Raw genomic sequence first — 67,285 nt, forward strand, 5'->3', positions numbered from 1 at the left:
TTCTCTCCCCTTTGACCTCCTCAATCAAGCCATGAACTTTCTCAACCTTCAGTCTCTTGGCCGATGACCCCATAATGATTCATGTTGTTGTTTTTAGAACAGTTGTTGTTGTTGTTGTTGCTTTACAGCGCTTTAAATAAATTATGATTATTAGTATATGTTTTTATTGGGGACCTATAACAACGCAAAGCTTTTTTTTTATTGTCAGAGATACAACATGTTCTCTCACTGACATAGTGCTTTTTGTAAATAATTCAACACTACGAAGATATCACATTCCGCTGAATAGCTTTAGTAGACAATTTCCATATTGTTTTGTCCTTTATTCCCCTTAAATGCAGGCATTATTTTTATATTGTCTCTTCAATGCTTTGGGTCGAGTTTTGACAGTTTTTTTTATTATTCTTGAACACAGAACAAAGAGTCTACTAAGGACTTTAAGCGCCTGACGCCACGGCGACAACTGCCACTGCCTTCGACGACAACAACAACAACCCAAAATCCAATTCAGTAATGTGGCGTTGCTAATTTTATGACAGGAATGCCTCTTTTACTAAATTGCCAAACAGCCTGCTCTGTGAGGCTGGGGATGGGATAAATGTATATGTCAAGTTTGTTATGAAGCGTAGCCTAACTGGGTAAAAGGAAATTGCCGGAGCCCAGACTCCATAGTAGGGCCTGGAGGGTAGAGTGAGAGAGAGAGTGTGTGTGAGAGAGGGGAGAGAGAGAGAGAGAGAGAGAGAGAGAGAGAGAGAGAGAGAGAGAAAGGGGGACAGAGAGAGAGAGCGAGAGAAAGCGAGAGAGAGAGAGAGAGAGAGAGAGAGGAGAGAGAGAGACAAAGGGAGAGAGACAAAGGGGGACAGGGAGAGAGAGAGAGAGAGAGAGAGAGACAAGGGGGACAGGGAGGGGGACAGGGAGAGAGAGAGAGAGAGAGAGAGACAAAGGGAGAGAGACAAAGGGGGACAGGGAGAGAGAGAGCGAGAGAGAGAGAGAGAGAGACAAAGGGAGAGAGACAAAGGGGGACAGGGAGAGAGAGAGAGAGAGAGAGAGCGAGAGAGAGAGAAAGGCATATCAGTTAGAACAATGCTGCTCTAAGCTGGTTTGTCTGACACACGAGATAAGTGTGCAGAGGGTTCACGTTGGGTCCTCAAGCTGTTTTTGCTGAGATACACAAAAGCACCACTTGATAGGCTACACACTCAGTCAGCCAGCCCCGCTGGATAGTGGAGGAGAGTGAGTGGATGGATGGAGGTTGTGTCTGAATGGTATGTCTGCCTCAACACCACCCCGAAGGACAACACAACATTTCAACTGCTGGGTCGTGACAATAAGATTTTCAGAGCAAGCTGTTTCGGTGGGGCATCGCTACTGGGAAAACAAATGTCACAACAATCGTATGTTGGATGCTGACAGCAGCAGAAAGATAGAGTGTAGAGCTAATTGGTCTAATGACTACAGGGTTGCTGTCCAAGTGGATACAGCTGCTGGCAGGCATAGAGCCTTATATGATAGGAAAATGCCTGCATACACCATATGATAGTGTACTGTAAGGGTTTAGTCTAGTGATGTCTGCCATGTTTGCTTCTTATGGGGAGTTCAATGGCGAGTTCAATGGCGAGTTCAATGGGGAGTTCAATGGCGAGTTCAATGGGGAGTTCAATGGGGAGTTCAATGAGTCCTCAGGGCTCCCGAGTGGCGAAGCGGTCTAAGGCACTGCATCTCAGTGCTAGAGGTGTCACTACAAAACCCTGGTTCGATTCCAGGCTGTATCACAACCGGCTGTGATTGGGAGTCCCGTAGGGTGGTGCACAATAGGCCCAGCAATGTTGGGGTTATGGTTTGGCCAGGGTTAGGCAGTCAGTGTAAATAAGAATTTATTCTTAACTGACTTGCCTCCTTAAATAAAGGTCAAATGAAAATAAAACGTGTCATCCTGTCTCTGAATTTAAGTCCAACATTTCTTTCCTCAGAGTGAATGGTAATAACAGAGCAGACTTACTTTACAGAGTTATGGGCCCCTTCTCCTCCCTAACTAACCACACACACACTGCCTAGACTGCCCACAGTTCAGTTCGCCTCTGCAACAGCTAAGATGACACAATTGTTTTCTAACTTCCAGGAATAACATTTTCTCTCAGTATAACCCCAAAATAACAATTATTTCCAAGTTTTTCGAAAGTGAGAGGGAGGTAAAAAAAATGTTGATTTAGATAATTACGTCTCGAGAGAAACACTACACTGTCACACGCCTCCCTCTCTCACTGTGTTTGCCATTGCAGGGACAGAAATTATTTTTTATATAAGTTAATTAAGAGGAGTAAAGGCAGTGATAAGAGCCTTCTAGTCAGCCTCTCTAGTACAGTAATTGCATTTTGCACCCTGGTATTTGAAGCTGGGGGTCATCGTGTATCAGAGGACCACACACTAAGAAGATAAGACACCTAATTATGCTACAGGGCAAAGATGGCGCCAGGCCAATTGGCTAACAAATTACAGGAAGCGTATGTGTGTGAGTCTCAAACGTCTACTCCCTTATTGATTCTTTAATAACTTAACCTATATGCTTCCTAAGGTGGTAGCTTGGGAAATAAAAAATGGCTTTTCAGAGCAGTGTTTATTATGTTTTACTACACAGAATCTGAGTAAAAATTCATAAGAGGGAGATTGGATTTGAGAGGAATATTTCTGTCAGGAGGTGGGCCTGGTCTACACAGTAGTAGCAGTGTAGTGTTATAAGTAAGTGAGCTTTTATTTCAGCACAATAGTCATGCATGGAAAACCATTTGGAAAATTAGGCCCATAATGGAAATAAACATAGCTGTAAATCCCTAACTTTCCAGTCATGTGCGATATCTTTTTACTGGCAATATAAAACACATTTTATGGATGGAGAGGGAGGGAGCTTGGGAAGGAAACAAACCCATCTCCGAGGCAGCCATGTTCATGCGAAAAGTAGCTTTCTCTTCAATTACCTTTCCCTGAGTGAATCCAATCTGACTGAAATTGACAAAGGGAACAAGCTGCACATCTCCAGCCGTGTAAATGTTAATATTGGGAGTATTAAAGCAGAACACTCCTGGCTGGCATCACCGTCACAGTCTTGCAGGTTTGAATCTGCGCCTGACCATTGTGATCGATCTCAGCCGGGTTTGATTACAGCACTGATTGGACTCAGCGGGGTAATGGTGTTCTGTCCAATAAGATCGAAGGCAAATGAGTTTGCTGGTGTGAAAAAGCCAGGATGGATAATTCATATCCCATTAAAAAATATATATCCCAATGCTGCATCATTTCCATCATATTTACCTACCACTATGATGAGAGAAGAGAAAGATGACTGAAGTTATAACCCAGCTAACACTTATATGGAGAGAGAACGTTTATGTTGTGTTACCCCGTAATGTTAGTTTTACCCTACTGATGATGTGTTGATTATGACTGAACGCCTCTGAAGTTATAACCCAGCTAACACTTATACGGAGAGAGAACGTTTTTGTTGTGTTACCCGTAATGTTCCCCAGATGTTTGAGTGTCCAGTTTTCCTTTAGGTAGGAGAACATTCTGGGTATGTTAGCAAAAAACCTCCTGACACATGGCTTTCGACCTTCGTCTCTCCCGAGCCCATACGGGAGTTGTAGCGATGAGACAAGATAGTAATTACTAACAATTGGATACCATGAAATTGGGGAGAAAAAGGGGGTAAAAAAATAATTTTAAAAACTCCTGAGAACCTATGTAGAATGTTTAAGCGTTAGAGTTAGGAGAAGATTCACTAAATGCCAAACAGAATTGATCCAGAACGTGGTGGCCATGTTTTCACAATTAGCCAATATAAATGTTTCATGAGAACATTACAAGTACATTAACATGTCCAGTTTTCTGTGGGTTAGGAGAATGTTTCATCATCGTCCCACCAAACTTGTCCAGAACATGGTTGCCATGTTCTCAAAATACAAGATATTCATATTTCAGACACATTAACATGTCCAGTTTTCTGAGGGTTAGGAGACTATTCCATCAACATCCCATTAGACATTTAAATTGTTATTTATTTTAAGGGTGAATGTTCTTACAGAAGCATTTACATTTTAGTCGTTTAACAGACACTCTTGTCCAGAGGAAAATACAGTTAGTGATTACATACATCATCTTATTTATTTACCAGGTCCCCCGTGGGAATCAAACCCACAACCCTGGCATTGCTAGCACCATGCTCTACCAAATGAGCTACACAGAACATGGTTGACAAATTCTCAGAATATAATGATGTTCTAGACACATTTAAAGAACGTTCCCGTGTATCAGTCATCACAGCACCCCCGTAGTACCGTGGCCAAGTCAATCAATGGTCTTACTGGTGAACCAATCATCTATTCGCGGCTCTTTGTTTTTGTCGGCAAGGTTAGGGACACTCACAAACAATTATTTTAACGTGCATACATATTTGTCACTTCTACATTGTGTGCATGTTCATTTATACAGTGATTATTATTCCACATGTCCTCCTCTGTGATTTTATCTCACAACCTCTTGGTTCAATGATTCCAATCGTCTTGCCATTTCACCATGTACGTGTCACTTAATATGACTATTTTCTTATCGTTGATTTTATTGACTTATTTCAGCCATTTTAGGGCTTTTGTATAGTTGATTAATGTTGGTGGGGCTTATAACCCTGTTTCAATGACACTCCTGAATCACTATCATCAATAAAAATCCTTTTTCTTGAGTGTGCTTTTAACAGAGCTGAGAATTACATCACTACGATAAATAAAATATGTACTGATTAACCGACACAGACGTGGCAGCAGAAAGCCTGGAATGAGTTCAAATCCCAGGTGAGGACATGCTGAATATTAAATGAACAGACATCATGTCATTATGAATGTGAAAGTGTGTCAAATATGTAAGTTGAAAACACTGTATGTTAAAGGAATTGTGTGTGAGTGTCTGTTACCGTGCCAACAGACAAAGAGCTGATTGTTCACCAATCAGGGCCTTAAGTATGTAAGTTGAAAACACTGTATGTTAAAGGAATCGTGTGTGAGTGTCTGTTACCGTGCCAACAGACAAAGAGCTGATTGTTCACCAATCAGGGCCTTAGTATGTAAGTTGAAAACACTGTATGTTAAAGGAATTGTGTGTGAGTGTCTGTTACCGTGCCAACAGACAAAGAGCTGATTGTTCACCAATCAGGGCCTTAGTATGTAAGTTGAAAACACTGTATGTTAAAGGAATCGTGTGTGAGTGTCTGTTACCGTGCCAACAGACAAAGAGCTGATTGTTCACCAATCAGGGCCTTAAGTATGTAAGTTGAAAACACTGTATGTTAAAGGAATCGTGTGTGAGTGTCTGTTACCGTGTGATTGTTCACCAATCAGGGCCTTAAGTATGTAAGTTGAAAACACTGTATGTTAAAGGAATCCTGTTACCGTGCCAACAGACAAAGAGCTGATTGTTCACCAATCAGGGCCTTAGTATGTAAGTTGAAAACACTGTATGTTAAAGGAATTGTGTGTGAGTGTCTGTTACCGTGCCAACAGACAAAGAGCTGATTGTTCACCAATCAGGGCCTTAAGTATGTAAGTTGAAAACACTGTATGTTAAAGGAATCGTGTGTGAGTGTCTGTTACCGTGCCAACAGACAAAGAGCTGATTGTTCACCAATCAGGGCCTTAAGTATGTAAGTTGAAAACACTGTATGTTAAAGGAATCGTGTGTGAGTGTCTGTTACCGTGCCAACAGACAAAGAGCTGATTGTTCACCAATCAGGGCCTTAGTATGTAAGTTGAAAACACTGTATGTTAAAGGAATCGTGTGTGAGTGTCTGTTACCGTGCCAACAGACAAAGAGCTGATTGTTCACCAATCAGGGCCTTAATAGCCTTGGCCACAGGAACAAGGGCTAACGTCTAATGAAACCATTTTTCTTTTTTACATTTCTTTGGGTCCTGACAACTGAAACACAGAAATGTTCCTGCAACGTTCCCGTGAAAACGTGTCTAGAACATCCATCTTATATTCTGAGAACATGGCAACCATGTTCTGGCTACGTTCTGTTTGACGTTAAGGGAACGGTCTCTCGGAAACAGTCCTTGTACATCACTGGAGCATTCCTATGAAAAAGTTATAGGGTAACAACAAAACGAGACCCTTAAGGGAACGTTCTATAAAGTTGTGGAAACGCTTGTTGTTAGCTGGGAAGAAAGAGAGGCTTTTTTATGAATGAAATAAGAATTAGGGTAGGCCTTAGCTAGTATCTCTGAGTGACCCTACCATTGGGACCAAAGTGTGGTTCAACAAGACAGCTGAGGCTGATCACTTGACCTTTATGTCAACGACACATGGGCTGATGTCATTGAGCTGCGGTGCTGATTTATAAGGCCTCGTGAGCCATTCTCTGGCCTAAAAATAGATTAGAGCGTCTATTCAGTGTATTGTCACGATGAGCGATATGGTACTTTCGATTCAACAATAGATACTGTACCAGATTAATGTTTGTTTGGTGAGTACCAAGTTCCATACCAGTCTGCCTATTTCTAAAGAGAAAATGAAATGAACAAAAATATAAAATATAAACGCAACATGCAACAACAATTTTACTGAGTTATAGCTCATATAAGGACATCAGTACAATTGAAATAAATTCATTGAGGCCTTAATCTATGGCTTTCACATGACTGAGTAGGGGCGCAGCCCTGGATGGGCCTGGGAGGGCAGCCAGGCCCAGCCAATTAGAATTTGTTTTTCCCCACAAAAGACCGAAATACTCCTCAGTTTCATCAGCTGTCCAGGTGGCTGGTCTCAGATGATTCCGCAAGTGAATAAGACAGATGTGGAGGTCCTGGACTGGCGTGATTACAGGTGGTCTGTGGTTGTGAGGCAAGTTGGACATACTGCCAAATTCTCTAAAATGACATTGGAGGCAGCTTATGGTAGAGACATTAACATTCAATTCTCTGGCATCAGCTCTGGTGGACATTCCTGCAGTCAGCATGCCAATTGCACGCCCCCTCAGAAAATCTGTGGCATTGTGTTGTGTGACAAAACTGCACATTTTATAGTGGGCTTTTATTGTCCCCAGCACAAGGTGCACCAGTGCAATGATCATGCTGTTTAATCAGCTTCTTGATATGCCACACCTGTCAGGTGGATGGATTATCTTGGCAAAGGAGAAATGCTTACTAACAGGGATGTAAACAAATTATGTGCACATAATTTGAGAGAAAAAAGCTTTTTGTGCGTATGGAAAAATATCTGGTATCTTTTATTTCAGCTCATCAAACCAACACTTTACAAGTTCCGTTTATATTTTTGTTGAGTATATTTAGGACATCTTAGTTCCAGACACCCTCCTGTGGCCACAAAAAAGCATTGCAGTATCTGCAAGAGTGGTCGGGTTCAAAGGTCAGAGACATTGCGCATGCGTAAAATGCGAAGCACATCATGGGTCACGTCTGACGTTGGATCAACTAGATACGTTGCTACATTTATAAACTAGCTATATATATATTTTTTTTAATCACAGACATGACACGTTAACTCTGCACTTTTCATATTTTGTACTGTTAGCTAGACATATTTGACTACATTGTTTAGCGTCACCTGAAAGAAAGAAATCATGACTGCCAACGAGGATCAAGAGGTAATATCTGGTGATGCTAAACAGCGCGCTAGTTAGCTAACAGAGCTGGCTAGCAGTGATGTACGAAGGCTGAACTGTTAACAGTTTTCGACAAAAAACAAAGTTTCATGAACAAAGTACTAGCATTACCGTAGTCAGTGGATGCTTGGGCTAGTTTGTCTAGTTAGCTAACTGAAGAACTAGGATAGTTTTAGCCACACCACCAGTTAGCCAACGATAGCTCTGAGTAGTGTGAGTCGGTGCACTGAATCTCCTTAGATAGCTAACGTATTTATATTGAACAAAAAATATGAACCCAACATGAAAAGTGTTGGTCCGATGTTTCATGAGCTGAAATAAAATGTCCCAGATATTTTCCATACGCACAAAAAGCTTATTTCTCTCAAATGTGCACAAATTTGTTTACATCCTTGTTAGTAAGCATTTCTCCTTTGCCAAGATAATCCATCCGCCTGACAGTTATCGATCAACAATTTGATTAAACAGCATGATCATTACACAGGTGCACCTTATGCTGGGGACAATAAAAGGCCACTCTAAAAGGTGAAGTTTTGTCACACAACACAACAGATGTCTCAAGTTTTGAGGGAGCTTGCAATTGGTATGCTGATTGCAGGATTCCAGTGCTGTTGCCAGATAATTGAATGTTAGTTTCTCTACCATGAACCGCCTCCCACATTGTTTTAGAGTATTTGGCAGTATGTCCAATCGGCCTCACAACCACAGACCACCTGTAACCACGCCAACCCAGAACTTCCACATCCGGCTTCTTCACCTGCGGGATCATCAGAGACCAGCCACCTGGACAGATGATGAAACTGTAGGTTAGCACCACCAAATAATTACGTCAGAAACCGTCTCGGGGAAGCTCATCTGCGTGCTCGTCGTCCTCACCAGGGTCTGGACCTGACTGCAGATTGCCGTCGTAACCGACTTCTGTGGGCCAATGCTCCAAGCACGCTGGCACGCTGGAGAAGTGTGTTCTCCACGGATGATTCCCGGGTTTCAACTGTACCGGGCAGATGGCAGACATGGCGTTGTGTGGGAGAGCGGTTTGCTCATGTCAACGTTGTGAACAGAGTGCCCCATGAATGTCAATTTTAATGCACAGAGATACCGTGATGTGATCCCGAGGCCCGTTGTCGTGCCATTTATCCGCCGCCATCACCTCATGATAATGCACGGCCCCATGTCGCAAGGATCTGTACACAACTCCTGGAAGCTGAAAATGTCCCAGTTCTTCCATGGCCTACATACTCACCAGACATGTCATACGACAGCGTGTTCCAGTTCCCGCCAATACCCAGCAACTTCGCACAGCCATTGAGGAGGAGTGGGACAACATTCCACAGGCCACAATCAACAGCCTGAATCAACTATATGAGAAGGAGATGTCGCGCTGCATGAGGCACACCAGATACTGATGGGTTTTCTGATCCACCCCCCTACCTTTTTTTAAAGGTATCTGTGACGAACAGATGCATACCTGTATTATCAGTAGTGTGAAATCCATAGATTAGGGCCTAATGAACTTATGAACTGCAACTCAGTAAAATCTTTGAAATTGTTGCATTTTATGTTTTTGTTCTATATATTATCTAGCTACCTACCGTCTTTTATCCAGCATCAATGAATAACCTCTCTCTCTCTCTGTCTGTCTTCTCTATCTCTCTCTCTGTCTTGGTCTCTCTCTCTGTCTTGGTCTCTGTCTTCTCTCTCTCTCACTTTGGTTACTGTTCCAGATGGAGTTAGAAGCCCTCCGTTCTATATACGAGGGGGACGAGTGCTTCAAGGAAGTCAGCCCGGTTTCATTTCAGTTTAGGGTGAGTAGCTTGTTGAATGGGATGTGGTGCAGAATTTGTAGAGGTGAGATTCTCAATTGGGAAAACATCTGTCCAAAGAGAGTTCATCTTTGTCATATAGTGGTAGGAAATGAAGCGTAGTGGTTACAACAAGCAAGGAGGTGGGCAAAGCCATGCAGGAGATCGTGACATCCTGTTGGTGCGTTGTAGCATATTTCCATTGGGGAACTCCTCCTCTGAAGTAGGCATGTGCACCAACTCGATTCGACCTTGCACTCCTTCTAAACGACACAATTTTAAATATATATTTGAACTTTAGCAAAGCCTCAAGTCTATAACACTTAGTGCACTGTGTTTGTAACTGTTTTGGGAACAGAAACATGTATTGAGATCAGATGTTTAATCGATGAGTGTGCAGAATGTCGGCCCAGTTTAACACAGTTCCATCCTCTCCAACTACCTCTCGACTGGACTTCCTCTCACTACCATATTTGGTGGTGAGAAAATGGTTCTAAATGGATGCTTCAGTTTTATAGCCCCAGTGACATGTCTGGGTTACCCCTTCTGTCTGTGGTCCATCCTCTTCTCCTACGTGATCCGGAAACGGATAAGGTGGGGCCATATCTCGGAGATTGTCAGTTTGTTAATAGGCGGCAGGAGGAGTTTTATTTAGTATTTATTTATCCTATGGCAGGGGATGCTCAGGAATATCTTACTGCTGATGAATTTAAATCAGCCACATCTCCTTTAAACCAGCTGTTGTTGGGTGAAAAAAGCATTCACAGATTTAAAAATGATAAACTACTTTAAAAATATATACTTTTAGCCTCCCGGTTGGTGAAGTGGTGAAGGGCGTTGTACTGCAGCGCCAGCTGTGCCACTAGAGACTCTGGGTTCGCGCCCAGGCTCTGTCGTAACCGCAGCTGGCTTCCGGGTTGGGATGCGCGCTGTGTTAAGCAGTGCGGCTTGGTTGGGTTGTGTATCGGAGGGCGCGTGGCTTTCGACCTTCGTCTCTCCCGAGCCCGTACGGGAGTTGTAGCTATGAGACAAGATAGTAGCTACTAACAATTGGATACCACGAAATTGGGGAGAAAAAAAGGGGTAAAATTAAATCAAAAATATATTTAAAAAAAAAAATATATATATATATATATATACTTTTATGTATAAACATCTTTTATAAAATCTTTTCTTTTCGCCTTTTGACCTTTTTCAAAAAGAGTCGAGTAGAGGTCGTAGGAGACAAAGAGAGGAATCAAGGAAATTAAAGTGCGATTCTCCTAAATCAAATCAAATTTGATCAAATCTTATTTGTCACATACACATGGTTAGAAGATGTTAATGCGAGTGTAGCGAAAATGCTTGTGCTTCTAGTTCCGACAATGCAGTAATAACCAACGAGTAATCTAACCTAACAATTTCACAACTACTACCTTATACACACAAGTGTAAAGGAATGAAGAATATGTACATAAAGATATATGAATGAGTGATGGTACAGAACGGCATAGGCAAGATTCAGTAGATGGTATTGAGTACAGTATACATATGAGATGAGTAATGTCGGGTATGTTAACATAAAAGTGGCTAGTGATACATTTTTCATCCATTTTCCCATTATTAAAGTGGCTGGAGTTGAGTCAGTGTCAGTGTGTTGGCAGCAGCCACTCAATGTTAGTGGTGGCTGTTTAACAGTCTGATGGCCTTGAGATAGAATCTGTTTTTCAGTCTCTTGGTCCCAGCTTTGATGCACCTGTACTGACCTCGCCTTCTGGATGACAGCGGGGTGAACAGGCAGTGGCTCGGGTGGTTGTTGTCTCCCAAACCTCTTAGGCTCACCTGATTCAGTTGGTTTACTAATCATCTGGGTAGTCAGGAAGAGGTTTGGGGAACACTGTCGAGGTGAATGAACATTGTCTAACATCCCGAACCACTTCCCTTTCCAGATAGGAGAACATGATGACTCCAAAGCGTTCATTCTGGATATTTCATGGCCTGAGATGTATCCTGAAATGGCACCTGAAATTTCTCTAGATGGCTTTTTCAACAAAAAAATGTAAGTCACCGTTGACTCTGTACAAACTTATTGTGGTAAGCCTCATTTATGTTACTACCATGCCATATTATTATTATTTATTTTTACCTTTATTTAACTAGGCAAGTCAGTTAAGAACAAATTCTTATTTTCAATGACGGCCTAGGAACAGTGGGTTCAGGGGCAGAACGACAGATTTGTACTTTGTCAGCTCAGGGGGTTTGAACTTACAACCTTCCAGTTACTAGTCCAACACTCTAACCACTAGGCTACCCTGCTGCCCCATATGCCTAAGTTTGGGTCATGACCCACCAAAGCAATGCAGCGAGCCTGTAAAGATACAAAATAACTTTAATGTATAAAGTTATCTAACTAATTCCTGAGGTAATTACATTGAGTTGGTCCTGTCCTCCGTGGCTCTTTTGGTAGCGCATGGCACTTGCAATGCCAGGATTGTGTGTTTTAGAGTCCTCCTGGGGCCACTCCTATGGAAAATGTATGTACGCGAGACTTGACTGTAAGTCGTTTTTGGGTAAAAACACCAGCTAAATGGCGTTTTATTCTAAAAATGATTATTTTATCAGATCTTCAGAGACCAAGCAGCTGATCATCTCTGGGTTGGAGGAGCAGGTGGAGGCCAACCTGGGCACTGCCATGATGTACACCCTGTTCGAGTGGGCCAAAGACAACCAGGAAGCTCTGATGGAGAACCACCAAGCTGTGGTCACTGCCGTGGTCAGTGTGTTACACACACAACCACACACACACAACCACACACACACACCACACACACCACACACACAACCACACACACACACACACACACACCACACACACAACCACACACACACACCCACACACACACCACACAACCACACACACACAACCACACACACACACACAACCACACACACACACAACCACAACCACACTCACCACACACACACAACCACACACACACACACAACCACACACACACACACACAACAACCACACACACACACCACACACACACACCACAACAACCACACACACACAACAACACACACACACACACACACAACCACACACACACACACAAACACACAACCACACACACAACCACAGAAATAGAATGATTTGGAAAAGGACTTTCCGTTCAAGTCGGTTTAGTATTTATATACACATTGTGCTCATTAACCAGAGGTCACCTGTTTCCCCCCCAGACACTGACATCCAACAGCGACCTCAACGCCCCAGCCAAGAAGAAAGAGAAGAAGGAACAGCTGACCAAATCACAGAAGAGAAAGATCACATGTAGAACTGGTAAGGGACTGAAATAACTTGAGTATTTACTTTTCCATCATAAATGACCTTCTTTTTTAAAAAAAAGTCAAGGCTATTGATATTTAAATGGTGCTATTCACACTCTACCGTTCCAACAGATAACAAGGGGGAGCTCCCCAGAGGCTGGGACTGGGTTGACGTCATCAAGGTATATTCGTTCACGGCAGTTGATTTTGTGCCGACTGTTTTTGTTGTCCTATTTCATAAGACACCCTTACTATTGATAGAACCCGTGTTGCCGCTGGCACCCGTTGTTGCCGCTGGCACCCGTTGTTGCCGCTGGCACCCGTGTTGCCGCTGGCACCCGTGTTGCCGCTGGCACCATTGTTGCCAATAGAACCATTGTTGCCAATAGAACCATTGTTGCCAATAGAACCATTGTTGCCAATAGAACCATTGTTGCCAATAGAACCATTGTTGCCAATAGCACCATTGTTCATCATTTTAATTTCTCTCCTTTCTTGCATCATCAACTTGTTGAACATGACACTCCATCCAGCATGTAAGTACAATGGAAAAACGACATATTTCCCAATATACATTAAAAAAAACATGCCCCATCTGAGCTTACTGTGGTTTCTAAATACTTTTCTCGATATTATCGTTTTTCAGTTGAGCAGAACAGGCGGTAAAGAGGAAGACTAGAATGCCGTGGAGGAGGTGGAGAGGTCTCTGGTACTGCTTTTACCAGGAAGTGAAGTCTCCCGACCTCACTCAGACCACCTGACCTGGCCGCTGCTCCGTAGACTCCTTCCAGTCTGCCCCAAGACACCACACCCAAGATGGCCGCTTTTTCGCTCCAAGGGAAGACGGGGTCCCTCTACACCTGAACACAATCAATAGTTGTCAAAGCTGTCGTTTTGAGAGGGCGTCACACATACAGGTGGTTTAGTGTCATATCGGAAGGAGTTTAAAATGTGGCTTTTTTTATTTTTAATGAACTGTTTTCATTTGCTTGGAGGAGACCCCAAATGTGTGACTCATTTTGGTTGTACCGGTGGTGATGACAGTGGATTGCAGCGTGAGCTGCATTGAAACAACGAAAGCTTGTACGGGTGTGTGCTAGTATTTGTGCCGTCGGAATAGGTCGAGGTGAGTGAATGGTGAAGGGGTGGCAGTGTCATCTGTTTTCACTAGTACTGTATGCTTGTCAAAGTGGAATGATCTGGACCTCTTTGTTACCATGAGCCAGACTTCCATGTACTGTCATCACTGCCAGGGAATTGAAAATCTGTCCACTTTGAGACCGGTTCAGTTGCTAGGCATCAGAGCTGTAAAACGTGCTTTACCAGGACTGTCAACGAATGGCTGTATGACTTTAGGATCCTCAGTGTATCTGATGTACAGTGGTGTGGAACATAAACTCAACATGTTATGAAGGACACGACTGAATATGTGATATTGTGTCCCTTTAATTTAGAGACGTGCTGGAGAAACTTTTTTCTTTTTTTTTTTTTTTAATAAAAAAATGATTATTACGATATTGTTCTTATATTTATTTTTAGCTTGTCCATGTTTCCCAACTAAAAATACACCCTGGCATAATGTAGTGTATTTTATGTTCTGTTGTCGTTTTGATAAAGGAAAAAAACACAGAGAAAAGGCCTAATGTGAATACCAAATACTTTATCCCCTTGCACCAGTGTTGTGGGGGTATGATATTTGGTTCCCATGGCGATGTATCTGAATAGTATCTAGAGTGTAGAAAACATAGTAATGAATAGGAGGCCCGTCTGAAGCTTATTTTTCTACGTCATTAAAGCTATGTCCGGAAAATAAACTTTACTTTCGAATATCCCGACGCATTCTTAAACCGAGGTGTAAGTAAAGAACTGTTAACTCCGTCCGTTTATTATGCGTTTATACGCACCGGGTCAGTGCGTCGCAGTTGGCTTACTATTAGTGGAACATGAACCATCACTCGGAACTCCGCCCTGGACAACACTAACTGCCAAAGGAGTTGTCACTTCTCCAAACACAGTGGGACAGATGAAACGGTCAGCGTTGAATTGTGATGGTGGATGGTGAGCCATTGAAGCTTCGAGCGGGATAAGAAATGAATGCGCGAGAGCCAGGACAGCCAATGAAGATGGGTGATTCTGTCCTAGAATTAAGAACAATGTGGACTTCTAATAACGGAATTGTCCCCAAAAAGAAGACCAGGAGAGTAAGTTCCAACTATTTCGTTATTCCTGTGTGCGTTAATTTGCAATTATGGACACCTTGTAGCTTTCGTAAAAATGTGAACTAATTTTATAACTTTTTTTTCTCACACCTTATAGCTTTTATATTAAATTAACATGGCTTACTATAACTGAACATAAATGTGTAGCTCTTAATTAAGATTAATTAAGTAATGTTAGGCTACAATTTTCCATTTTGTTCATAGGTGAAAGAAGTTGTAATATTTCCACTAATTTCCAATGGCTCTACTTCACTGCGTCGGGTGAGTTTAGGTGCCAGCTAGTCTCATAATATTCTGTACACCATTAGATTATCTGCTCTCTTATCACCCAATTTGAGGGTTCAATTGTTCTACATAAGTCATTTACATTGATTTTCGTCATTAGTATCAGTTCACCCAGTGTTCCTTTCTCATTGGTAATGCGTCATAGCATCAGGACAGCAAAAACAAGAGAGCGACCATTCCCACGTTCCTAAGACTCCAGGAGATGTTCTTTTCCGACTGTCGATCCGACCATGCCATTCTAGCGAAAAAGATTAGGTCCAATAAGGTAAGGTAATTGATCCAGTTTGAGTGACACGTGTTTAAACAATGAGTGTGTCTAATTCTGAATGCTGATTTGTTAAAACAGCATTTCAACCGTTGTCTATTCCACAAATTACCACCAGATAAATCTATGATGTTAAAATGCCTATTTATTCTGTTCCATCTGACTGAGCAATCCACCGTCTCATCAGCTCAGCCAGGCAATTTATAAACTTGATCTCCACTATAAAAAGCATCTAGACATTATCTCACATTTCTTTCAAGACATTTAGTTTTCAACGGAGGTGATTTGTATAAACCTTGGTGTCTGTCTCTCCGACATTTGCAACATTGTTTCAATATTTAAATTCGATCTCCATCTGTCCCATAGTAATGAATGTGTCGGGAGTAGACCGACAGGGCAGCGTTTCTCAGCCTGTCAATGTATAGTCCATCCATGTGTTGCTTACTGTAGTCTGTATTTATATTGTAGAGAGCAGACAGGAGTATTCCTTTGACCAAAGTCAGTGAGGAGTCAGAGTCCCAGATAACAGCTCACCTCAGAGTAAGTCGTCTGCACACCTCTGGACGCCTTATGTTTTCAAGGGTTCTATCTAATTATTATGTTGTAAATCCACACATTCCTCTCAGTATCAATTTCTGCAGCGCCATGTAAAGTCGTATGGACAAAGCACACCGTCAGAGGAGAAAGGGGTGAATGTGCTGCATCTGCAGAAGACGTATTTATTCAAGGTGAGGAGGACCAAGCAACTCTTTGCTGATTCATCCTTTCTGATCTGATAATGGAAAAAAAACCTGATCCCATTCTTAATTTATTTTGGGCTTTTTTTTTCTCCTTTTTTATTTTTTTGTTAGGACAAAGCAGCTTTCAAAGCCTTACCAGATGGAGGACTTGATGACACTGAGGATACTGCTCCTCAAAACCTGCTGCAGAGTTTGGTGGCACTGGAAGAAGAGGAAGAGGAAGAGGACCGTGTTTGTGTAAACCAGGATGTCACCACATGGGCTGAAAGTGTTCCCGAAATTGTCAAATGTCTATTGGCTGGATCTTCTAATGGTGTTGTCAAGACAACAGGAGGTGACCCTCATTCATTAGGTCTCACAGTTATAACAGATGACCTGGAACGTGCCAAGAAGAGGAGATTCATGATCTACATATGTGGTGGATATAAAGGTGAGCGTGCGAGCGTGAGCGTGTGTGCTCGTCTCTGTATGTGTATCAACCATAATCCCATCCCCCCCCACACAGACACGGTGGCAGAGAGGAGTGCGTTGATGGAGACTGTGTTCCCTCGTCTGTACCTCTACTGCAAACAGAGGGGCTATGACTTCAGGATGGTGGACCTGCGCTGGGGCGTGGGAGACCCTGTGTCAGATAGACACGACACGGCAGAGCTGCACGTGGAGGCCCTCGCACAGTGTCAGAAAACACTGGGGCCAAACTTCATAGTGAGATATCTCTCTAGTTTAATTTGTTTTTATTCAAATCATTTCTCTCTTCCTTTTGAATCTTTCTTTTCACTGATCTCTTATCCAACATATCGTCCCACACGTTTACGACCCTTCTGCCAGTCGCTAGCTAAACTCCTGGATTCGTGATGTTATTCATTAGTGTTTTATTTGATAGTTATTCCTTGGTCAGAAGTACGAGGTCCAGACCCTGCCCAGCACTATCTCCAGAGAGGTGTTTGAGGCCATCGTGAACGTGGTGGAGAGAGACAGACAGAAGATGTCCAAGAAAAAACACCCCAAGATGGACGACGTCATCAGTGATTCCAAGTCTAATATCGTCACAGGAAGTGACACGGGCAGCTTTGTTGTTCCAGAACACAACAACAATCATGATTCAGGAGATCCAGCTCCAAATTCTGGGTTAATGAGCGATGAGATTTCCGTATCCCGTAATTCCCTCTCTGATGCAGATGAGACGCGGATAAGTCCTGCAGCGACGAGGTGTTGGGCAGACTTCGACCGGGATCTGATCCTACTCCAGACGTGGTACAGACTAGATGAGAACTGTGATCCTCCTGTGTACCGTCTACTCCCTGTGAGGTAAGATATAAAATTACACTGTTGCTCTTATTGCTATGCCTGATTTCAAAGTCTGAGAGATTGTCACAAGCTTGGCCATGACACATTGATGTCAACTTTTATTTGTATTTTGTAAAGCACTTTTTTTGTGGGTTTGTTGCATAGTGTCCTACCTGTTTGTTTTATGGATTGTTGAACTGTCCATCACAAGGACCACTAGTATAGTTTCTTATTTGAAGCTTGTGTAACTTGCTAAACTAGTTACCAACAACCATTGGGAATCCAAACCCAACTGGCATATGAAATGCTTTGTTTGGTTTCCATGGCTCTTGCCCCTAGGCCATGTGTTGTTATGAAAGTGATTGTTTGAGGGTATTTAAAATTAGCCAGACAAACCGTAAGGGAATTGAACTCTCACAGTACAACGACCCTCCCTCTCAGCTTTTTTTTCATTCCATTCACAAGTCTCTTAAATCACTTCACCATATTGGATTGTCGTTAGGTCTCCTTAGTCAATCATCTTGAAATGACCTAGTTCCTGTATGTGTTGGTAGCACCCAACAGCCTGACTTCCTGAGTAGAGATGGCCAGCGGAGGAGGCAGGCGAGGAAGGCGTGGCAAGCTACATGCTTGCACCTGTGGGGGGTGCTACAGAGGAGTGGGACAGAGGCTCTAGGGGAGGAGGGGACATCGCACCTCCTCAGGACAGGTTTGTAATGGGGTGTATGGGGGGTGGATCATGTTATTTCCCTCTTACAGGAAGTGTACAGGGGGATCAGGTTATTTCCCTCTTACAGGAAGTGTACAGGGGGATCAGGTTATTTCCCTCTTACAGGAAGTGTACAGGGGGGATCAGGTTATTTCCCTCTTACAGGAAGTGTACAGGGGGGATCAGGTTATTTCCCTCTTACAGGAAGTGTACAGGGGGATCAGGTTATTTCCCTCTTGCAGGAAGTGTACAGGGGGATCAGGTTATTTCCCTCTTACAGGAAGTGTACAGGGGGATCAGGTTATTTCCCTCTTACAGGAAGTGGACAGGGGGGATCAGGTTATTTCCCTCTTACAGGAAGTGTACAGGGGGATCAGGTTATTTCCCTCTTGCAGGAAGTGTACAGGAAGTAGTCTACCTTGCGTTTAGCCATGTCGGTTTTGACACTTTGCTCCCCACCCAGTTCTAGACTGGGAGGTAGAGCAGGGCCTCCAGTCACTAGGAGCCAAGGCCCCTCCAGAGGAACACTGCCACTGCTATAAGAGGGTCATCCCTGACCTCCACTACAGCCTGAGGAACGAACACGCTGCCCACTACATCGACTTGCTGGAAGGTCGACCGCAGGTCAACCACACTCTGAATGCAGCACACCAGGGCTTCATGGATCGCGTTCACAAAAAGGTAAGTGTGTGTGTGTGTGTGTGTGTGTGCGAGAGAGCATAAAGGAGAGAGCATGATACAAAGTCCGAATGAAAGCATTCATTTTGTTCCATACTTTCACAGAGTAACACTGCTCATCGATATCTGCATTGCAGTGGCGGTCGATGCCGTTTAAGATGAAGGAGGATTTTAATTGTTTATATGAGCATGGCCTTATTTCAATTGTTTTATATTTTTTTTATTTCACCATTATTTAAGCTGGCTAGTTGAGAACAAGTTCTCATTTACAACTGCGACCTGGCCAAGATAAAGCAAAGCAGTGCGACACAAACAACAGAGTTACACATGAGATAAACAAACGTACAGTCAATAATACAATAGAAAAAGTCTATATACAGTGAGTGCAAATGAGGTAAGATTAGGGAGGTAAAGGCAATAAATAGGCCATAGTGGCGAAATAATTACAATTTAGCAATTAAACACTGGAATGATAGAAGTACAGAATATGAATGTGCAAGTAGAGATACTGGGGTGCAAAGGAACAAAACAAATAAATAACAATATCAAATCAAATCAAATGTATTTATATAGCCCTTCGTACATCAGCTGATATCTCAAAGTGCTGTACAGAAACCCAGCCTAAAACCCCAAACAGCAAGCAATGCAGGTGTAGAAGCACGGTGGCTAGGAAAAACTCCCTAGAAAGGCCGAAACCTAGAGAGGAACTAGGCTATGTGGGGTGGCCAGTCCTCTTCTGGCTGTGCCGGGTGGAGATTATAACAGAACATGGCCAAGATGTTCAAATGTTCATAAATGACCAGCATGGTCGAATAATAATAAGGCAGAACAGTTGAAACTGGAGCAGCAGCACGGTCAGGTGGACTGGGGACAGCAAGGAGTCATCATGTCAGGTAGTCCTGGGGCATGGTCCTAGGGCTCAGGTCCTCCGAGAGAGAGAAAGAAAGAGAGAATTAGAGAGAGCATATGTGGGGTGGCCAGTCCTCTTCTGGCTGTGCCGGGTGGAGATTATAACAGAACATGGCCAAGATGTTCAAATGTTCATAAATGACCAGCATGGTCGAATAATAATAAGGCAGAACAGTTGAAACTGGAGCAGCAGCACGGCCAGGTGGACTGGGGACAGCAAGGAGTCATCATGTCAGGTAGTCCTGGGGCATGGTCCTAGGGCTCAGGTCCTCCGAGAGAGAGAGAGAGAGAGAGAGAGAATTAGAGAACGCACACTTAGATTCACACAGGACACCGAATAGGACAGGAGAGGTACTCCAGATATAACAAACTGACCCTAGCCCCCCGACACATTAACTACTGCAGCATAAATACTGGAGGCTGAGACAGGAGGGGTCAGGAGACACTGTGGCCCCATCCGAGGACACCCCCAGACAGGGCCAAACAGGAAGGATATAACCCCACCCACTTTGCCAAAGCACAGCCCCCACACCACTAGAGGGATATCTTCAACCACCAACTTACCATCCTGAGACAAGGCTGAGTATAGACCACAAAGAACTCCGCCATGGCACATCCCAAGGGGGGCTGCCATCCCAGACAGGATGACCACATCAGTGAATCAACCCACTCAGGTGACGCACCTCTTCCAGGGACGGCAAGAGAGAGCCCCAGTAAGCCAGTGACTCAGCCCCTGTAATAGGGTTAGAGGCAGAGAATCCCAGTGGGAAGAGGGGAACCGGCCAGGCAGAGACAGCAAGGGCGGTTCGTTGCTGCAGAGCCTTTCCGTTCACCTTCCCACTCCTGGGCCAGACTACACTCAATCATATGACCCACTGAAGAGATAAGTCTTCAGTAAGGACTTAAAGGTTGAGACCGAGTTTGCGTCTCTGACATGGGTAGGCAGACCGTTCCATAAAAATGGAGCTCTATAGGAGAAAGCCCTGCCTCCAGCTGTTTGCTTAGAAATTCTAGGGACAATTAGGAGGCCTGCGTCTTGTGACCGTAGCGTACGTGTAGGTATGTACGGCAGGACCAAATCAGAGAGATAGGTAGGAGCAAGCCCATGTAATGCTTTGTAGGTTAGCAGTAAAACCTTGAAATCAGCCCTTGCTTTGACAGGAAGCCAGTGTAGAGAGGCTAGCACTGGAGCAATATGATCAAATTTTTGGTTCTAGTCAGAATTCGAGCAGCCGTATTTAGTACTAACTGAAGTTTATTTAGTGCTTTATCCGGGTAGCCGGAAAGTAGAGCATTGCAGTAGTCTAACCTAGAAGTGACAAAAGCATGGATTCATTTTTCTGCATCATTTTTGGACAGAAAGTTTCTGATTTTTGCAATGTTATGTAGATGGAAAAAAGCTGTCCTTGAAATGGTCTTGATATGTTCTTCAAAAGAGAGATCATGGGGATGATCAATATGGGGATGAGGTAGTTGGGTGTGCTATTTATAGATGGGCTGTGTACAGGTGCAATGATCAGTAAGCTGCTCTGACAGCTGATGCTTAAAGTTAGTGAGGGAGATATAAGACTCTAGCTTCAGTGATTTTTACAATTAGTTCCAGTCATTGGCAGCAGAAAACTGGAAGGAGAGGCAGCCAAAGGAGGAGTTGGCTTTGGGGATGACCAGTGAAATATACCTGCTGGAGTGTGTGCTATGGGTGGGTGCTGCTATGGTGACCAGTGATCTGAGATAAGGTGGGGCTTTACCTAGCAAAGACTTATAGATGACCTGGAGCCAGTGGTTTTGGCGACGAATATGAAGCGAGGGCCAGCCAACGAGAGCATACAGGTCGCAGTGGTGGGTATTATATGTGTCTTTGGTGACTAAACGGATGGCACTGTGATAGACTGCATCCAATTTGCAGAGTAGAGCGTTGGAGGCTATTTTGTAAATGACATCGCCGAAGTCAAGGATCGGTAGGATAGTCAGTTGTACGAGGTTATGTTTGGCAGCATGAGTGAAGGGGGCTTTGTTGCAAAATAGGAAGCCGATTCTAGATTTAATTTTGGATTGGAGATGCTTAATGTGAGTCTGGAAGGAGAGTTTACAGTCTAACCAGACAGCTAGGTATTTGTAGTTGTCCACATATTCTAAGTCAGAACCGTCCAGAGTAGTGATGCTAGATGGGTGGGTGGGTGGGTGCGGGCAGCGATCGTTTGAAGAGCATGCATTTAGTTTACCCTGCGTTTAAGAGCAGTTGGAGGCCACGGAAGGAGTGTTGTATGGCATTGAAGCTCGTTTGGAGGTTTGTGAACACAGTTTCCAAAGAAGGGCCAGAAGTATACAGAATGGTGTCGTCTGTGTAGAGGTGGATCAGAGACTCACCAACAGCAAGACCGACATCATTGATGTATACAAAGAAAAGAGTCGGCCCGAGAATTGAACCCTGTGGCACCCCATAGAGACTGCCAGAGGTCCGGACAACAGGCCCTCCGATTTGACACACTGAACTGTCACTGTCAGAGAAGTAGTTGGTGAACCAGGCGAGGCAGTCATTTGAGAAACCAAGGCTGTTGAGTCTGCCAATAAGAATGTGGTGATTGACAGAGTCGAAAGCCTTGTCCAGGTCGATGAATACGGCTGCACAGTATTGTCTTTTATCGATGGCGGTTATGATGTCGTTTAGGACCTTGAGTGTGGCTGAGGTTGCATCCAGCCCATGACCCATGCTCGGAAACTAGATTGCATAGTGGAGAAGGTACAGTTGGCCAGCCGTAGAAAAATGCTTATTGAAATTCTCAATTATCGTAGACAGTGTTTCCTAGCCTCAGTGCAGTGGGCAGCTGGGAGGAGGTGCTCTTATTCTCCATGGACTTTACAGTGTCCCAGAACTTTTTGGAGTTTGTGCTACAGGATGCAAAATTCTACTACGGCATATTGGATGATTGTCATTCATACTCCATTCACCCAGTTCAATGTAACATCATCAGGTTTAGGCTACTACATGATACTTGAATTTGTCCTATACCCATCCAATGATGGTTGCTACAACCTAGCCTATGAGTTAGTTTACAACATAGGTGCACAGCTCAGGTCGAGAGAAACATTTTAGTAATCAAGGAGGCCGACAGAGACACATTTAATACTGCCTTGCAGTACCTTGACTTGGAAGAGTTCCAGTATTGGATAACCATAGCCTGTTAGCTAACATAGCATCTTTCTCTGTTTGAGCCTGGTATTTGCATAGGCTAAACTAGCTACATTCGCTCGCTAAGTAAGTGAAAGTGAGCTATAGCTAGCTCTCTCTTGCTCTCTCTCTCTCTCTCTCTCTCCCGCTCTTGCTTCTTATTCATTTTTGAAGAAATAATTTGTTCAAAACTGTTCAACTATTGTCTTTCTCTCTTTGAGTCAACTACTCACCAAATGTTATGCACTGCAGTGCTAGCTAGCTGTAGCTTATGCTTTCAGTACTAGATTCATTCTCTGATCATTTGATCGGGTGGACAGCATGTCAGTTCATGCGGTAAGAGCTCTGATAGGTTAGAGGACTTCCTCCTGAAGTTGTCATAATTACTGTGTAAGTCTATGGAAAGAGGCGAGAACCATGAACCTCCTAGGTTGTGTATTGAAGTCAATGGACCCAGAGGAGGACGGAGGCTAGCTGTCCTCCAGCTACACCATGGTGCTACTGTAGACTTGTATAGCAAAACAGTGTATTTAATCAATTATTTGGTGACGTGAATTTACTTAGTATAGTTTTATCTAAAAAGCATAACTTTGAAAATGTTTCACAATTTTTATTTTATTTTATTCACTGAGGAAGATGGTTCTCCCCTTCCTCCTTCGAGGATCCTCCACTGACACATTGCCCTTTCTTCCCTCATTAAGTTGCGCCACACCAACATCTATGAGCGTAACGTGGACTGGGGAAGGAATGGCCTGAACCCCAAACATAACCGATCCCAACAGTTCTACACAGAACACATCTCCTCTCACTTCCAGAGGACTGTCATCAACTCTCTGAACAAGTGAGAGAGAAATAAATAAATGCATAACACATGTCATAAAGTATGTTGGAACTATAGGACACGGTTACATGGTTATCTGTCATTATGTTGGCCCTCCGATATTATTGCGTAACACTCGACTGATGGCATAAATGTTGAGTTGGGCTGTCCCCCTACTCCAGAGTCATGAAGGGGAACAAAGCCAAAGGCTCCTTTGACATCAGACGGAGAGAAGCATCTAGAATGAGGATACAGGAGGAGATCCATCGCCATGTTAACCACGGACACACTCTGTAAGTCTCTGGTTTGGTGTTCTTCAATTTAGAATGGCCACCTGCATGCTTCTAAGTTGCCTGGTTTCAGACACTGTATGTTTGTGCCAACTCCTATGGTCCAATTGTCATTGCCAGATATGGCACCATACGAGCTGGCAAGAGAAGGCAAACAGATCTCAAACCAGGCTAGCTTCAAAGTGGTTTGATATCCTCATGACTAGTCTCTCTCCAGGGAAAATCACCATGTGTTGAGAGATGGCTTCCTGGGTGAGATGAGGAGGGCCGTGGAGGAAGGGTCTTCTCTCAGACCTATCCTCCTACTGGGTCCCCCTGGCTGGGGCAAGAGCACCACCATGGCCAGACTGGCACACCTCGCCCCCTCCTGGATTACTGGGTGAGGCGTGGCTCCATGACATCAATGGGAAATGTTTGGGAAATGTCAAGGTATTATGCACTTATTTCAGTTTAAGAATATGATATGATCCTAAATCGAGAATTGGAAGCGCTCTCTGGAATCCATACTGCTTGGTGATAAGCAAACCATACTATTCCTGTGACAGAGTGTATATGAAGGACTCTAGTGCTCACAAACTGGACTTGCATGTTCTCCCTCTCAGAGCTGTGAAGGTGCTGGTGTGTTTCGTGGGTCTGACGGGGGAGAGCAGGAATGTGCGTCTGGTTCTCCAGAACCTGTGCGTTCAGCTGGCTGAGACCTACAGCCATCACACTGAACTCTCTGAGGTAGCTACCTCTATACCTATCTATCATCTTATTCCAACCAATGCCATTCCCATATAGAAGAGTATGAATGCTGTCTTGATAGAATAGATAAGAAGGTAAAGGGATACTTCACCCCCCGAAACCACATTTTGTCATTTTATACCACAAAAGTTATGTGGTATTTAGACCAAAAAATTAGGTACAAACATGAAAACACATTGAATACAAACATTAAATGACCAATATCATTCTGTGTCCCATTCAACCCAGGGTCTCCCTCATTTGGTGAATGAGTTCCACTCCCTTCTTGGTCAGGTGAGGGCGGACAGCCCCGTAATCCTTGTGCTGGACGGGATAGATGCTCTCTCCGAGGAGCACGGAGCAGACCTCTCCTGGCTGTCTACACCTCTCCCCCCACACGTCCACCTCATCCTGTCTGCCACCACAGACTCTGCCTGCGCCCACATCCTGCAGGTCAGGGCAGGTTGACAAAAGATACTGTACAACAGTGTTTATCCTACCATTACTTAGGCGTTTCCCACCTATATCTCGTGTCACTTTCTAATCTGGAGGAACTGTGGCAACGGTCGTTAAAATGTTTCAAATACAATTGTGATAAAATGCAACAGTTGCACAATGGTTGAAGATACTCCAAATATTTAGTTGTTTAAATTCATCAATTATTTCACATAAACATTGTATTGGCAAAATAATGGCAAAATTCAGTAATTTTGGTGGAAAGTCAGATAATCAATATATTGTAAAATGTCACATTTTCTTTTCTTTATAAAGCACTCATATATATATATATATATATATATATATATATATATATATATATATATATATATATATATATATATATATATACTATATATATATATATACTATATTTGTATATCAGATATTTAAAAAAAAATATTAGGAAATAGGATCTGTGCCTCATCTTCACTGGGTATATTTGCATAAATTAATATATTAACATAAAGGGGTGGAACAGAACTTCAACTGCCAAACACTTCCTTTGTCTAGGGCCTATCTGTAATCATAAACTGAGCTGTCTAGACTGTCTCATTAATGATTCATTACTGTAGTTGTCACGTTCTCTTGCATAATTCAACAAGTGTGTCAAGAGAAGAATACCCACGCAATTTAAAATAGATTACACCTGCAGTATTTGTACATACTTTACATTGTTTGTGAGATCAGACATAATATCACTATAATGAAACTATAATTTAATTTCAGTGCATCTAATTTGTAAACATTTCAACTGTATTAAAAAACATTTTGAATTGCTAAAAAAATAAATAAATCAACACCCCACCTAAATGAAGATATCTTTCTTCTACTTCTTGTGATGTAAAAGTGTCGAGACGTTAAATCCCCGACCAAGCGTTGGCGTTCTCATAGATGCAACGGAAAACCATTGTATTCCATTGAGTCCATTTCGGCGCCATAACCGGGGTGTGTTTGATTGGTCATTACAAACGTTTCCGTGGTCGTCACATTAATGGGGGAAAAAAGGAATGGCACAAGCAAGAGTGGGAAGAGTCGCCAGAGTAAAATGAAAGCGATCGATCCAGCGAGATTTAAGTGACAAGTGGATTTTGCACCTCTCAAACACAGGAAATAGACGGCTGATAAGGCGAGATTCTCAGGTGGGCGGGGCCTGCTTGTTGCTAAGTTACTGTATGTGAGACATCCAGACCGGTGCCGTTCAGGAACATGTTCTATCTAAAACCGTCTGTCGTTATGCTAGTATCAAACTGATTATGAAATTCTCAGTTTTTCCCTTCCCTTTCTAGAAGTCAGCCCAGCCCACTGTCCTGTCCCTACCACCCCTCAGTCCTGATGACATCACCAAGGCTCTAAAACATAAACTCCAGACTGACCACCGCAGGCTCCAGGACTGGCAGTGGCAGCTTCTCCTCCAGGCTTGCCTTTCCTGTCCCTCCCCTCTCTACCTGGAGGTTGTCTATGCTGAGTCTGTCCTCTGGAGCTCCTTCTCCCCCCAGGGCAGCCTAGGCCTCCCACCCGACCTGGAAGGGCTCTACGTAGGCCTGCTGGCTTGCTTGGAGAGGACCCACGGGGAGCAGCTGGTGGGACGGGCCGCCGCGGTTATATCGCTCTCCAGAGGTGGCGTCACGGAAGAGGTGGGTGAAACACATTGGTAGTGAAGGAGAATGTAAAGAGCTGTGAGCACATGGAATAACAACGGAAATAGAGAGCCAGACCAATAACACAGCTGGACATTGTCTTGAATTGTACCTCATGTACTGGGATTTGAATTTCAAATCGGAAATTCTCTTGAGAAAAATAAAGCTATTCTATTCTACATTTATTATTGTTGTTGTTGTTATAATTTCTATTATTATTGTTATTATTATTGTTATTATTATTTTTATAATTGCTATTATTATTTATATTATTATAGTTTATTATTATAGTTATTATTGTTGCTGTTATTATTATTATTTTTATTTTTATTATTGCTATTATTATTTATATTATTATAGTTTATTATTATTATTATTATGATTGTTATTATTATTGTTATTATTATATATTGTATTATAGTTATTATTATATTTGTTATTATTATATTTATTTTTATAGTTATTATTATTATTATTATTCTAACTATTCTTATAGTTGTTGTTGTTATTATTATAGTTGCTATTGTAATTATGATTGTTATTATAGTTATTGTTATTATTATGATCATTAGGAGCTACTGGACCTTCTGGGGAGAGATGGGAAGGTTCTACAGGAAGTATCGCTCTCCCATTCATCCTCCACTTCCTCCTCCAGCCTTCCCAGGGTGCCGTGCGTGCTGTGGGCGCGGCTGAGACGAGACCTTGGGGGTCACCTGACGGAGGCGGAGACAGATGGGACGTGGGTCTACCGCTGGACCCACTCTGAGCTGGGTAGGGTGTGTGTGAAACGGTACCTCAAAACGGACGACTCCCGCATGCTTCTACACGCAAACTACGCAGACTACTTCCGGGGTACGGATAGCCCACACAGAAACATATTTCAGCCGCTGGCGTGGAAACTGGAGGAGGACTCAACGAAAAGTTATGTGTTTAACCTCAGAAAGCTCCATGGCCTGCCCTACCACCTGGTTCGGTCAGGCCAGATACTGGCCTTCCTGTCTGAGTGTGTGTTTAACTATGAGTTCCTGCTGCACAAGGCCTGGGGTCTGTCTGTGCTCCATGTACAAGAGGACCTGAAGGGCGTTGTGCTGCCAGAGAAGTAGGTTCACTGTTAGATACTTCGTCTGAGTTGCTGTTTTGATTCTGTATGTTTGAGATAAGTGATGTGTGTCCTCTCTCTCTTTCTCTCTCTCTCTCTCTCTCTCTCTCTCTCTTTGATTCCGCTCTACTCTCACATTTCATTCCCCCCACCGTCAGGGAGTTGGTAGATATGGAGGTGTTGGCTGCTACTCTGGAGCTCTCCAGGACCGTGCTGCTCCAGGACCCCTGCCAGCTAGCCTCCCAGGTTATGGGCCGTCTGGGACAGATAGTTGCTGAAGACCTCCCCGTGGCTCCAGGTACACTTCACCTGCCTTACAATTGTCACTGATGGATAAAGTGTCTCAACGTCTCAAATGGATGAGTTTGAAGTACCTCCAACACAATAAAACATTTTTTTAAAGCTTCGATACGAGGTTCCCAACTGTTATGGCCTGCTCTCTGTCGGTGTAATGTGTTCATACCAGGTGACCCACAGAAGTTTAGCTACCTGCATGCCCTGCTGGCCCAGTGTGCCCGTTCCTCTCTGCCAGTCCTGGTGCCCTCCTACAGCTTCCTGGTGCCCCCAGGAGAGATCCCACACACCCTGCTGGCAGGTAAAGAACTATCACAAACGTTAAGACATGTTGCATTAAGACATAGTTGTTATGTCATCCTATGCCATTCTAGGTAAATGGCATGATGAATGCCTTTTCCTCTGGCTCTGCTCCAGGTCACACGTCCAGAGTAACGGCCCTGACCAGGGGACAGAGGGGTCTGGTGGCAGCCACCTGCGATGGGGACGGCACCCTGAAGGTGTGGGACCTGGAACTGGGGCGCGCCGTGAGGACTCTGGAGGGGGTGGGGGGCGTGGTGGGCGACTCCCTCACTCTCTGTCTGGAGGACAGGGTCCTGGTGGTTCGCATGGGACAGAGTCTGCAGGTCAGAGAGGTGGATTCTGGGAAAGTGATCTACTCCGAGAGTGACTCTCTGGACGTTCCTGTGGTAACCACCACGTGTGACGGACAGCTGCTGGTAGCCTTCTATGATGGAAGTCATCTGGTGAAGGTATTGCAACAGTCCAATGTATTATCACGTCAACATAAGCAACATAAACGCTAATTGTCATGGTGATTAATTGACCTCTCTGTGACCTCTCAGGTGTTCGACCTGGTCTCGTCCTGCTCTCTACTGTGCTGTGTCAACATTACCCTGGACTGTGACCCCATCCATAAAGACCATTCCGTACTGGTCTCCCACAACTCCATCAAAGACTATGTCCTTTTCGCCTACAGGTCAGAGTTTAGTCCTTGATTCAGATCCCTGATAGTCCGTGACAACAGCTAGTCCGTGACAACAGCTAGTCCGTGACAACAGCTAGTCCGTAACAACAGCTAGTCCGTAACAACAGCTAGTCCGTGACAACAGCTAGTCCGTAACAACAGCTAGTCCGTGACAACAGCTAGTCCGTGACAACAGCTAGTCCGTGACAACAGCTAGTCCGTGACAACAGCTAGTCCGTGACAACAGCTAGTCCGTGACAACAGCTAGTCCGTGACAACAGCTAGTCCGTGACAACAGCTAGTCCGTGACAACAGCTAGTCCGTGACAACAGCTAGTCCGTGACAACAGCTAGTCCGTGACAACAGCTAGTCCGTGACAACAGCTAGTCCGTGACAACAGCTAGTACGTGACAACAGCTAGTCTGTAACTGGTTCACACAAAAAAACTAAACACAAAACAAACCAATTATACACATAGGGAGATTCAAGGACATTGAGACTCAGTGTTTTACTCGCAACCTTGAATATTGAATTTTAAAAATTCCATGGTCGATAGAGTAAACAATATATAGTTTTTTCTTCACGTTATTCGTGATATTTTGTTTGCTTTCTGTCTTTCTTATTCGTTTTCGTTTATTTTGCATTGGGGCTAATGGTGATTTGTCTCTTAGTGCGATAGAGTAATAACCAATTAGTGACAGGTGTCACTTCTCCTGGTCTGGCTCTTAAATAATATCACATGCCCTCATTGTTAACACGCTGTGAAATCAGGCGAGCGTAGTACCTTGACAGATTTCATGGGTCCGGTTTGAAAACACTGTTGAATTATTCAAACAGACTACTTCTCAGGTGCCTATTAAAATATAATCCTGTATATTAGGAGAAGCTTTTCACACATAAGCCCCTGTCGAATAGACGGATAACGTTGGACACCAGGATATGTGTACATGACACACGAAACGATACATTTTCCAGGCAGTGTTAAAATCTTAATCTTATTTCATGACTTGATTAAATGGGAGGATGGAGGTGGATGTCGTGGATAATGTGATTGGCTGGTGGAATCCATCCTCTCACACCTGAGTGGTGTAAATGTAAAAGGAATGACAAATTGGGTCGTTGAGGTAGTTAGTAATACAAGCTGTCTGTGGGATGGTTGCAGTATAATGCATTGGGCTTCGGTTTCTGGTGATTACCATCTATATAACCTGGTGCACTGCTGCTTGGATTCCACCTGGTGACCTGTTCACCGTCTGCCCCCCCCCCTTCCTCTCTCTCCCGAGCGTTCTACCGCACACATGCACTGTTGGGACGAGTGACTCTGAACTTACAATTTGCCAGCCCCAAGTCGTTATGTACAGTTGAGGTCGGAAGTTTACATGCACCTTCAGCCAAATACATTTAAATGTTTTTTTTTTTTTTTTTACAATTCCTGACATTTAATCCTAGTAAGAATTCCCTGTCTTAGGTCAGTTAGGATCACCACTTTATTTTAAAAATGTGAAATGTCAGAATAATAGTAGAGATAATTATTATTTATTTCAGCTTTTATTTCTTTCATCACATTCCCAGTGGGTCAGAAGTTGCCTTTAAATTGTTTAACTTGGGTCAAACGTGTCGTGTAGCCTTCCACAAGCTTCCCACAATAAATTGGGTGAATTGTGGCCCATTCCTCCTGACAGAGCTGGTGTAACTGAGTCAGGTTTGTAGGCCTCCTTGCTCTCACAAGCTTTTTCAGTTTTGCCCACATATTTTCTATAGGATTGAGATCAGGGCTTTGTGATGGCCACTCCAATAACTTGACTTTGTTGTCCTTAAGCCATTTTGACATAACTTTGGAAGTATTCTTGGAGTCATTTGCCATTTGGAAGGCCCATTTGTGACCAAGCTTTAACTTCCTGAATGATGTCTTGAGATGTTGCTTCAATATATCCACGTAATTTTCCTCACTCATGATGCCTTCTATTTTGTGAAGTGCACCAGACCCTCCTGCAGCAAATCACCCCCACAACATGATCCTGCCACCCCCGTGCTTCACGGTTGGGATGGTGTTCGGCTGGCAAGCCTCCCCCTTTTTCCTCCAAACATAACGATGGTCATTATGGCCAAACGGTTCTATTTTTGTTTCATCAGACCAGAGGACATTTCTTCCAAAAAGTACGATCTTTGTCCCCATGTGCAGTTGCAAACCGTAGTCTGGCTTTATTATGGCGGTTTTAGAGCAGTGGCTTCTTCCTTGCTGAGTGGCCTTTCAGGTAATGTCAATATAGGACTTGTTTTACTGTGGATATAGACACTTTTGTACCTGTTTTCCTCCAGCATCTTCACAATGTCCTTTGCTGTTGTTCTGGGATTGATTTGCACTTTTCACACCAAAGTACGTTCATCTCTAGGAGACAGAACGCGTCTCCTTCCTGAGCAGTACGACGGCTGCGTGGTCCCATGGTGTTTATACTTGCATATTATTGTTTGTACAGATGAACGTGGTACCTTCAGGCATTTGGAAATTGCTCTCAAGGATGAACCAGACTTGTGGAGGTCTACTAAGGTCTCTAATTGTTTTTATGAGGTCATGGCTGATTTCTTTTGATTTTCCCATGATGTCAAGCAAAGAGGCACTGAGTTTGCAGGTAGGCCATGAAATACATCCACATGTTCACCTACAATTGACTTAAATTGACTCAATTATCCTATCAGAAACTTCTAAAGCCATGACATCATTTTCTGGAATTTTCAAAGCTGTTAAAGGCACAGACAACTTAGTGTATGTAAACTTCTGACCACCTGGAATTGTGATACATTGAATTATAAGTGAAATAATCTGTCTGTGAAAAATTACTTGTGTCATGCACGAAGTAGATGTCCTAACCGACTTGCCAAAATTATAGTTTGTTAACAAGAAATTTGTGGAGTGGTTGAAAAACAAGTTTTAATTACTCCAACCTAAGTGCATGTAAACTTCCCACTTCAACTGTATATTTTTTTGTGCATTTTGCTATTTGCCTCATGACTCCTGAATACTTTGTTGACTATGATCTTTCTTGACCCAACCGTGGGACAGACTATGTTTTGTTCCCAGACTTGGGACTCTGACTCTCTATTGGTTACACAGACGTTTGGCCTCCCATCCCATTCTAAACCACTTCTCGTCGGCTTTGTATTCATGTTAAAATCGCTGATGAAATCGCTGTACAATATGATCATGTTTCCATCTGACGCACATTCAGATGTCATAAATCAGCAGAGCTCTCCCTGTTCTATGCTGGGCCTTGATTGTCCTGTCACAGGTTAGAGGTCATCATGGAGTGTTATACCTGAGGGTGCCACTGGAGGGCACCCTTATGTTTCTAGTGTCCAGGTGAGCCTGATTGGGATTATTGGGTTCACCTAGTTTAGGACTATTTAGGTTCCTCTATGGAACTGGGCCTGTTGCTCAGGTCTCTTGTTTTGTTTTGTGTTGTACTCATGTGTACTTGTTTTGTTGTTTTTCCTGTGAATACTTCAGTAAACATTCTGGATTTTCCCTCACCTCTGCTGCGTTTCTCTGCACCTGGGTCTGAGTTCATACTAGAGTTATTGTCACAGTTCACAGCTCCAATCCAGACGTGTTGGTCATTACTGAGACGTGGTTAAGGAAGAGTGTTATGAATACTGATGTTAATCTTTCTGGTTGATAACCTTTTTCGGCAAGACAGATCTTCCAAAGGTGGGGAGTGGCAATCTTTACCAGGGATCACCTTCAGTACTCGGTTGTCTCCACCAAGTCTGTCCCCAAACAATTTGATTTGTTGGTTTTAAGTATTAAACTTTCAAATAGCTCTTTGTTGACTGTTGCTGGGTGACTGTTGCTGGGTGACTGTTGCTGGGTGTTATCGTCCTCCATCATCACTGGCCTGTACCATACCTGCCCTAAGGTCTCTCCTGGCCCCCTATACCAAGTCTGAATTTGTCTTGCTTGGTGACCTAAACTGGGACATGCTTAAACCACTTGACCAAGTGAAATGGGACTCCCTAAATCTTTATCAGATTGTTACCAATCAAACAAGGTATGACTCTAAAACACCCAGACAAGGCTACTCTTCTTGATGTTATCCACACAAATAATCCTGATATCAGTCTGGTGTTTTCTGTAATGACCTTAGTGATCACTGTTTTACAGCCTGTGTTCATAATGGCTGCTCAGTAAAATGACCTGTCCTCATATTCACTTGCTTAAAAAAAAAGAAAAAATGAGCAAGCCTTCCTTCATGAACTGGCCTCTGTAAATTGATGTAGAATCAGCTTGATCTCCTCTGTCGAAGATGCTTGGACCTTCTTTTGGACATAATTTATAGATCCGCAGGTAAGGGTGCTCTCGAGCGGCTAGATGTTCTTTCCCATTCGGCCACCAGATTTGCCACCAATGCTCCTTATATGACACATCACTGCACTCTATACTCCTCTGTAAACCCGTCGCAAGACCTACTGGTTGATGCTTATTTATAAAACCCTCTTAGGCCTCACTCCCCCCTATCTGAGATATCTACATGGTTGACTGATCACATTCTGTTAAAGGTCCCCAAAGCACACACATCCCTGGGTCGCTCGGTCTTTTCAGTTCGCTGCAGCTAGCGACTGGAACGAGCTGCAACAAACACTCAAACTGGACAGTTTTATCTCCATCTCTTCATTCAAAGACTTAATCATGGACACTCTTACTGACCGTTGTGGCTGCTTTGCGTGTTGTATTGTTGTCTCTACCTTCTTGCCCTTTGCGCTGTTGTTTGTGCCCAATAATGTTTGTACCTTGTTTTGTGCTGCTACCATGTTGTGTTGCTACCATGTTGTTGTCATGTTGTTGATACCATGCTGTGTTGTCATGTGTTGCTGCCTTGCTATGTTGTCTTAGGTCTCTCTTTATGTAGTGTTGTCTCTCTTGCCGTGATGTGTGTTTTGTCCTATATTTATATGTTGCATGAGGTCTTTTGCCTTTTGGTAGGTCGTCATTGTAACTAAGAATTTGTTCTTAACTGACTCGCCTAGTTAAATAAAGGTTAAATAAAGTAAATATATGGCAGGTTGCTGTAACAGGGAAAGAGTTTGACAGCTGTGTGTGCAGACCACATTTTAATTACAATGCTTCCAAATATTATTTTAGAAAATACTATTTTAAATAAATACAAAGTTCTAACAAATGGATATATTTCAATATAGGTATTTGAGTACTTGAGAATTCAGAGGTCCATATGTAGTCATGACTAACTCTACAAAGCTACCGCTGTGTTCTCACAGGACTGACATTGTTAGGAAAAATAGCTAACAATAGCACTTTTTTTTTTTTAAATAGCACATTTAAAAAAAACAGTGAAACCTCAAATAAACCCTGTTACTGTGTTACTGTGTTTACAACCGTACAGCCCTTTGAAGTGGAGACGTGGCCAGTATCTGGAAAGCTTTCTATGGTCTATTGGCTCTTTGAGTAAGGTGATGGGTCTGGCTGAGTCTGGCTGGGTCTGGCTGAGTCTGGGTCTGGCTGAGTCTGGGTCTGGCTGAGTCTGGGTCTGGCTAAGGCTGGGTCTGGCTGAGGCTGGGTCTGGGTCTGGCTGAGTCTGGGTCTGGCTGAGTCTGGGTCTGGCTGAGTCTGGGTCTGGCTGGGTCTGGCTGGGTCTGGGTCTGGCTGGGTCTGGGTCTGGCTGAGTCTGGGTCTGGCTGAGTCTGGGTCTGTCTGGGTCTGGCTGAATGGGTCTGGCTGAGTAGCCAAGGCAGTGTCTTGATGGGCTTTTAATAGTCTGTGGGTTCCTCTGTTTTCTCACTCACTTTTTCTGGCTTTTGCATTCTCTCTCTCTGTCTCTCTCTGTCTCTCTCTGTCTCTCTCTGTCTCTGTCTCTCTCTCTCTCTCTGTCTCTCTCTCTCTCTCTGTCTCTCTCTCTCTGTCTCTCTCTCTCTCTCTCTCTCTGTCTCTCTCTCTCTCTCTCTGTCTGTCTCTCTCTGTCTCTCTCTGTCTCTCTCTCTCTCTCTGTCTCTCTCTCTGTCTCTCTCTCTGTCTCTCTGTCTCTCTCTCTGTCTCTCTCTCTGTCTCTCTGTCTCTCTGTCTCTCAGGTCTGGAGGTCAGGCAGCGGTGCTTAGTGCCAGAGGGGGGGCTGTGTTGTCTGTCCTCAGAGCCCAGCATGGTGCTGCCTCCATACAAGGAGTGGAGATGACCAATCAGTACCTACTGCTCTTCTGCAGGTATCTGTTTTATATATTTAGAATGGTGTGGGCGTACCCCAAAAGCAGAATGGTGTGGGCGTACCCCAAAAACAGAATGGTGTGGGCGTACCCCAAAAACAGAATGGTTTGGGCGTATACCGGTCATTAAAAATATTCATAGGAGTAGACAGCTGATTGGCCGGCTCAGGCAATGAGCCAACATGTCATGTAATATGAGGAAATAGCAACCATTTTTTTAAACGGTCTGCTTGAGATACAAGATTGAGGTGTTTTTTTCTCTCTAATTTATGCTTTGGCCACAAATACGAGTAGGCCTTTAGGTATGAGTTAACAGAATATAAACTTTTAAAAGTACGATTTTCACTCGACAGTTACTTTAAGTGCCAGTATGCATCCCCTCCATTAACCATAACCCTATGCTATGCATTACAACACAGAATGCATAGCTCATAAGGCATTATAGATGTGTGTGTATAATGCCTTATGAACAGAGTAGTGATAAGTGCTTTTGAAAAGTCTATCGCGGCATCATAATCACATTATCATATTAGATGTTTTATTAAAGAAACAGACCATTGCTATTCATAGTGCACCTGCCTATGTTTATGCCTCCCTCCCTCCTCCCTCCCAGGTACCCTTACAAGCGGGACAGTGAGATCATTCATATTGAGCTGTATAGCACGGCCAGTTTCAAGTACGAGCGCTCCATCCTGGGCTGCAGCCAGGACGACATCTCCCAGGTCACCGTCAACCGGACGGGGACGCACGCCGTGGCCTTCTGCCCCTCCCCCCGCACCGGCATCACGCAGGTCGTGACATGGAACCTGGAGACAGAGGACCACAAACACATCGCCCGTTTCCCCGGGATACTGACTGCAGGTTAGTAAGAGCGGTTAGGTGGAGACATACAGGCATCGGTTGCTCTCTTGGTTGACTGATTGGAAATCGGTTAGAATGTGGTGGAGTTGGAGACTGTTCGGAAAAGGCTTCAAGTTCATCCGGGTATTATCTTGCAGTGTTTGTGTTATAACGGTGGCGAGACTGCTGCGGATTCATAAAAGAAAGGCCCAGGGAATAAACATACCACCATTTAATTCACATGACATGACCTATCAGTGAACTCCGAGACGAACATTGACAAACCATTTTGCTTTTGATGCTAAATTGACATTGAGTTTTTCGTTCAGGAAAACCATTTCCTATTGGTCCTCTCCCCTCCCCCTGTCTGTAGGTGTGTGCTTGGAACTGCGGTTCTGTGTGGGCGTGTGCAGTGGGGAGAGGTACCCAAGACTGTGGGATCTGTCCTCCAGGGTTAACGACCAGACCCTCACCTACAATGTCCACAAGGTGAAGAGGGACGGCACAGAAGAGGTCATCCTCATGGGGAAATGCCCACGGTAGGTCTTTATCAACAATCTTCAATTTACAGTACTATTATTATCTCAATAATATCAGGATTAGTATTCTCTGTACTATTTGCTGTATTGTTTAAATAGTACTGATAGTAGTATTTTAAATATTCAGACATTATTGGTTTCTTTTAACATCATTTCTTTTAACGTCATCTCAATAGGCTAAATTGCTATCCTCCTCCTCCTCCATATTCACTGTTCTATTTACACAGCATAGTTGAGAAGTGTACATACCCACTGGGGATTTGCTCCTCCTGCACCAGCTCTTTCACATCATTGCCAGTTGAAGGAGATGAGACAAGGAGGAAGGAAGCCACTTTATATTATTGAGATGCACCCTCATATGCATCTGCTTTGATTGCCTTGCTCTTTCCTGGGTCTCTTCTCCCTCCGGTGACAGCTACGCGGTGTGCAAGTCCCTACGGCCTGGTACGGTACGGGTCTGGAACCTGGCCAGATCCAGGTTCACAGGTCGACCTGTCAGAGTGGAGCACGGTCTCTATGGCAACACCGACGTGGCCTTGGCCCACGACCTGAAGCTGTACATCCTGACAGACAGAGGGACGGCCACCTTCACAGACACACCCTCACCCATATTCCAGGTCACCGGCTTCCCTACTTCATGTATCAGTTAGCCTGGGATCCATACTGAATCCGTTCTGATCTACGCTGTTCTTCCACTTCATGGTTACACTTGAAGTCACCTCATGAGTTGACAGTAGCATACTTGTAGTGACATATGTGCTCTGCATGTGACTGCTTATAGCAGGGGTCCCCAAATGGCGTGGTTTTATTTGGCCCCCAAGTTTTCTGAGCAAAAAAAAAAAATATATATATATATATATACAGTGGGGAGAACAAGTATTTGATACACTGACGATTTTGCAGGTTTTCCTACTTACAAAGCATGTAGAGGTCTGTAATTTTTATCATAGGTACACTTCAACTGTGAGAGACGGAATCTAAAACAAATATCCAGAAAATCACATTGATTTTTAAGTAATTAATTTGCATTTTATTGCATGACATAAGTATTTGATACATCAGAAAAGCAGAACTTAATATTTGGTACAGAAACCTTTGTTTGCAATTACAGAGATCATACGTTTCCTGTAGTTCTTGACCAGGTTTGCACACACTGCAGCAGGGATTTTGGCCCACTCCTCCATACAGACCTTCTCCAGATCCTTCAGGTTTCGGGGCTGTCGCTGGGCAATACAGACTTTCAGCTCCCTCCAAAGATTTTCTATTGGGTTCAGATCTGGAGACTGGCTAGGCCACTCCAGGACCTTGAGATGCTTCTTACGGAGCCACTCCTTAGTTGCCCTGGCTGTGTGTTTCGGGTCGTTGTCATGCTGGAAGACCCAGCCACGACCCATCTTCAATGCTCTTACTGAGGAAGGAGGTTGTTGGCCAAGATCTCGCGATACATGGCCCCATCCATCCTCCCCTCAATACGGTGCAGTCATCCTGTCCCCTTTGCAGAAAAGCATCCCCAAAGAATGATGTTTCCACCTCCATGCTTCACAGTTGGGATAGTGTTCTTGGGGATGTACACATCCTTCTTCTTCCTCCAAACACGGCGAGTGGAGTTTAGACCAAAAAGCTCTATTTTTGTCTCATCAGACCACATGACCTTCTCCCATTCCTCCTTTGGATCATCCAGATGGTCATTGGCAAACTTCAGACGGGCCTGGACATGCGCTGGCTTGAGCAGGGGGACCTTGCGTGCGCTGCAGGATTTTAATCCATGACGCCGTAGTGTGTTACTAATGGTTTTCTTTGAGACTGTGGTCCCAGCTCTCTTCAGGTCATTGACCAGGTCCTGGCGTGTAGTTCTGGGTTGATCCCTCACCTTCCTCATGATCATTGATGCCCCACAAGGTGAGATCTTGCATGGAGCCCCAGACCGAGGGTGATTGACCGTCATCTTGAACTTCTTCCATTTTCTAATAATTGCGCCAACAGTTGTTGCCTTCTCACCAAGCTGCTTGCCTATTGTCCTGTAGCCCATCCCAGCCTTGTGCAGGTCTACAATTTTATCCCTGATGTCCTTACACAGCTCTCTGGTCTTGGCCATTGTGGAGAGGTTGGAGTCTGTTTGATTGAGTGTGTGGACAGGTGTCTTATATACAGGTAACGAGTTCAAACTGGTGCAGTTAATACAGGTAATGAGTGGAGAACAGGAGGGATTCTTAAATAAAAACTAACAGGTCTGTGAGAGCCAGAATTCTTACTGGTTGGTAGGTGATCAAATACTTATGTCATGCAATAAAATGCAAATTAATTACTTAAAAATCATACAATGTGATTTTCTGGATTTTTGTTTTAGATTCCGTCTCTCACAGTTGAAGTGTACCCATGATAAAAATTACGGACCTCTACATGCTTTGTAAGTAGGAAAACCTGCAAAATCGGCAGTGTATCAAATACTTGTTCTCCCCACTGTATATATTTATTGTTGGACATAATAGACTGAAAACACTAGGAAATCAGCTCCCAAATTATTTTAATTTAAGAAATCTGTTCCCAAGTATTCCCATGCATAAGAGAGAAACGTGATTGTATACAAATGTAATCAAGGTTTGAAATTATTATGTGTTAGTCAAACATTAAATCTGTTTGGGCTTCAATTTACCGTCTACAAATGATTTGTAATCATGTTCCGGCCCCCCGTCCATCCGCTCTAGAAAAAGAATGGCCCGCTGCTGAATCTAGTTGATGATCCCTGGCCTATAGGTTTTAGCCCGGGTCTCCTACATGCAACAAGACTGTGTTATCCCACTGAGCTAAACGCCTAGTCATTCATCTTCTGTTTCACTTGACACCGTAGACTCTACTGGTCTATGACCTCATCAAGAGAAGCTACGTGAGGAGACAGTCTGGTCTCTACATCGTCCCCTGTCCCCGACACGAATACAGGCTTCTGGAGGGGCAGCTACTTCTGGGTCTGTCTGAGATGAGGTGAGAGCGATTCGGTTACTTGAAACAAGCACCAGCTAACTTAGTCCACTTCCTGAAACACCACACCCCAAATAAAGTCCCTCTGAGCCAGTTACTCCAGATAAATAATACCTTCTAGCGTCCTAATGGTCTCATAGCTTAACGTTGTTGTGTTCATTGTTGCCCCTAATACGTTTTGCCTCATTGTCGTGAACTGCTTTTGGGATGTGGAAGGCTAGAGCTTTTTCATTGTCCAGACCCTGTTTTATTTGGGACTGTTAGGAGGTACAGGGATCATGGCCTGTTTTATTTGGACTGTTGGGAGTTACAGGGATCATGACCTGTTTCATTTGGACTGTTAGGAGGTACAGGGATCATGACCTGTTTCATTTGGACTGTTGGGAGGTACAGGGATCATGACCTGTTTCATTTGGACTGTTGGGAGGTACAGGGATCATGACCTGTTTCATTTGGACTGTTGGGAGGTACAGGGATCATGACCTGTTTCATTTGGACTGTTGGGAGATACAGGGATCATGACCTGTTTTATTTGGACTGTTGGGAGGTACAGGGATCATGACCTGTTTCATTTGGACTGTTGGGATCACGACTTGTTTCATTTGGACTGTTGGGAGGTACAGGGATCATGACTTGTTTCATTTGGACCGTTGGGAGTTACAGGGATCATGACCTGTTTCATTTGGACTGTTGGGAGTTACAGGAACCATCTGATTTTGTGGGACCTGGAGTCTGGGTATATCAAAGGGAGGATGAAAGCATCCCACACAGAGTCTCTCCTGTCCAGCAGCACCGTCAGAGACAGACAGTCCCAGATACCACCAAATGAGACCACAGGTAACAATACCAGAGACCAATACCAGAAAAGTTGTGCACGGGGATCTAGCTAAGCTATTTGACTACTATTTGGGGACTATTTCCTCCAGCTCTAGTGATGCCCTGGGACAGACGGACAGAGAGCCACTCTGCTAAGTGTAGGAGGCTGGAGAAGGAGGATCAGAGGGAGAAGGAGGAGCAGCGCAGTCTAGACAGAGAGAAATACAACTCCATAGACCAGTACCTTCTCAGTGGGGACCAACAGGTAAAATGTGTGTGTTTGTGATGCGATGTATCTTCATTCCCCTGATCCCCTCACTACCAGGTGGTGGTGTGTTCCTATTTCTCCCACCACCTCAACGTTTTCAGCGTGGGCTCCCAGGACCACCTCCACACCCTGGAGGATAGGACGTCCCTGCTGGTCCTCCACACCGCCGCCCTCACACACCCCGGGGGACACCTGGTGTTGGCCAACTACAGCCAAGCTCAGCATATACCTTACCTCACCCTCTGGGACCTTCAGAAAGGCACGGTATGTACACGCTTAGAGAAAAGGGTTCATCAGCTGTCCCCATAGGAGAACCCTTTTTATTCTAGGTAGAACCCTTTTGAGTTCCGTGTTTAACCATCGGTGTAAAGGGTTGTACGTGGAACCAAAAAGGGTTCTTCAACGGGTTCTAGATATAACCTTTTCTTCTGAGTGTACAGTATAAAGCCAGATTCAAATAGCTTTATTGTCCATCTGGGATCAGTGACAACACTATTTTACAGTACATTGGCTAAATTATTTGACCCCCCCCCAATTATTGTATTTTTTTTACACTTGTGAAAGGTGAGGAAAAGATTGAAGAACGAGCCAGGAGTCTGTTGTGTGGCAATCACAGACGATGCCAGCAGAGTCGCCTTTGGGATCAGCGGATGTAACAAGTAATACGTTTCAAAATGGCACGTCACTCATAACATCTGCCTTTATGGTCTGTCACAATGAGAAGGCTCATGCTTACCTCTTCTCCTGATTAGGCTTAAAGTGTGGGATCCCTTCAGGAGGAATCACAAGACTATCTCGGGCTACGCCAGCCTGAGGCTAGGAGGATCCAACCAGCTTTATATCACTGAGGGAGGAGCCAAAGCCATTCTACTAGCAGGTAGGACAGAGATCCCTTTTATAGAAAAGTGAGATAATTAGGTTTCTCTGTGCACAAAGATATTGGCAACCTTGCACAAGTCACTATTTCTTCTCAAAATAGATGTGAAAAAACATGGTTTTCAAACATGCACAGGACTCAAAACAAATATTTAAACTCACTTTAAAGTAAAAAATTATCTGGACTAAATTATCCCAAATTCAGATACATTTGGCTGGAGGAAAGTCATCCTCGACAAGTGTAATTGATCCTACTTGTGGTAAGTTGCAGATGCCATTCAACCAGTTTTGAAAAGTGCAACGGTGCCACTATATTTGAGCGCATCGGTAAGGGATAGTGGTGAGTGGAACAGGGTGTTCAAACAACTGATAGAAGAATGTGTGTTTACACGCAAGTGAAAGTAGAGTGAGTTATATAGTGTCACACAGGTTATAGAAAAGTGACAATTCATGCTGTTTTATTCACACAGGTGAGCTGAGCCTATGGGACTTGGAGGCCTGCAACGTCCTCTCTGTCCTTTCCCCTGATGCCCACGTCCAGTGTCTGACCCTCCTTGGAGGAGACAACAGTAGCACCCTACTGTTGGGCCTTAGCCACAGCCCCGCCCTCGTCGCAGTCAGGCTGACGTCACAATCACAGGGGGTCGCCGTGGCAACCGGCTCCAGGGACGAAGACGTGTTCTCGGAGTCCAGTAGCAGCGAGGATGAAGACGAAAAGGACAGTCAGACACATGTCGGACTGGAGTAGAGTTTGTTCAGGAACTTCATGTTATGAGTATTTGGAGATATCCTGCCTTACCGAGACACTTCAGCCTTCGAACAGGATGACCTGATAAGTAGAATGTGAAGTGTGTGTGTGTATGTGTATATATATGTATATATATATACAAGAAAAGACAATGATTGGTCTCCCATCTGCAATACAACTGTTTTAATGGATATAAAATAAACATTACATGCTATTACACTAGTTTGACAAAGTATGTAGAATGTCAACACAAACATGAAATACCATTGACGGTGCCCCCGATCATCATCATTATATAGCAAATCAAAGTGCTGCATCTGAGGATGGTCAGTTGAAAAATGAAATCATAAAACCTAAAAATGTGAAGTATTGTGTCAAATCCCAGCTCAGGTAAGTACTTCACATAAGGCTGAAACAGAGCAATCTACCCCTCCATCTGCCATACAAATAAAACGTAGCACAATAAACTATTTAGACCCATCTGGTAGTGACCAAATCAATGAATCGAGACTTGTTGATTTGGAACATATTTATTTTTTTAAACTGCATAAGAAATGAAACTTACTGAATTGAAAAAAGGGGCGAACATAATGCATTCATTTTCACAAAAAGAGGACATCATTCAGGTACATTACATCAAGTCAAAATGGCCAGTAAGCCAAAATATGCTTTTTGAGTTACTTTAATTCCATTCCGCCAAGTGTTGAGTAACACGATAGAACCCAGTAAGATGGCAGCTTTAGGCTTCTTAAAGTCAACATCTGGCTTCCCAGAATAACCTTTAGGCTTCAGTGTGGGTCCACCAGTATGGTAACAGCACCAGTTCAGTATTGGTCAAATCCTTTACTCAAGAGTTGGCGCTGCAGGAGGAAAAAGTGTTTCGATTGTGCTCTCAAAACTTCACAACATTTAGTCATACCTTGAATGACTTACTTTGACAAACTCAATCCTCAGTTCGGCAATGTTCCCGAGAGGAAAGAGAGGACATGTCACAACTACCTGGACCTCCTGTCCTTTTTGTTCTTATCCAGGCTTTTGTCCATAGTCTTTTCGTTGTCCCCTCTGCACTTGGGACAGAACCACTTCCCCTTGGGCTTGTAGGTGAGCCCCACGCAGGAGAAGTGGAACCACTCGATGGGGCACGCGTCGTTGTCACAGCCAATCATCTCGCCGTAGGACACCTGCTCACACAGGCAGTAGGTGGGCTCGTTGGGGTCGATGGTGAATTCCACAGGCGAGGCGCCTCGCTCCTGCTTGGCCTTGCGCTTCTTCTTCTTGGCAGACTTTGACCTTTTCTCCCGCGGCTGCATAGGCAGTTCGTCCGCCGGGTCATCCATCACTGTTCCGTTCCCTGAGGCGTGGTTGGCGTCGCGGCTCTCGCTGTTGCGCTGACGTCTCGGCCGGCGGGCGGAGGAGCGCTCCGCAGGTGTGGACACCGCTGCCTCCTGAACGGAACCGGAGCGCCGCTCGGTGACGACCCGCTCCCGCTCGCTGGCCTCGCTGGGCTCCTGGAGACAGAGGGAGTGGGAGTCCATCTGGCGGGAACGGTTCTCTACCAGCTCAGTCATCTGGGTGACCACATGGATCTTCTCGTCGCCCAGCTCCTGGCTGCTGATGAGGGCCCGCTGCAGCTGGATCTGAAGCCTCTTACGCTGTGCCGCGTCCCGCTCGCCCTGGTAGCGCTCGTAGACATCGTCGACCTCCTTCAGGACCTCTGCAAAGCACACAGAATGACAAGAGTTCAATGTTAGGATGGGTGTCTAATGCAATTGTGGAGTTACTATTGAGTTGAGAAATTTGCATTGGGAATACAATCCTATCCGACGCTGTGTCAGTCAGAGGAAACTTTTACATACTCAATGAAGTTCCTGGTAGGAACAGGGGGCAAATGCATTATGAATTTCCCTTTTGTGCACAATTGTATGCATATTTTATTGTTGCTGCAAACTGTAGGAGCACTGAAATCAGCTGATGTCAATCTGACAAACGAGTAATAAGATGGGAGATATTAGAATTTATAGATTCCTTACTACTTCCGCATTGGTTTATATTCAGGAAGTGATGACACTTTCTGCCTGATCAGGGGTCGTCACTAGTTGCCACAAAGTCATAAACCCCGCCTGTTTCTACATTGGTCTTGAAAACCTAACCACGCTGCTAACATTTATGCCTAACCTTAAATACTAAAAAGCGAATTTGAGTTATGAATTTGTACGATATTGACAATGGTAACTAGTGACAGCCCTGGTCAGGGGGGTTGTCCCTCTGCTTGCTAAGTGGATCACACACACACGACTACAACAACACTTGGGGCGTACAACTGTCAGACGAAGTAACGTTACTGGCACAACAAACAAAAAATGAGACATTTTTTCAGCTCGTAAATGACACATTTTCATCACCGGCGGATTGCAACCACGACCATCCGTTTAACTAAACTGAGTTTTAACGTTACTCCGAATATAACATTTGCTAGCGAGCACAACACCGTCGACCAAAAAAAAAAAAAAAAACCCACAAAAAACATCCCTTGCAATAGTAAAACATTAAAAATAAAAATTAAAACGCATGCAAATGAAAAGAAAAAAAAAGGGTTTGACCAACTCTTAAGTAAGCCGCTAAACGACACAAATAAACACCCCTTCTTGCCAAAATGGCTGATCTGTGGTTATCAATCTCATTTCTATCGAGGCAACTCGGACCTCACTTCGGAGACGTTGTTTATGGATAACAAATTGAAGGCATACATCACTACTCGATAGAAGAACCAAACGTTATATTTCAGAAAGAAAAGGGGGTGAGGGAGGACCCGAGTTTAATACTAGCTAGCTAATGTTAGCTAGTTGCTAATGTATGGAGTATTAACATCAGCTAGTTACTGTAGCTGTCTAAAGTGACTCCGGCACTGGTCAATACAACGCACTCATTTTTATACGATTTTTATCGTCATAAACTCTTAAATAAAACCACCAAAAAATAAACGAAAGGATAAAACAATACCTTGATACTTTGAGTCAATTTCTCGTAGCAGAGAGACGTTTCTTTGTATATCCAAAGGCAGGGATTCAACACATTCCAAATAATCTTCCACATAGCTGACGAGTTGCGACTTTTCTACGTTTGGGTAATGATTATGACCTAACATTGTTCCACCGATGCATCGAGACAAGAAAACATGTACATAGATTTGAGATGATAAAAAAAAAAAATAATAATAATTAAAAAATGTATCTAGCTAGTATGGTTTGTAATGGGCAGTTCCATCCGCAAGGCGAACTGCAGCACTTCACTTCAAACAAAACTGCACCCACTGCGCATGAGCGAGTATATTCCTTTTATGGCAATGCATCGCATTTTCACTTTTTTTTTACTTGGCGGGATGGGCCATTCATATGTCTAGCTTTTGGATTGGCTGTGAACATTTTTTTACTTGACTGGATGGGCCATTCATATGTCTAGCTTTTGGATTGGCTGGGATTTTTTTATTACTTGGCGGGATGGGCCATTCATATGTCTAGCTTTTGGATTGGCTGGGAATTTTTTTTTTTACTTGGCGGGATGGGCCATTCATATGTCTAGCTTTTGGATTGGCTGGGATGTTTTTACTTGGCGGGATGGGCCATTCATATGTCTAGCTTTTGGATTGGCTGGGAATTTTTTTTTTTACCTGACGTGATGGGTCATTCATATGTCTAGCTTTTGGATTGGCTGTGAACATTTTTTTACTTGACTGGATGGGCCATTCATATGTCTAGCTTTTGGATTGGCTGTGAACATTTTTTTACTTGACTGGATGGGCCATTCATATGTCTAGCTTTTGGATTGGCTGGGAATTTTTTTTTTTACTTGGCGGGATGGGCCATTCATATGTCTAGCTTTTGGATTGGCTTTTTTTTACTTGGTCTAGCTTTTGGATTGGCTGGGAATTTTTTTTTTTTTTTTACTTGGCTGGATGGGCCATTCATATGTCATTTGGCTGGGATTTTTTTTTATTACTTGGCGGGATGGGCCATTCATATGTCTAGCTTTTGGATTGGCTGGGAATTTTTTTTTACTTGGCGGGATGGGCCATTCATATGTCTAGCTTTTGGATTGGCTGGGAATTTTTTTTTACTTGGCGGGATGGGCCATTCATATGTCTAGCTTTTGGATTGGCTGGGATTTTTTTTTTACTTGGCGGGATGGGCCATTCATATGTCTAGCTTTTGGATTGGCTGGGATTTTTTTTACTTGGGGGATGGGCCATTCATATGTCAAGCTTTCGGAGCTTTTTTTTTATTACTTGATTTCATATGGCTTTTGGATTGGCTGGGAATTTTTTTTTTACTTGGCTGATTCATATGTCTAGCTTTTGGATTGGGGGATTTTTTTATTACATTCCATTCATGTCTAGCTTTTGGATTGGCTGGGATTTTTTTTACTTGGCTGGGCCATTCATATGTCTAGCTTTTGGATTGGCTGGGAATTTTTTTACTTGATGGGCCATTCATATGTCAAGCTTTCGGATTGGCTGGGATTTTTTTATTACTTGGCGGGATGGGCCATTCATATGTCTAGCTTTTGGATTGGCTGGGAATTTTTTTTTACTTTTTCATATGTCTAGCTTTTGGATTGGCTGGGATTTTTTTTTATTACTTGATGGGCCATTCATATGTCTAGCTTTCGGTTTGGCTGGGATTTTTTTATTACTCTTCAGCTTTTTGGATTGGCTGGGATTTTTTTTTACTTGATGGGCCATTCAATGTCTAGCTTTTGGATTGGCTGGGAATTTTTTTTTTTACTTGACGTGATGGGTCATTCATATGTCTAGCTTTTGGATTGGCTGGGAATATTTTTTTACTTGACGTGATGGGCCCGCCATATTTCTAGCTTTTGGATTGGCTGTGAAAAATGTTTACTTGACGTGATGGGCCATTCATATTTCTAGCTTTTGGATTGGCTGTGAACAAGATACTGATTTTGTCGCCACAGTGTTTTAGGCTGCAATGTTACGTTTGTCAACAACTGTTGTCACCAATTTAACCACTAGATGGCGATATAGGCTTACTCTATCCAGCTACAACTGGTAGTTTGAAACGTAAACTAATCATCTGTGGCGACAAATGAAGTATATAATCCTAACTCTTTTCCCAACGTTAACCACGTGCTCCAAACCTGCTATGTTAGTTTTCATAATCCGCCACGTTAATTCGCCCAACCTGCCATGTTAATTATGATAACCTGTCCGTTAATTATCCTAACCTGCTATGTAAACGAAATATCTGTGGCAACAAATCAACAATAAAACCACATTTGTATTATGAACTTTTCCCGAGAAAGTAAACCATTCATTTATATTTTATTAGGATCCCCATCAGCTGTTGCGAAAGCAGCAGCTACTTTTACTGGGGTCCACATGAAACATGACACAACACAGAACATTAATAGACAAGAACAGCTCAAGGACAGAACTACATACATTTTAAAATGGCACACACAGTCTACATATCAATACATACACACAAAATATCTAGGTCCAATAGGGGAGAGGCGTTGTGCCGTGAGGTGTTGCTTTATCTGTTTTTTGAAACCAGGTTTGCTGTTCATCTGAGTAATATGAGATGGAAGGGAGTTCCATGTAATAATGGCTCTGTATAATACTGTATGGTTTATAGAATTCGTTCTGGATTTTGGGACTGCAAAATGATGGCCTAAGTGTGTGTCAGAGCTGAGCGTAAATTGACTATGCAAACAATTTGGAATTTTTAACACATTAATGTTTCTTATAAAAAGAAGAAGTGACACAGTCAGTCTCTACTCAACTCTTAGCGAAGAGAGACTGGCGTGCAGAGCATTTATATTATCCCTCTGATTACAATGAAGAGAAAGACGTGCCTTTTTGTTCTGGGCCAGCTGCAACTTAACTAGGTCTTTCATTACAGCACTTGACCACATGACTAGACAATAATCAAACTAAGACTAAACTAGAGGCTGCAGGACTTGACCACATGACTAGACAATAATCAAACTAAGACTAAACTAGAGGCTGCAGGACTTGACCACATGACTAGACAATAATCAAACTAAGACTAAACTAGAGGCTGCAGGACTTGACCACATGACTAGACAATAATCAAACTAAGACTAAACTAGAGGCTGCAGGACTTGACCACATGACTAGACAATAATCAAACTAAGACTAAACTAGAGGCTGCAGGACTTGACCACATGACTAGACAATAATCAAACTAAGACTAAACTAGAGGCTGCAGGACTTGACCACATGACTAGACAATAACCAAACTAAGACTAAACTAGAGGCTGCAGGACTTGACCACATGACTAGACAATAACCAAACTAAGACTAAACTAGAGGCTGCAGGACTTGACCACATGACTAGATGTTACGTTCCCCAGATTATGTGTTGTAGTTTGTGTATTTACATGTGTTTATTTCAGGAAATGGCTTCCTGAAATCCCTCAAGCAGCTGATTGGTCGACTCCAGGGCTAATTGGAGAGCTGACCCCGCCCCCTCGTCAAGACACAGCTGTCTCCAATTACCCATTCCTTCAGAAGCTATATAAAAGCCAGTGTTCTGTTCAGGAGATCTTTTTTGTAGAGGATTTTGCTGGAGGTAGATTTGTTAGAGATTTGTTAGAGATTTGTTAGAGATTTGTTAGAGATTTGTTAGAGATTTGTTAGAGATTTGTTAGAGATTTGTTAGAGATTTGTTAGAGATTTGTTAGAGATTTGTTAGAGATTTGTTAGAGATTTGTTAGTTAGATTTGTTAGAGATCTTGCTGGAGGTAGGGATTGCTGAGATTGATTGTGATAGAGGTTGATTTTGTTGGAAAGTGGTATGTTCTGTGAGTTTGTTGCTCAGATAGAGCTTATTTGACATCCTTTTGTTTCTTAGTTTGTTTAAAATTGTTTAATATTCTGTTTCATTTGTTCCCAGGGGGGAAGGGGAAGGCACCTAGGGAGTGCTTAGGCAAGAGGCCCGCGGGCATACATATACCCGTAGCATATTCGCTGTCTAGACACACTAGGTAAGACCTGGGCGGACCACCCCTTGTATTTTGGTTAGGGCACCAGGTGGTGCTAAATTAGGTAAGTAGTGGGTAGGCAGGTAAGATAGGAGAGGGGGGGGCTTTGAGATTTACTTTCTTTGCTTTTGGTTCTGTCCAGCCCCTTTTCCCCATATTACCGTGTAAAGGAATAAAGTCCTTGTAAACGGTACCACATTCTGCCTGTTGTCATTCTTACTTGCACCTACAGTCCATACCTTTTTCGCTTCACAGAGAGTTTAGTTGTAGCAGGGTGTTGCGTTCCCTCTTCATAGAGGCGTGCGTAACACTAGACAATAATCAAACTAAAACTAAACTAGAGACTGCAGGACTTGACCACATGACTAGACAATAATCAAACTAAGACTAAACTAGAGGCTGCAGGACTTGACCACATGACTAGACAATAATCAAACTAAGACTAAACTAGAGACTGCAGGACTTGACCACATGACTAGACAATAATCAAACTAAGACTAAACTAGAGGCTTTTTGTGGAGTGTGGTGTCCAAAAAGCAGAGCATCTCTATATTACAGACAGACCTCTCTCCATCTCTTTATTAAAGACAGACCTCTCCCCATCTCTTTATTACAGACAGACCTCTCTCCATCTCTTTATTACGGACAGACAGACCTCTCCCCATCTCTTTATTACAGACAAACCTCTCCCCATCTCTTTATTACAGACAGACCTCTCTCCATCTCTTTATTACAGACAGACCTCTCCCCTTCTCTATATTACAACCAGACCTCTCCCCTTCTCTATATTACAACCAGACCTCTCCCCTTCTCTATATTACAGACAGACCTCTCTCCATCTCTATTACAGACATACCTCTCCCCTTCTCTATATTACAGACAGACATCTCCCCTTCTCTATATTACAGACATACCTCTCCCCTTCTCTATATTACAGACAGACCTCTCCCCATCTCTTTATTACAGACAGACCTCTCTCCATCTCTTTATTACAGACAGACCTCTCTCCATCTCTTTATTACAGACAGACCTCTCCCCTTCTCTTTATTACAGACAGACCTCTCTCCATCTCTTTATTACAGACAAACCTCTCTCCATCTCTTTATTACAGACAGACCTCTCCCCATCTCTTTATTACGGACAGACCCCTCCCCTTCTCTTTATTACAGACAGACCTCTCTCCATCTCTTTATTACAGACAGACCTCTCTCCATCTCTATATTACAGACAGACCTCTCTCCATCTCTTTATTAAAGACAGACCTCTCCCCATCTCTTTATTACAGACAGACCTCTCTCCATCTCTTTATTACAGACAAACCTCTCCCCATCTCTTTATTACAGACAGACCTCTCTCCATCTCTTTATTACAGACAGACCTCTCTCCATCTCTATATTACAGACATACCTCTCCCCTTCTCTATATTACAGACAGACCTCTCCCCTTCTCTATATTACAACCAGACCTCTCCCCTTCTCTATATTACAGACAGACCTCTCTCCATCTCTATATTACAGACATACCTCTCCCCTTCTCTATATTACAGACAGACCTCTCCCCTTCTCTATATTACAGACATACCTCTCCCCTTCTCTATATTACAGACAGACCTCTCCCCATCTCTTTATTACAGACAGACCTCTCTCCATCTCTTTATTACAGACAGACCTCTCTCCATCTCTTTATTACAGACAGACCTCTCCCCTTCTCTTTATTACAGACAGACCTCTCTCCATCTCTTTATTACAGACAGACCTCTCTCCATCTCTTTATTACAGACAGACCTCTCCCCATCTCTTTATTACGGACAGACCCCTCCCCTTCTCTTTATTACAGACAGACCTCTCTCCATCTCTTTATTACGGACAGACCTCTCCCCTTCTTTATTACAGACAGACCTCTCCCCATATCTTTATTACAGACAGACCTCTCCCCTTCTTTATTACAGACAGACCTCTCCCCATCTCTTTATTACAGACAGACCTCTCCCCATCTCTTTATTACAGACAGACGTCTCCCCATCTCTTTATTACAGACAGACCTCTCCCCATCTCTTTATTACAGACAGACCTCTCCCCTTTTTTATTACAGACAGACCTCTCCCCATCTCTTTATTACAGACAGACCTCTCCCCATCTCTTTATTACAGACAGACCTCTCCCCTTCTCTTTATTACAGACAGACCTCTCCCCATTGTCTTTATTACAGACAGACCTCTCCCCTTCTCTTTATTACAGACAGACCTCTCCCCTTCTCTTTATTACAGACAGACCTCTCCCCATCTCTTTATTACAGACAGACCTCTCCCCATCTCTTTATTACAGACAGACCTCTCCCCATCTCTTTATTACAGACAGACCTCTCCCCATCTCTTTATTACAGACAGACCTCTCTCCCATCTCTTTATTACAGACAGACCTCTCTCCATCTCTTTATTACAGACAGACCTCTCCCCATCTCTTTATTACAGACAGACCTCTCCCCATCTCTTTATTACAGACAGACCTCTCTCCCATCTCTTTATTACAGACAGACCTCTCCCCTCTCTTTATTACAGACAGACCTCTCCCATCTCTTTATTACAGACAGACCTCTCCCCATTCTTTATTACAGACAGACCTCTCCCCATCTCTTTATTACAGACAGACCTCTCACCATCTCTTTATTACAGACAGACCTCTCCCCATCTCTTTATTACAGACAGACGTCTCCCCATCTCTTTATTACAGACAGACCTCTCCCCATCTCTTTATTACAGACAGACCTCTCCCCTTCTTTATTACAGACAGACCTCTCCCCATCTCTTTATTACAGACAGACCTCTCCCCTTCTCTTATTACAGACAGACCTCGCCCCTTCTCTTATTACAGACAGACCTCTCTCCATCTCTATATTACAGACATACCTCTCCCCATCTCTATATTACAGACATACCTCTCCCCTTCTCTTATTACAGACAGACCTCTCCCCATCTCTTTATTACAGACAGACCTCTCTCCATCTCTTTATTACAGACAGACCTCTCTCCATCTCTTTATTACAGACAGACCTCTCCCCTTCTCTTTATTACAGACAGACCTCTCCCATCTCTTTATTACAGACAGACCTCTCTCCATCTCTTTATTACAGACAGACCTCTCCCCATCTCTTTATTACAGACAGACCCCTCCCCTTCTCTTTATTACAGACAGACCTCTCTCCATCTCTTTATTACAGACAGACCTCTCCCCTTCTTTATTACAGACAGACCTCTCCCCATATCTTTATTACAGACAGACCTCTCCCCATCTCTTTATTACAGACAGACCTCTCCCCATCTCTTTATTACAGACAGACCTCTCCCCATCTCTTTATTACAGACAGACCTCTCCCCATCTCTTTATTACAGACAGACCTCTCCCCATTCTTTATTACAGACAGACCTCTCCCCATCTCTTTATTACAGACAGACGTCTCCCCATCTCTTTATTACAGACAGACCTCTCCCCATCTCTTTATTACAGACAGACCTCTCCCCATCTCTTTATTACAGACAGACCTCTCCCCATCTCTTTATTACAGACAGACCTCTCCCCATCTCTTTATTACAGACAGACCTCTCCCTTCTCTTTATTACAGACAGACCTCTCCCATTCTCTTTATTACAGACAGACCTCTCCCCATCTCTTTATTACAGACAGACCTCTCCCCTTCTCTTTATTACAGACAGACCTCTCCCCTTCTCTTTATTACAGACAGACCTCTCCCCATCTCTTTATTACAGACAGACCTCTCCCCATCTCTTTATTACAGACAGACCTCTCCCCATCTCTTTATTACAGACAGACCTCTCCCCATCTCTTTATTACAGACAGACCTCTCCCCTTCTTTTTATTACAGACAGACCTCTCCCCATCTCTTTATTACAGACAGACCTCTCCCATCTCTTTATTACAGACAGACCTCTCCCCATCTCTTTATTACAGACAGACCTCTCTCCCATCTCTTTATTACAGACAGACCTCTCCCCATCTCTTTATTACAGACAGACCTCTCCCCATCTCTTTATTACAGACAGACCTCTCCCATCTCTTTATTACGGACAGACCTCTCCCCATCTCTTTATTACAGACAGACCTCTCCCCATCTCTTTATTACAGACAGACCTCTCCCCATCTCTTTATTACAGACAGACCTCTCCCCATCTCTTTATTACAGACAGACCTCTCCCCATCTCTTTATTACAGACAGACCTCTCCCCATCTCTTTATTACAGACAGACCTCTCCCCATCTCTTTACTACAGACAGACCTCTCCCCATCTCTTTATTACAGACAGACCTCTCCCCATCTCTTTATTACAGACAGACCTCTCCCCATCTCTTTATTACAGACAGACCTCTCCCCATCTCTTTATCACAGACAGACCTCTCCCCATCTCTTTATTACAGACAGACCTCTCCCCTCTCTTTATTACAGACAGACCTCTCCCCATCTCTTTATTACAGACAGACCTCTCCCCATCTCTTTATTACAGACAGACCTCTCCCCATCTCTTTATTACAGACAGACCTCTCCCCATCTCTTTATTACAGACAGACCTCTCTCCATCTCTTTATTACAGACAGACCTCTCCCCATCTCTTTACTACAGACAGACCTCTCCCCATCTCTTTATTACAGACAGACCTCTCCCCATCTCTTTATTACAGACAGACCTCTCCCATCTCTTTATTACAGACAGACCTCTCCCCATCTCTTTATTACAGACAGACCTCTCCCCATCTCTTTATTACAGACAGACCTCTCTCCATCTCTTTATTACAGACAGACCCCTCCCCATCTCTTTATTACAGACAGACCTCTCCCCATCTCTTTATTACAGACAGACCTCTCCCCATCTCTTTATTACAGACAGACCTCTCCCCATCTCTTTATTACAGACAGACCCCTCCCCTTCTCTTTATTACAGACAGACCTCTCCCATCTCTTTATTACAGACAGAACTCTCCCCATCTCTTTATTACAGACAGACCTCTCCCCATCTCTTTATTACAGACAGACCTCTCCCCATCTCTTTATTACAGACAGACCTCTCCCATCTCTTTATTACAGACAGACCTCTCCCCATCTCTTTATTACAGACAGACCTCTCCCCATCTCTTTATTACAGACAGACCTCTCCCCATCTCTTTATTACAGACAGACCTCTCCCCATCTCTTTATTACAGACAGACCTCTCTCCATCTCTTTATTACAGACAGACCTCTCTCCATCTCTTTATTACAGACAGACCCTCTCCCCTTCTCTTTATTACAGACAGACCTCTCCCCATCTCTTTATTACAGACAGACCTCTCCCCATCTCTTTATTACAGACAGACCTCTCCCCATCTCTTTATTACAGACAGACCTCTCCCCATCTCTTTATTACAGACAGACCTCTCCCCATCTCTTTACTACAGACAGACCTCTCTCCATCTCTTTATTACAGACAGACCTCTCCCCATTCTTTATTACAGACAGACCTCTCCCCATCTCTTTATTACAGACAGACCTCTCCCCATCTCTTTATTACAGACAGACCTCTCCCCATCTCTTTATTACAGACAGACCTCTCCCATCTCTTTATTACAGACAGACCTCTCCCCTTCTTTATTACAGACAGACCTCTCCCATCTCTTTATTACAGACAGACCTCTCCCCTTCTTTATTACAGACAGACCCTCCCCTTCTCTTTATTACAGACAGACCTCTCCCCATCTCTTTATTACAGACAGACCTCTCCCCATCTCTTTATTACAGACAGACCCCTCCCCTTCTCTTTATTACAGACATACCTCTCTCCATCTCTTTATTACAGACAGAACTCTCCCCATCTCTTTACTACAGACAGACCTCTCCCCATCTCTTTATTATGGACAGATCTCTCCCCATCTCTTTATTACAGACAGACCTCTCCCCATCTCTTTATTACAGACAGACCTCTCTCCATCTCTTTATTACAGACAGACCTCTCCCCATCTCTTTATTACAGACAGACCTCTCCCCATCTCTTTATTACAGACAGACCTCTCCCCATCTCTTTATTACAGACAGACCTCTCTCCATCTCTTTATTACAGACAGACCTCTCTCCATCTCTTTATTACAGACAGACCCCTCCCCTTCTCTTTATTACAGACAGACCTCTCCCCATCTCTTTATTACAGACAGACCTCTCCCCATCTCTTTATTACAGACAGACCTCTCCCCTTCTCTTTATTACAGACAGACCTCTCTCCATCTCTTTATTACAGACAGACCTCTCCCCATCTCTTTACTACAGACAGACCTCTCTCCATCTCTTTATTACAGACAGACCTCTCCCCTTCTTTATTACAGACAGACCTCTCCCCATCTCTTTATTACAGACAGACCTCTCCCATCTCTTTATTACAGACAGACCTCTCCCCATCTCTTTATTACAGACAGACCTCCCCATCTCTTTATTACAGACAGACCTCTCCCCTTCTTTATTACAGACAGACCTCTCCCCATCTCTTTATTACAGACAGACCTCTCCCCTTCTCTTTATTACAGACAGACCTCTCCCCTTCTCTTTATTACAGACAGACCTCTCCCCTTCTCTTTATTACAGACAGACCTCTCCCCTCTCTTTATTACAGACAGACCTCTCCCCTCTCCCAGACAGACCTCTCTTCTCTTTATTACAGACAGACCTCTCCCCATCTCTTTATTACAGACAGACCTCTCCCCATCTCTTTATTACAGACAGACCTCTCCCCATCTCTTTATTACAGACAGACCTCTCCCCATCTCTTTATTACAGACAGACCTCTCCCCATCTCTTTATTACAGACAGACCTCTCCCCATCTCTTTATTACAGACAGACCTCTCTCATCTCTTTATTACAGACAGACCTCTCCCCATCTCTTTATTACAGACAGACCTCTCTCCATCTCTTTATTACAGACAGACCTCTCCCCTTCTTTATTACAGACAGACCTCTCCCCATCTCTTTATTACAGACAGACCTCTCCCCTTCTTTATTACAGACAGACCTCTCCCCATCTCTTTATTACAGACAGACCTCTCCCCATCTCTTTATTACAGACAGACCTCTCTCCATCTCTTTATTACAGACAGACCTCTCCCCATCTCTTTATTACAGACAGACCTCTCCCCATCTCTTTATTACAGACAGACCTCTCCCCATCTCTTTATTACAGACAGACGTCTCCCCATCTCTTTATTACAGACAGACCTCTCTCCATCTCTTTATTACAGACAGACCTCTCCCCATCTTTTATTACAGACAGACCTCTCTCCATCTCTTTATTACGGACAGACCTCTCCCCTTCTTTATTACAGACAGACCTCTCCCCATCTCTTTATTACAGACAGACCTCTCCCCACTTTTATTACAGACAGACCTCTCCCCATCTCTTTATTACAGACAGACCTCTCCCCATCTCTTTATTACAGACAGACCTCTCCCCATCTCTTTATTACCAGACCTCTCTCTCTTTATTACAGACAGACCTCTCCCCTTCTTTTATTACAGACAGACCTCTCCCCATCTCTTTATTACAGACAGACCTCTCCCCATCTCTTTATTACAGACAGACCTCTCCCCATCTCTTTATTACAGACAGACCTCTCCCCTTCTCTTTATTACAGACAGACCTCCCCTTCTCTTTATTACAGACAGACCTCTCCCCTCTCTTTATTACAGACAGACCTCTCCCCATCTCTTTATTACAGACAGACCTCTCCCCTCTCTTTATTACAGACAGACCTCTCCCCATCTCTTTATTACAGACAGACCTCTCCTCTCTTTATTACAGACAGACCTCTCCCTTCTCTTTATTACAGACAGACCTCTCCCCATCTCTTTATTACAGACAGACCTCTCTCCATCTCTTTATTACAGACAGACCTCTCCCCATCTCTTTATTACAGACAGACCTCTCCCCATCTCTTTATTACAGACAGACCTCTCTCCATCTCTTTATTACAGACAGACCTCTCCCCATCTCTTTACTACAGACAGACTCTCTCCATCTCTTTATTACAGACAGACCTCTCCCCATCTCTTTATTACAGACAGACCTCTCTCCATCTCTTTATTACAGACAGACCTCTCCCCATCTCTTTAATACAGACAGACCTCCCCCATCTCTTTATTACAGACAGACCTCTCCCATCTCTTTATTACAGACAGACCTCTCCCCATCTCTTTATTACAGACAGACCTCTCCCCATCTCTTTATTACAGACAGACCTCTCCCCATCTCTTTATTACAGACAGACCTCTCTCCATCTCTTTATTACAGACAGAACTCTCCCCATCTCTTTATTACAGACAGACCTCTCTCCATCTCTTTATTACAGACAGACCTCTCCCCATCTCTTTATTACAGACAGACCTCTCTTCATCTCTTTATTACAGACAGACCTCTCCCCATCTCTTTATTACAGACAGACCTCTCTCCATCTCTTTATTACAGACAGACCTCTCCCCTTCTCTTTATTACAGACAGAACTCTCCCCATCTCTTTATTACAGACAGACCTCTCTCCATCTCTTTATTACAGACAGACCTCTCCCCATCTCTTTATTACAGACAGACCTCTCCCCATCTCTTTACTACAGACAGATCTCTCTCCATCTCTTTATTACAGACAGACCTCTCCCCATCTCTTTATTACAGACAGACCTCTCTCCATCTCTTTATTACAGACAGACCTCTCCCCATCTCTTTATTACAGACAGACCTCTCCCCATCTCTTTATTACAGACAGACGTCTCCCCATCTCTTTATTACAGACAGACCTCTCCCTTTTTTATTACAGACAGACCTCTCCCCATCTCTTTATTACAGACAGACCTCTCCCCTTCTCTTTATTACAGACAGACCTCTCCCCATCTCTTTATTACAGACAGACCTCTCCCCTTGTCTTTATTACAGACAGACCTCTCCCCATCTCTTTATTACAGACAGACCTCCCCCCATCTCTTTATTACAGACAGACCTCTCCCCTTCTTTTATTACAGACAGACCTCTCCCCATCTCTTTATTACAGACAGACCTCTCCCCATCTCTTTATTACAGACAGACCTCTCCCCATCTCTTTATTACAGACAGACCTCTCCCCATCTCTTTATTACAGACAGACCTCTCTCCATCTCTTTATTACAGACAGACCTCTCCCATCTCTTTATTACAGACAGACCTCTCCCCATCTCTTTATTACAGACAGACCTCTCCCCATCTCTTTATTACAGACAGACCTCTCTCCATCTCTTTATTACAGACAGACCTCCCCTTCTTTATTACAGACAGACTCTCTCCATCTCTTTATTACGGACAGACCTCTCCCCTTCTTTATTACAGACAGACCTCTCCCCATCTCTTTATTACAGACAGACCTCTCCCCATCTCTTTATTACAGACAGACCTCTCCCCATCTCTTTATTACAGACAGACGTCTCCCCATCTCTTTATTACAGACAGACCTCTCCCCATCTCTTTATTACAGACAGACCTCTCCCCTTCTTTATTACAGACAGACCTCTCCCCATCTCTTTATTACAGACAGACCTCTCCCCTTCTCTTTATTACAGACAGACCTCTCCCCATCTCTTTATTACAGACAGACCTCTCCCCATCTCTTTATTACAGACAGACCTCTCCCGTTCTCTTTATTACAGACAGACCTCTCCCCATCTCTTTATTACAGACAGACCTCTCCCCATCTCTTTATTACAGACAGACCTCTCCCCATCTCTTTATTACAGACAGACCTCTCCCCATCTCTTTATTACAGACAGACAGATCCCCATCTCTTTATTACAGACAGACCTCTCTCCCATCTCTTTATTACAGACAGACCTCTCCCCATCTCTTTACTACAGACAGACCTCTCCCCATCTCTTTATTACAGACAGACCTCTCCCATCTCTTTATTACAGACAGACCTCTCTCCATCTCTTTATTACAGACAGACCTCTCCCCATCTCTTTATTACAGACAGACCTCTCTCCATCTCTTTATTACAGACAGACCTCTCTCCATCTCTTTATTACAGACAGACCCCTCCCCATCTCTTTATTACAGACAGACCCCTCCCCATCTCTTTATTACAGACAGACCTCTCCCCATCTCTTTATTACAGACAGACCTCTCCCCATCTCTTTTTATTACAGACAGACCCTCCCCCATCTCTTTATTACAGACAGACCTCTCTCCATCTCTTTATTACAGACAGAACTCTCCCCATCTCTTTACTACAGACAGACCTCTCCCCATCTCTTTATTACAGACAGACCTCTCCCCATCTCTTTATTACAGACAGACCTCTCTCCATCTCTTTATTACAGACAGACCTCTCTCCATCTCTTTATTACAGACAGACCTCTCCCCATCTCTTTATTACAGACAGACCTCTCCCCATCTCTTTATTACAGACAGACCTCTCCCCATCTCTTTATTACAGACAGACCTCTCTCCATCTCTTTATTACAGACAGACCTCTCTCCATCTCTTTATCTCTTTATTACAGACAGACCTCTCCCCATCTCTTTATTACAGACAGACCTCTCCCATCTCTTTATTACAGACAGACCTCTCCCCATCTCTTTATTACAGACAGACCTCTCTCCATCTCTTTATTACAGACAGACCTCTCCCCATCTCTTTATTACAGACAGACCTCTCCCCATCTCTTTATTACAGACAGACCTCTCCCCTCTCTTTATTACAGACAGACCTCTCCCCATCTCTTTATTACAGACAGACCTCTCCCCATCTCTTTATTACAGACAGACCTCTCCCCATCTCTTTATTACAGACAGACCTCTCCCCATCTCTTTATTACAGACAGACCTCTCCCCTTCTTTATTACAGACAGACCTCTCCCCATCTCTTTATTACAGACAGACCTCTCCCCTCTCTTTATTACAGACAGACCTCTCCCCTTCTCTTTATTACAGACAGACCTCTCCCCTTCTCTTTATTACAGACAGACCTCTCCCCATCTCTTTATTACAGACAGACCTCTCCCCTCTCTTTATTACAGACAGACCTTCCCCTTCTCTTTATTACAGACAGACCTCTCCCCATCTCTTTATTACAGACAGACCTCTCTCCATCTCTTTATCTCTTCCATCTCTTTATTACAGACAGACCCCTCCCCATCTCTTTATTACAGACAGACCTCTCCCCATCTCTTTATTACAGACAGACCTCCCCATCTCTTTATTACAGACAGACCTCTCTCCATCTCTTTATTACAGACAGACCTCTCCCCTTCTTTATTACAGACAGACCTCTCTCCATCTCTTTATTACAGACAGACCTCTCCCCTTCTTTTATTACAGACAGACCTCTCCCCATCTCTTTATTACAGACAGACCTCTCCCCATTCTTTATTACAGACAGACCTCTCCCCATCTCTTTATTACAGACAGACCTCTCCCCATCTCTTTATTACAGACAGACCTCTCCCATCTCTTTATTACAGACAGACCTCTCTCCATCTCTTTATTACTCTTCTCTTTATTACAGACAGACCTCTCCCCATCTCTTTATTACAGACAGACCTCTCCCCATCTCTTTATTACAGACAGACCTCTCCCCATCTCTTTATTACAGACAGACCTCTCCCCATCTCTTTATTACAGACAGACCCTCTCCCCATCTCTTTATTACAGACAGACCTCTCCCCATCTCTTTATTACAGACAGACCTCTCTCCATCTCTCTTTATTACAGACAGACCTCTCCCCATCTCTTTATTACAGACAGACCTCTCTCCATCTCTTTATTACAGACAGACCTCTCCCCATCTCTTTATACAGACAGACCTCTCCCCATCTCTTTATTACAGACAGACCTCTCCCCTTCTTTTATTACAGACAGACCTCTCACCATCTCTTTATTACAGACAGACCTCTCCCCATCTCTTTATTACAGACAGACCTCTCCCCATCTCTTTATTACAGACAGACGTCTCCCCATCTCTTTATTACAGACAGACACAGACAGACCTCTCCCCATCTCTTTATTACAGACAGACCTCTCCCCATCTTTTATTACAGACAGACCTCTCCCCATCTCTTTATTACAGACAGACCTCCCCTCTCTTTATTACAGACAGACCTCTCCCCTTCTCTTTATTACAGACAGACCTCTCCCCATCTCTTTATTACAGACAGACCTCTCCCCATCTCTTTTACAGACAGAACTCTCCCCATCTCTTTATTACAGACAGACCTCTCTCCATCTCTTTATTACAGACAGACCTCTCTCCATCTCTTTATTACAGACAGACCCCTCCCCATCTCTTTATTACAGACAGACCTCTCCCCATCTCTTTATTACAGACAGACGTCTCCCCATCTCTTTATTACAGACAGACCTATCTCCATCTCTTTATTACAGACAGACCTCTCCCCATCTCTTTATTACAGACAGACCTCTCCCATCTCTTTATTACGGACAGACCTCTCCCCTTCTTTATTACAGACAGACCTCTCCCCATCTCTTTATTACAGACAGACCTCTCCCCATCTCTTTATTACAGACAGACCTCTCCCCATCTCTTTATTACAGACAGACCTCTCCCCATCTCTTTATTACAGACAGATGTCTCCCCATCTCTTTATTACAGACAGACCTCTCCCCATCTCTTTATTACAGACAGACCTCTCCCCTTCTTTATTACAGACAGACCTCTCCCCATCTCTTTATTACAGACAGACCTCTCCCCTTCTCTTTATTACAGACAGACCTCTCCCCTTCTCTTTATTACAGACAGACCTCTCCCCTTCTCTTTATTACAGACAGACCTCTCCCCTTCTCTTTATTACAGACAGACCCCTCCCCTTCTCTTTATTACAGACAGACCTCTCCCCATCTCTTTATTACAGACAGACCTCTCCCCATCTCTTTATTACAGACAGACCTCTCCCCATCTCTTTATTACAGACAGACCTCTCCCATCTCTTTATTACAGACAGACCCCTCCCCATCTCTTTATTACAGACAGACCTCTCCCCATCTCTTTATTACAGACAGACCTCTCTCCATCTCTTTATTACAGACAGACCTCTCCCCATCTCTTTATTACAGACAGACCTCCCCATCTCTTTATTACAGACAGACCTCTCTCCATCTCTTTATTACAGACAGACCTCTCCCCATCTCTTTACTACAGACAGACCTCTCTCCATCTCTTTATTACAGACAGACCTCTCCCCATCTCTTTATTACAGACAGACCTCTCCCCATCTCTTTATTACAGACAGACCTCTCCCCATCTCTTTATTACAGACAGACCTCTCCCATCTCTTTATTACAGACAGACCTCTCCCATCTCTTTATTACAGACAGACCTCTCCCCATCTCTTTATTACAGACAGACCTCTCCCATCTCTTTATTACAGACAGACCTCTCCCCATCTCTTTATTACAGACAGACCTCTCTCCATCTCTTTATTACAGACAGAACTCTCCCCATCTCTTTATTACAGACAGACCTCTCCCATCTCTTTATTACAGACAGACCTCTCCCCATCTCTTTATTACAGACAGACCTCTCTTCATCTCTTTATTACAGACAGACCTCTCCCCATCTCTTTATTACAGACAGACCTCTCTCCATCTTTTATTACAGACAGACCTCTCCCCTTCTCTTTATTACAGACAGACCTCTCTCCATCTCTTTATTACAGACAGACCTCTCCCCATCTCTTTATTACAGACAGACCTCTCCCATCTCTTTATATACAGACAGACCTCTCCCCATCTCTTTATTACAGACAGACCTCTCTCCATCTCTTTATTACAGACAGACCTCTCCCCATCTCTTTATTACAGACAGACCTCTCTCCATCTCTTTATTACAGACAGACCTCTCTCCATCTCTTTATTACAGACAGACCTCTCTCCATCTCTTTATTACAGACAGACTCTCCCCATCTCTTTATTACAGACAGACCTCTCCCCTTCTCTTTATTACAGACAGACCTCTCTCCATCTCTTTATTACAGACAGACCTCTCCCCATCTCTTTATTACAGACAGACCTCTCTCCATCTCTTTATTACAGACAGACCTCTCTCCATCTCTTTATTACAGACAGACCTCTCCCCTTCTCTTTATTACAGACAGACCTCTCCCCATCTCTTTATTACAGACAGACCCCTCCCCTTCTCTTTATTACAGACAGACCCCTCCCCTTCTCTTTATTACAGACAGACCTCTCCCCATCTCTTTATTACAGACAGACCTCTCTCCTTCTCTTTATTACAGACAGACCTCTCTCCATCTCTTTATTACAGACAGACCTCTCTCCATCTCTTTACTACAGACAGACCCCCTCCCCATCTCTTTACTACAGACAGACCCCTCCCCCATCTCTTTATTACAGACAGACCTCTCCCCTTCTCTTTATTACAGACAGACCTCTCTCCTTCTCTTTATTACAGACATACCTCTTCCATCTCTTTATTTCAGACAGACAGACCTCTCCCCATCTCTTTATTACAGACAGACCCCTCCCCTTCTCTTTATTACAGACAGACCTCTCCCTTCTCTTTATTACAGACAGACCTCTCCCCATCTCTTTATTACAACCAGACCTCTCCCCATCTCTTTATTACAGACCAGACCTCTCCCCTTCTCTTTATTACAGACAGACCTCTCCCCATCTCTTTATTACAGACAGACCCCTCCCCATCTCTTTATTACAGACAGACCCCTCCCCATCTCTTTATTACAGACAGACCTCTCCCCTTCTCTTTATTACAGACAGACAGACCTCTCCCCATCTCTTTATTACAGACAGACCCCTCCCCTTCTCTTTATTACAGACAGACCTCTCCCCATCTCTTTATTACAGACAGACCTCTCCCCATCTCTTTATTACAGACAGACCTCTCCCCTTCTCTTTATTACAGACAGACCTCTCCCCATCTCTTTATTACAGACAGACCTCTCCCCATCTCTTTATTACAGACAGACCTCTCCCCATCTCTTTATTACAGACAGACCTCTCCCCATCTCTTTATTACAGACAGACCTCTCCCCATCTCTTTATTACAGACAGACCTCTCCCATCTCTTTATTACAGACAGACCTCTCTCCATCTCTTTATTACAGACAGACCTCTCCCCATCTCTTTACTACAGACAGACCTCTCCCCATCTCTTTATTACAGACAGACCTCTCTCCATCTCTTTATTACAGACAGTCCTCTCTCCACCTCTTTATTACAGACAGACCTCTCCCCATCTCTTTATTACAGACAGACCTCTCCCCATCTCTTTATTACAGACAGACCTCTCCCCATCTCTTTATTACAGACAGACCTCTCCCCATCTCTTTATTACAGACAGACCCCTCCCCTTCTCTTTATTACAGACAGACCCCTCCCCTTCTCTTTATTACAGACAGACCTCTCCCCATCTCTTTATTACAGACAGACCTCTCCCCATCTCTTTATTACAGACAGACCCCTCCCCTTCTCTTTATTACAGACAGACCCCTCCCCTTCTCTTTATTACAGACAGACCTCTCTCCATCTCTTTATTACAGACAGACCTCTCTCCACCTCTTTATTACAGACAGACCTCTCCCCATCTCTTTATTACAGACAGACCTCTCCCCATCTCTTTATTACAGACAGACCTCTCCCCATCTCTTTATTACAGACAGAGCTCTCTCCATCTCTTCATTACAGACAGACCCCTCCCCTTCTCTTTATTACAGACAGACCCCTCCCCTTCTCTTTATTACAGACAGACCTCTCCCCATCTCTTTATTACAGACAGACCTCTCCCCATCTCTTTATTACAGACAGACCCCTCCCCTTCTCTTTATTACAGACAGACCCCTCCCTTCTCTTTATTACAGACATACCTCTCCATCTCTTTATTACAGACAGAACTCTCCCCATCTCTTTACTACAGACAGACCTCTCCCCATCTCTTTATTACAGACAGACCTCTCTCCATCTCTTTATTACAGACAGACCTCTCTCCATCTCTTTATTACAGACAGACCTCTCCCCATCTCTTTATTACAGACAGACCTCTCTCCATCTCTTTATTACAGACAGACCTCTCTCCATCTCTTTATTACAGACAGACCCCTCCCCTTCTCTTTATTACTGACAGACCTCTCTCCATCTCTTTATTACAGACAGACCTCTCTCCATCTCTTTATTACAGACAGACCTCTCCCCATCTCTTTATTACAGACAGACCTCTCTCCATCTCTTTATTACAGACAGACCTCTCTCCATCTCTTTATTACAGACAGACCCTCCCCTTCTCTTTATTACTGACAGACCTCTCCCCATCTCTTTATTACAGACAGACCTCTCTCCATCTCTTTATTACAGACAGACCTCTCCCCATCTCTTTATTACAGACATACCTCTCTCCATCTCTTTATTACAGACAGACCTCTCCCCATCTCTTTACTACAGACACACCTCTCTCCATCTCTTTATTACAGACAGACCTCTCCCCTTCTTTATTACAGACAGACCTCTCCCCATCTCTTTATTACAGACAGACCTCTCCCCATCTCTTTATTACAGACAGACGTCTCCCTATCTCTTTATTACAGACAGACCTCTCCCCATCTCTTTATTACAGACAGACCTCTCCCCTTCTTTATTACAGACAGACCTCTCCCTTCTCTTTATTACAGACAGACCTCTCCCCTTCTCTTTATTACAGACAGACCTCTCCCCATCTCTTTATTACAGACAGACCTCTCTCCATCTCTTTATTACAGACAGACCTCTCTCCATCTCTTTATTACAGACAGGCCCCTCCCCATCTCTTTATTACAGACAGACCTCTCCCCATCTCTTTATTACAGACAGACATCTCCCCATCTCTTTATTACAGACAGACCTCTCCCCATCTCTTTATTACAGACAGACCTCTCCCCATCTCTTTATTACAGACAGACCTCTCCCCTTCTCTTTATTACAGACAGACCTCTCCCCTTCTCTTTATTACAGACAGACCTCTCCTTCTCTTTATTACAGACAGACCTCTCCCCTTCTCTTTATTACAGACAGACCTCTCCCCTTCTCTTTATTACAGACAGACCTCTCCCCATCTCTTTATTACAGACAGACCTCTCCCCATCTCTTTATTACAGACAGACCTCTCCCCATCTCTTTATTACAGACAGACCTCTCTCCATCTCTTTATTACAGACAGACCCCTCGCCTTCTCTTTATTACAGACAGACCTCTCCCCATCTCTTTATTACAGACAGACCTCTCTCCATCTCTTTATTACAGACAGACCTCTCCCCATCTCTTTATTACAGACAGACCTCTCCCCATCTCTTTATTACAGACAGACCTCTCTCCATCTCTTTATTACAGACAGACCTCTCCCCATCTCTTTACTACAGACAGACCTCTCTCCATCTCTTTATTACAGACAGACCTCTCCCCATCTCTTTATTACAGACAGACCTCTCCCCATCTCTTTATTACAGACAGACCTCTCTCCATCTTTACAACCATTGAATCTATATGTTTTGACCATGACAGTTTACAATCTAAGATAACACCAAGTCATTTAGTCTCCTCAACTTGTTCAACACACC

At 43.7% G+C, this 67,285-nt stretch overlaps 3 protein-coding genes across 5 annotated transcripts; 2 read left to right on the plus strand and 1 right to left on the minus strand.

The window, feature by feature from the left end:
* Positions 1 to 7,414: 7,414 nt before the first annotated feature.
* On the plus strand, positions 7,415 to 14,288 carry rwdd (RWD domain containing 4). Its single transcript, XM_024405372.2, has 8 exons — positions 7,415 to 7,644; positions 9,387 to 9,467; positions 11,393 to 11,502; positions 12,066 to 12,216; positions 12,687 to 12,786; positions 12,906 to 12,955; positions 13,307 to 13,309; positions 13,420 to 14,288. The coding sequence occupies exons 1-8, from the start codon at positions 7,621 to 7,623 to the stop codon at positions 13,450 to 13,452; spliced, it is 552 nt and encodes a 183-aa protein (XP_024261140.2). The 5' UTR covers positions 7,415 to 7,620; the 3' UTR covers positions 13,453 to 14,288.
* Positions 14,289 to 14,735: 447 nt separating this feature from the next.
* On the plus strand, positions 14,736 to 42,807 carry LOC112236757. 2 transcript variants are annotated; one of them, XM_042298478.1, is made up of 32 exons: positions 14,736 to 14,974; positions 15,197 to 15,253; positions 15,423 to 15,542; positions 16,011 to 16,082; positions 16,169 to 16,270; positions 16,394 to 16,712; positions 16,788 to 16,987; positions 17,166 to 17,590; positions 18,124 to 18,278; positions 18,742 to 18,959; positions 23,736 to 23,875; positions 24,037 to 24,147; positions 24,362 to 24,523; positions 24,747 to 24,870; positions 25,120 to 25,323; positions 26,658 to 27,005; positions 27,581 to 28,107; positions 28,266 to 28,405; positions 28,574 to 28,702; positions 28,819 to 29,153; positions 29,247 to 29,380; positions 35,447 to 35,575; positions 36,189 to 36,436; positions 36,789 to 36,954; positions 37,370 to 37,571; positions 39,803 to 39,933; positions 40,634 to 40,767; positions 40,857 to 41,011; positions 41,072 to 41,278; positions 41,579 to 41,673; positions 41,767 to 41,891; positions 42,361 to 42,807. In XM_042298478.1, the coding sequence occupies exons 1-32, from the start codon at positions 14,864 to 14,866 to the stop codon at positions 42,636 to 42,638; spliced, it is 6,003 nt and encodes a 2,000-aa protein (XP_042154412.1). In that variant the 5' UTR covers positions 14,736 to 14,863; the 3' UTR covers positions 42,639 to 42,807. The 2 variants fall into 2 exon arrangements, with proteins under 2 accessions (XP_042154412.1, XP_042154413.1); XM_042298479.1 differs by having other exon boundaries at positions 16,184 to 16,270.
* LOC112236758 (inhibitor of growth protein 2) lies at positions 42,807 to 45,960 on the minus strand. Of its 2 annotated transcripts, XM_024405371.2 has the most exons (3): positions 45,639 to 45,960; positions 43,767 to 44,352; positions 42,807 to 43,718 (listed from the first exon to the last, which is right to left on the minus strand). In XM_024405371.2, the coding sequence occupies exons 1-3, from the start codon at positions 45,781 to 45,783 to the stop codon at positions 43,634 to 43,636; spliced, it is 816 nt and encodes a 271-aa protein (XP_024261139.1). In that variant the 5' UTR covers positions 45,784 to 45,960; the 3' UTR covers positions 42,807 to 43,633. The 2 variants fall into 2 exon arrangements, with proteins under 2 accessions (XP_024261139.1, XP_024261138.1); XM_024405370.2 differs by having other exon boundaries at positions 42,807 to 44,352; positions 45,639 to 45,959.
* Between the last annotated feature and the right edge of the window lie 21,325 nt (positions 45,961 to 67,285).

This window comes from Oncorhynchus tshawytscha, linkage group LG15 (assembly GCF_018296145.1).
Source record: "Oncorhynchus tshawytscha isolate Ot180627B linkage group LG15, Otsh_v2.0, whole genome shotgun sequence".
Classification (NCBI taxonomy): domain Eukaryota; kingdom Metazoa; phylum Chordata; class Actinopteri; order Salmoniformes; family Salmonidae; genus Oncorhynchus; species Oncorhynchus tshawytscha.

Excerpts from the sequence above, each read along its gene's own strand:
- rwdd (XM_024405372.2), top strand. The coding sequence starts at position 7,621 with ATGACTGCCAACGAGGATCAAGAG. Across the intron at positions 7,645-9,386 it reads CTGCCAACGAGGATCAAGAG|ATGGAGTTAGAAGCCCTCCG; the intron begins GTAATATCTGGT and ends TTACTGTTCCAG. Across the intron at positions 11,503-12,065 it reads GGCTTTTTCAACAAAAAAAT|ATCTTCAGAGACCAAGCAGC; the intron begins GTAAGTCACCGT and ends TTATTTTATCAG.
- LOC112236757 (XM_042298478.1), top strand. The coding sequence starts at position 14,864 with ATGAATGCGCGAGAGCCAGGACAGCCAATGAAGATGGGTGATTCTGTC. Across the intron at positions 16,713-16,787 it reads CATATGTGGTGGATATAAAG|ACACGGTGGCAGAGAGGAGT; the intron begins GTGAGCGTGCGA and ends CCCCCCACACAG. Across the intron at positions 28,406-28,573 it reads AGACCTCCCCGTGGCTCCAG|GTGACCCACAGAAGTTTAGC; the intron begins GTACACTTCACC and ends TGTTCATACCAG.
- LOC112236758 (XM_024405370.2), bottom strand. The coding sequence starts at position 45,783 with ATGTTAGGTCATAATCATTACCCAAACGTAGAAAAGTCGCAACTCGTC. Across the intron at positions 44,353-45,638 it reads AATTGACTCAAAGTATCAAG|AGGTCCTGAAGGAGGTCGAC; the intron begins GTATTGTTTTAT and ends TGTGCTTTGCAG.